This window comes from Ochlerotatus camptorhynchus, unplaced genomic scaffold (genome assembly GCF_037179485.1).
Source record: "Ochlerotatus camptorhynchus isolate MF236.1 unplaced genomic scaffold, CSIRO-AGI_Acam_v1.1 ptg000105l, whole genome shotgun sequence".
In the NCBI taxonomy this organism is placed as follows: Eukaryota; Metazoa; Arthropoda; class Insecta; order Diptera; family Culicidae; genus Ochlerotatus; species Ochlerotatus camptorhynchus.
Genome location: NW_027040595.1, coordinates 5,269,603 through 5,341,691, shown reverse-complemented (window position 1 = coordinate 5,341,691; position 72,089 = coordinate 5,269,603). Strand labels below are relative to the sequence as shown.

Genomic DNA, 72,089 nt, shown 5'->3' with positions numbered 1-72,089 from the left:
TTCCCATACTTCCTGTTATGTCCTCCCAGCTTGAAATTTAAGACCTAAAAAATAACCCTGGAGTGCTCGCAATAAAAACCGGAAAAGTTACATCAGAACAGGTTATGATTTACTGATACAAACATTTGAACTAAAAGTCATCGACGATGTTTTAGGTCGATATAATAATTTTTATTGTATCAAGGGTCTAGGGTCTAATAAAAGCTAAAAAGTAGAGTTTGAAATGCTGAAATTTAAATATGAGCAAACTTATGTTACATTAAAAAAGTTACTTCCTAAACAAAACAATAAACCAAAATAGAAAGGGCTATAAATGTTTAAGGCACTATCAGTGCTGACAAAAATCATTTCTTCTACACTCAACTTAGCAGAAAATGAAGACAACCTTAACAGATATCCCAAGTAACATTTTAAGTTTTATGAAATACTACAAATCAACTATAAAACAACATTCATAAAACTCTGGTCAAGGCTATTTTGTCATGAATGCATCCACCAAAACCTCATACAGACTAGAATAGTTGGCCCACCCTGGAGAAGGTTCTGAAGGGTGTATTCTCGAAACACTTCAAAATTGATTTTCTGCAAAAGGTTGTATGACAAACGCATTGATAACCATTTGAAAGCTACAACAAAAGCTATTTGGCAACAATAAAAACCCTTTCAAAGCCATTTCCCCTAGCTACTTGCTGAATCCACTAGGAAAACATCAATCAAGATAGAAAAGGATATATGAATCCGAGCTTATTAAAATAATTAAAATGGAAACTGATGGTATAAAAATCTTGTGGAATATCCAAATTAATTACAATAGTACTCCATAAGTGGCCCAGATTTAAGTGCCTTATTAAATGTTATGTACATAAAAAAATAAGTCCGCCCTCGTAAAACGAGTATTTGACTCATTATTTTACATTGAAAAAAAAAATATTATTCTTCAGATCGAGCTAGACCGAGATTTTTTTTATGGTTTTCGCATTTAAATGTTTGCTCATTGCTAAATTCACCAAAATATAGTTGTATCCAAGGAACTATAGATTGAAAATCGAAAATTGTAAAAAACAAGCAAACTAATTGTAACATGGCGGTGACATAAAAATTGATTTTCATGAGTCATTTGTGAAAAAGTTGTTTTGCTTTCAAAAAATCCTTAACAAATTCATAATGTTTTAAAATGGCTTTTATGAAGAAAGCTTGCTGACTGAATTGTATTTATCTAAAGCCATTTTGCTTGATCCTAACCCGTTCAGATTTATGGCAGCATTTATGGAGGCAAAGTTGCCTGCAAAATGTTAAACGTCAAAGTTTGTTTATCTTTCGATATTTAGTTGCGCTGTGTGATCCAGTGTTCTTCCAGGCGGTTTTCTGCCGATGGATTGGGAGCAGTTCCTCAGATAGTTTGTTTTGCAACATTTCGGATTTCGAACAGCTGGAAGCGCAATCGTTCCCGAAAAAGATCCCCTTCTTCCAAATGGTTACAGAAGTACACCATCCAACGATGCAGGGATGTACGCTTGAATGAAATTTGCGAAGAGTTGATTCTTTCGCCGAATGAAATCGCTGCTATGGATCGGAAACCAGCTATTCTCCGCTAACAGTTTCAGTGGTTTGCTCTTCTTCTTTCCTTTATTTAACGTCGGTCTCTGTTACACAATCTAGTGCCAATCACCGACGGACATCGATTGCCATCCATTGACGGCAAACGAATGTGCAGGAAGGCAGCTTCCACACCTGCGTAGGATATCGCACCTATTCAACACACATGGGCCGGGACCAACGGCTTTACTTCCCTTCCGAAGGAAGACGTGACCAGAGATTTTTATGCCTCAGAAAAATCCCACTGACCTCGGCTGGGATTGAACCCAGACCCATTGGGGTGTTAGAAAGCAGTCACGCTTACGACTACACCACCGGCGCCGGCTTCAGTGGTTTGCTGCCGCTTGTTATTTCGATTGTCATCTATTCGCAAGATCTGGAGAAGGCTGATATGTTTTTCAACTTTCGACAATGTTTTATGAATTCGAGAGCCCCGTTCACTTTACTATTCTCTATCCTCCGAGATTTCCTTGTCATAAATTTGGCTTTTATTAACTATGAGTCCAATTTGTAAACAAAGTAATTGGGAAGTTAATGATGCCCTTTTAAAAGCCCAAAAAGCAATAATTAATGCTTTTTGCCCTAAAGCAAAACCTAATAGTTTTATGATTGCTTTTATAATGATAGAACACGTTAATAAAGTATTTTATCAAGACACTAAAACACAATTGCTAATGACGTTTGTGCTTGAATTACAGAGCAGTTTTAAGGAGGGGTTGAGAACTGCTTTAAATTTATTTTTAAATCAAGACAGTTTTTGACTTTCTTGCCAGACTATAAGAGGTTTTTAAAACAGCAAAGAGCTGAATTACCAAGCCAGAATGTTTTACACTTTGAAATGCTGTATTTATCGAGGGGGGCGACACATCTAAATCTCAAGTTAAGATGCTCAACCAATCTCACACTAGCGAATCAATCTTCGAAAAATCTTCTTTCATTTGTCGCATCTACTTGCATCGAGCATCATCTTTTTGCAGGAAATCTTCAGAATCGTCATCAATCTTCTTTCTATCTACTCAGCGTGCGTGCAGCTAGCCATAACAAAACACAATCCTTTCTGCATCGTAGATAGAGTCGTCCCCCTCGGTATTTATACTAAATGGATTGTTCATTGCCGTTATAAAACCATCATAAATCAGAGTGGATTCCAAATGGTTACTGAATTGTTATTTACGAGACCAACTACCTGCATGAATTTGAATTTTGACATAACATAATTCTCTTGATCAAGGCAACATCTGAGTATCGAAGACAACTTTGCTTTTCTTCATTCGCGGCTGGATTTTCATTAAGCTGGGCTTAGACTAGGCAAGTCATTTGATTAACTTAGTTGAAATCAAATATTCAAGTCAGTTGAATAGCATGGTTTACACGTTTAATTCGCGATCAAGTCAGTTGAATTCAACTTACTTGATCAATTGACTTGCCCTGTCTAAACTCAGCTTTATCGCCTGCGTTGTTGTCAATCCCCCATATTCTGCGAGTCACGTGACTCTCTCTCACCGATGAGGTGACTCTCCATTTGATTTGCACGGAGAGTTACCTCACACGAGGTGACAATTGTCCCCTCACCGGTGACTGAGAGTCACGTAACTCGTAGAATAAGGGGGAATATTAATATTCGTCTTCATCTTGGTGGGGTTGATTTCGAGGATCAAATGCAAAATGATTATTTTCATTTTACTCAAATATAGCGGTGAAGAACGTATCTTGTTGGTTTTTACATACAGATCAATGGAAAATTATTGCCTCTTGCTGAATTGATGATAATATCGAGGTTTTAGGCCTTGGGCTCGACAATATTCAAAATAACCATTTTGCCCTGAACAAATTTGATTATTTTGCTTTTGAGGATCGCTTCTGACTTTGATAAATGTGGGTTGGATTATCAAGCACTGGTGAATATCGACAAACGCGCACTCGTTGATGTATAATTTCGCTCGTACGTGACAGCAAAGATTTTCAAAACAAGCGCAATTCATCTTCACTGGGTTGAATCGCTACTCCTTGCGTGTGATGATAGATGATAAAAACAACAGGCACTATCATTAAGGCGATTACTGGTAATCTTGATAATAGTGATTTGATGAATCTAAGCGAATATATAAGAAGACTAAAATCCTCAAATAAAGAAATTATTTCAGGAAATAATAAACAGGTTTAAATAAATGATCAAAATCAAGAATTTATAAAAAATTTAACAAAAATGGCAACAGAAATTGCCAGACTTACACATAGCTTTGGGACAAACTTTAACGCAAAAGTCACCTGGGAACAAATTCTTCATATTCAACGGATAATTTTCAACCTAGACATTATCCAGAAACAACTAGACACAATTTTCGAATCAATTCAGTTTGCAAAACTGGGTATTATTGCTGCAGATATCCGGAGGAATTCAACATTATCAAAAGAAAACTGGAGTTTCAAGGAATAGTTTTACTCAGCGAAGATCAAGCTTATGAGTACTTAGAGGTAGCAGTGTATTACAACGGTTCATCTATTGTATTCGCCATAAAAATCCCACGTTTTTGGATGGACGTTTTTAACAAGCAACTATTGCACGTCTCCCTGTAAATGGCGAGGTAATTCTTCTCAAAAAATCAACATTCGTTATGAACGAAACCTGTTACCAAGTAGAAGGTAACACAATTTGTGATTTACGTAAAATTTCAAATGTTGCTACAAATAAGTGCATTCACACATTACTGCGAGGAAATCCTAGTTATTGTCCTTTTCAAAAATACAACCTTGCTAACAATCAAACCAGTTATATTGGAAAATTACTGTGGCTACGCAGCTAAAACCCTTACTGGTACGTTCCTCGTCATTTACATATAAGAATTGCTCTGTTAAAGTTGATAATATTGCTTTCGAAAAATACCAGTTCAACATATAACATTCCAAGTAACATTTCAAGTTTTATCGAGGTTTTAAAGCGTTCTACAAGTCTAAATCATGGTCTACAGAACTCTCATAAAACCAAAATTGTTACTTGAGATGCAATCGAAATATTTATAACCCGTGCTACATATTGAAACTCGTAGAAAAATCTATATCAAACAGTAAAAAACCCAACTTTAAAACGTAACAAAGGACAAATCTAACATGGATTGTAACATTACTTATAATCTCTAGCTTTAGGCGCACAAATAAGGAAAATCTGTACAAAGATTGTTATCAAACCTTCTGATACTCACGCGATAACAGGTATCACTGCTGAACATTAAGGTGAACTGGGACGGCTTATTCTAAGACGAGTGAAGTTATGTACGGAATCTCATCTACAAATCAATAATCAGGAATATACATGGTTAGTTGACAACCTATATATGGTCCTCACAAGTTTCTACCTCACACCTCCCTGCGGTGTAGCATGAGCAATGTTGCCCTTCCGACAATAGCAAAGTGAGGGGGTGTGATGCGAACACTGGCGCGGTTACCATAGCACTAGAGGGAATACTTCGTCAATCTACAGGAGTGCCAACCGGCTCATTAAGATCGACACCAGTAAGATCCTAATTACGGCATACTGGATACGGCATGGGCTAATAGTGCAGCTGCCCCCGACCCGGTAAAACCTTGGCAGGTCTCTGGATACGTTCAAAACTCGCCACCAATTGGTGGTTGGTGATTAGTAAGCTCAGATGTAACATTCCTGACTTACGCCGATGTGGCTCTGAACACGGCCCCCATGAAGGACCGTGTCAACCCTAGCATGGCCTCCCTGCTTGCATAGATAACCATAGGATCACGATAGGTGACTATACAACGAGTGGAAAAATTGAGAAAAACGAAGAAAAAACAAAAATTAAGGACGACGGCAAGACGTCATACAGTGAAATCGGAGGAGCGAACGTGTTCTCAAGGGGTATAATAATATTGCATAGATCACCAGTTTTGAACCTCCCAAGTAACAATACAAGCTGAACATTAAGAACAGAAGCTGATTATTTGTTGATTTAAGGTGTTCAAAGCTGATTTACATAAGGCTGAATATATAGTTGATAAGTAGTGCATGAAGCGAATTTTATCCCCACAATCCAACCTCAATAGGTTAGCTGATCCAAAGATTGAACAAGCCTTATTTAAGCTTAACACAACTCCACAAATCAGCAATGCGTTACACATATTTTGATAGCTTGATTTGTTAAATGTCGTCAGTGTCTGTGTCACTCGTTGCATGTCCGGCATTTTAGTTCTACTAGATTCACTGCCTACCTCGCTAATTACAGGCAGTGGCAGCAGTAGAGTCAAGGAACAGGAGATTTTAATGAATAGCTCCAGGTAGAAGTGGTCTGCGAGGACGTCGAAAGTATTAACATTTGTACTTCTGTGTTTTGACTGTTCACCACTTTTTATTGTACGGAATTTTCAGACCGCATTCCAAAAATATTACTCAATTATGGCACTAAAATAGCATCCAAATGACCATCAAAATAAATCGCGTGCTTGTGTCCACATTGTGTTAAGTGCACTTGAAAATGTTATTGTGTCTAAGAAAATGGAGAGATCCTTCAAGTGCAGGGGCTTCAGTCACCAGGCGAGAAACTGCAAAGGCCCTCATTGCAAAAGACTGTACGAAGCCAGCGAGGTACATGCTCTGCCAAAAGTAGGATGGATAGAGCGGCGACGGTGGTGTAGTGGTAAGCGTGATTACCTTTCATCCCTGGGTTGGATTCAATCTCAGTCGGCGCCGCCGGGATGTTCTGAGGCATAAAATCTCTGATCACGCCTTCCTTCGGTTGGTCCCAGGTTCATGAGCTGATGGGTGGATAGGTAGGGGCCAGGTATGGGAGCTGCCTTCCTGGCGTTGGTAGTATTGGTGCTTAGCACGGAAAACAAAATCGACGGAAAACAATCCAAAGGAAAAAAGGATGGAAACGCCCATGTGACGTGCCCAGGTGCCCAGAATTCAAAACGGCTATAGTGGGCCAACAGTAATGGAGGTAACCCAAATAAATCTCAATCATTGCAACACCACCAGATGCTAGATGGACTCACCGGAGAGCTCATTGAACGAAGACCAGTCAACATCGCACGAGATTTAAACGTTTAGGCAGTGGATTGGTGGAACAGATGTAAGAGGGTATATCCTGCTGGAAGCTCTGGCAAAGTTAAACGTCAATCTGACCAACTTAGAAACCTTCAGCACCTTCCGCAAAGATGGTAGGGAATCCATTATCGACGTCACTTTCTACAGTCCGTCGCTAGATGCGAGTATAAACTGGAGAGTGCGTGAAGAGTACACCCAAAGTGACCATCAGGCGATCCAGTACATTATCAGCGAACGGACATGGAAATGCGGAAGACGAAAGTAAGCGCGCGGAGGTGGAAGACGAATCGATCGTTAGCAAGGGCATGTGACAAAACTATGCCGAGAAAACTAGAGCCAACGAACAGGCGGCGTCCGGCTTACTGGTGGAAAGAGGAAATTAGCACCCTCCGTGCTAGTTGTCTTCTAGCTAGAAAGCGCGTTCATAGAGCGAGAACTGAAGCAGACAGAGAGGAGCACAGGGTGGTGTTTCGAGCGGCCAGGGCTACACTAAAGCGAAAGGTAATTTTGAGCAAGCCAAATAGTTTCAAGGAGCTGTGCCGAGACGCCAATGTAAACCCCTGGGGCGATTGCGATTGATGTGAAGAATGCATTCAATAGCGCCAGCTAGGAGGTCATCGGTGAGGCGCTCCATAGAATGAGGATTCTAGACTACATCTGCAGGATTCTAAGTAGTTACTTCCAGAAGCGGGTCCTGGTCTACGAGACAGACACGGGGCAGAAATCGCTTAGGATCACGGCGGGAGTTACACAGCTCCAATCTAGGCTCCACGCTGTGGAACGGGATGTACAACGGCGTGTTTACGCTCTAGTTGCCAAAAGGAGTCAAGATCGTTGACTTTTCGGACGATGTCGTCTTGACGGGAACAGGTGAGACCAGGGTAGACACAATTATTAACTGGATGCAAGGAGCGAAGCTGCAGATAGCCCATCATAAAACAGAAGTGATGTTGATCAGTAACTGTAAACAAGTGGACCGGGCAGAAATCACCGTCGGAGAGCATGCCATTGTTACGAGGCGCGAGCTAAAGTATCTGGGAGTAATGATCGACGATCGGCTGAACTTCAACAACCACTTCCCGCTCAAGACCATGCGAGTCGTGAGTGCGTAAAGAATCATTTTGACGGAGGCAGTATACGATATGGCCGATATGATCCCAATCGGAGAGGAATCAGAGGAGTACGAAAAGTGGTGAAAATGGTATCTGAGTGGCAACAGAAGTGGGATGCAGCGGAGAACGGTAGATGGACACACAGGCTATTACCGATTCTTTCGACCTGGGTGAACAGGAAGCATGGAGAAGTCAACTTCCACTTGACGTAGTTCCTGTCTGGACTTTGCTGCTTCAGGAAGTATTTGCATCGGTTCGGACATACAACATCACCCTTCTGTCCTGCGTGTGGGAATGTGGAAGAATCATCAGAGCACGTGGTCTTCGAATGTCCTAGATTTATTATTGTGCTAGAAAGTATTAATGTGCTCACATAAGTGCGAAGTGCAAGCAGAAGCCGGGAGAACTCTCCGTCAGAGTAGGTTGAATCCACCGCCAGGGGTTAGCCGAGTAGAACGCGACGCTGGGAGCTAAATGGCTCACAAATTGGAAAGACGATCAGCGAAGTGGATGCCCCAGTTAGCTGAGGTAAAGTGAGGTGCGTAATGCACAGCACTCTCCGAAGTAAATAATACGACAAGTGGTCCCGGGGGATAGGGCAAGGTGTCCAATGAGATTTTAGTGCGGTAAGAATCCCACACACCATGTCACCGCAACCGTGCGCCGGGTCAGGCAACAAGCAAGCGGTGGCATGATGGCCTTTTTGAAGATGAAAAAACACCGGTGCCGCTGTAACGATTGTATTCTCTTCTCTTAGTCTATTGGTAGTATTGGTACTACTCCTAGACTGAGTAAAAGTTTCGTCAATTTTCCTCATTTTCCGGCAGATTTTTTAGGTTTTCCATAGCAAAACATGAGACAAATTTTCTCATCACTGAGTTCCAGCACTGTTTGCAATTATGAGTAAACTGAACTCAAATTTGGTTTGATATCATTATCCGTGCAAAGCCAATGAGATCAGGTATCAGTATGATAATTAAGAAAAAGCTTCAGGTGCAACAATACACGGCGAATGAGAACGACCCAAATTTGATTTCTGTTTACTCATAAATCACATAGAGTGTATGAACTCAGCGATGAGTAAATTTGCCTCATGTTTTCCTGTAGAAAACCTTATAAAATCTGTCGGAAAATGAAGAAAATTGACAAAAATTTACCTCAGTCTAGAAGTAGTACCAATAGACTGAGTGAATCAAATCTGTACTTTTCTGATCTTCAGGAATTTTTTTCGTGGACAAACCTGAAAAAACCTATAAAATCATAAGACAAATTTACTCATCGCTGAGTTCTTAAACTTTATGTGATTTATGAGTAAACTGATCTCAAATTTGGGTCGTTTTCATTCGCCGAGTGCAGTATGAATGTCACGCAACATCATTATGTCACACCGATGGTGATGCTTGTTTTATAAAAGCATCGTCTGGCTTTAGCAACAGTCAGCGTAAAGTTCGGATGCGCATTGCATGAAAGCACATCGATACGAAAGCTTTATGTCGAGTAAAATAGGATGGCGATAGGTTTGATCAATAATACTATTCACAGAAGAAAATTGCTTTATATTTCCGGGAATATTAACTTCAAATCGATAATGTTAAATATCACAATCCCTTGATATCACTTTTTCAATTGATAATTTTTCGAAGCATGTACGCTGCTGCAGTGGCCAATGCAATTGCTTCCCAATTTGTGCTTTTATTTCCGTCGTGCGAATTGAAGACCACATCCGGTTGAGGTCGGTAGCTTTCGTCGATCTTCCTAGTTTCAACGATGCGTTTGAACACCTTCGCTGACATTTTCGCATATCGGGTGCGGTTTTGACTTCCAAAGTCAACGTAGTACAGTCCAAATTTGTACCTAGATTAGTTAAAAGCAAAACAATTATGTCTCAAATAGTCGCGGATAGTATGCCGAAAAACTCACATGTAGCCTGCCCTCCATTCAAAGTTATCCATCAAACTCCAAGCGATGTACCCGCGAACGTCACAATCTTCTTCCAGAGCGTCCAGTACCGCATTTAGATAGCCATTGTAGTAGTCAACTCGTTGATGATCCACAGTTCCAGCAACTGTACCAACACCGTTTTCGGTTATCCAGACGGGTGGATTGTTGTACTGTTGCTTCACCCAGACTAACAAATTTCGAAGGCCGTAAGGGACAATCTGTAAATTGTCACGATAGGAATTAGCATTTAAACTAAGATAGCTATTTGGTAGAGCAATACACTTAGCCACGGCGCTTCAGCTGTCGGCCAGCTAGGGTCAACGGACAGAAACACTCCTGTATCATGTTCATTTGAGGGAATTCTATAATTAGCCGGGTTGTGGTCGCCATTCTTGGAAGCCAACCTGGTGGTGTACGTATTCAAACCAAAAAAGTCGGCTGTTCCCTTAATTCGTTCCACCTCTTGCTTGCTGAAAACTGGTAGCCTCGATTTCGCAAATCTTTGCGCTTGACTCAGATTGGCTACGCGATCCTTAACTATTTGCGGGTAATCGCCTTGTGGTGAATATATCGGATGAGCAAACCAGCCCAACTGGAAACAAAATCGCAATTACAAGCATCTTGAACCAAAATCTATCGAAAAAATACTAACATGAAACTGCAGAGCCCAATCGGATGCCTCCTGGTCATCAGCAGAATCCGTGGCAGGTTCATACCATCTTGCATCCAAAGAAATCCCAATCACTCCTCTTTGCTTCGTTTGAAACACATTTCGGTACAGATGAACTGCCTCGGCGTGTGCCTTCAGAACATTATGACCACAGATGTAGTTCGCTATCCCGGGAATATTCGTGGCCGGCGCAAGGCCATCCCTTCCGTACGAGTTTTCACAGATGTGCCATGGCTCGTTGAAAGTCGTCCACATTTTCACTTGATTACCGAAATTTTCAAACACCACTCTGGCATATTCTCTGAAATGATCCACAATATCACACGTCAACCAACCTCCCAGCTCATGCAGCCGTTGTGGCAAATCAAAGTGATACAATGTCACCATCGGCTGAATGCCATTGTCAAGCAGTGCATTGATAAGGTTGTTGTAGTACTCGATCCCCTTGGGATTTACGTTATTGCTGAACCCATCAGGCATAATCCGGCTCCACGCAATCGAGAATCGATACACATCCACTCCCAGTTCCTTCACCATTTCGACATCTTGACGCCACTGGTGATAGCTATCGCATGCAACATCGCCAGTATCGCGGTCTTCAATCATCTCCGGACGATGATGGGTGAAGTGATCCCAAATGGATTCACCTTTTCCATCCTCGTTCCAAGCACCTTCGATCTGGTAGGCAGATGTACCGACTCCAAACTCAAACTCCGCTGGGAATTCTCGATCACGTACCGCTGACGAACAATAAATCACACCTAGTAGAAAGCTTGTTGAAGAATAATTGTTAAAATTGATCTAAAATCACACAGTTTATCTGTTACCTTGTCAATAGAACGAGCATCATGGCGAGACGGCAGTGGAAAATGCACTGCTGTTGTCTAATCTACAAGTAGCATTGTGAAGTGTCTTCTTCACTCACCGGTTGTATAATACACGAGTGAAAATAAACAAATACAAAATACCTTATCAGTGAGCTTACCGTTTCCAACCGATTCAAAATAGTTTCTATTTCACTGTATCAGTACACGCAAACCAAAAATTAATTACACTAGAATGTTATTTCCTATCATCCTCTGCAGCGAATACCGCAGATAATGATAGAAGTTGGCCATGCAGCCGATGCAATAATTTTGTATCTTTTTTTATATCGTGTTCTGTCTACGCTTATGACTATCCCAGTAAGCTGTTTATATATAACATTGTAGAACGACGCACACGCACACTTGCCTCGATTCTCTCCAATTCCAGTTCAACAAAAAAAAGCATACCAACTCGAGTGTGAAGCGAACCTCACACGTATCAATATATTGACGCGAAGGGGAATTATTGACAATAATATTGATGATGTGAATACAGAATTATTGTCAATACCGATGTATTGACGTCAATATAGAATGTATTGACAAAACGATTAATGTCAATACGCCTTTTTAATGCACCAGTGCGCCACGCGAGGTCGAGAAGAAACATCAACCAAACCGTTTGTTTACATCAGAATAAGTATTTTCCCCAACGCAAATAACAGCATTTTTCATTCAAAATCTTGCCAATTTCCATAGGTAATTGTCTTATTGTACGATTTTCCACAAATCTGAACTGATTCTATTCACACACAAGAAATCCGGAAGATCATAACCACTAAGGCACTTTTCTAATTTTTCATTTTTCTCAACAAAAATATTCCTGAACACCAGCAGAATCTTTTCCAAAACGTTACAGAATTAAATTTTTCAACTGTAGATTAAGTTTTGCAGTATCTCAGATGAATCAATTTATCAGGAAAAGTAAAAAAGGGTTCCGCTTCCTACGTCTCAAGGCAAAAATTTCTGCTCACAACACTCTTTTTGACGGTCTCCTATTCACCTCCAGAGGTTGAATCGATCGTTTTGTTTCTATTAAAAACGCCTATAAAAACAAACGTGTAGGGTCCACTTGAGAGGAAATTAACACTTCTTATTCGCTTTTATGTCCCGAACAATGGAAATAGCAGTGGAGAAAGAACAGGTCTGATAATAATTATCAGACCTGTGCTTTCTCCACTTATTTTTATTTTATTTATTTATTTCGTCAACCAACGTAGACTAGTACATATTAGAATACAGTTTTGTTTTCTTAAATTTATTTATTTATTTCGTCAACTTTGGACAAAAGGTTAAAAGTATAATTTTTTCTTTAATAAAAATTAAGCAGTGTCAGCTTTCCTATTTTTTATGAGTTATAATGCCTTATGGAGTAAAAATATTGTTTTAGTTTTGGGGCGACCCCGGCGTAGTGGTTAACATCCATACCTCTCACGCCAAAGTCACGAGTTCAAATCTCACCCCCGGACAAGTCACGAATGACCCAAGAGCGTTAAAGTGACTATAATAATAATAAAAAAAAAAAAAAAAAAAAATTGTTTTAGTTTATGCCGAGACATTGTAAAGTCAATGGTTTCGCAGTATTGATTGTTAGAGGCCATCATGCAATTAAATGGCCCATATTTTGCATAATTTGTGCGATGATGTTTTATGGCAAATAAATTTCCATTTCGGAGTTGCCGAGTAGGTGCATGGAAATTTAATTTTGATAAAAGTTCTGTGGAGTCAATGCGTTGCGAAACAACGATATCGTTTACAAATGAAACCATTGCATATTCACGACGCTCTTTTAATGTTTGTATGTTTATAAGCAAGCAGCGTGCTTCATATGATGGAAGAGGAAATGATGTCCAACCTAATTTACGAAGAGCGTATAATAGAAATTGTTTTTGTACGGATTCTAATCTTTCTTCGTGCGTGATTGAAAAAGGAGACCATACAATGCTGCAATATTCCAGTATTGAACTCACATAGGCAATATATAGTGTTTTAATTGTGTATGGGTCCTGAAAGTTATAGCAAAAGCGCTTGATAAAGGCTAGCATGTTATTTGCCCTGTAAATAATTGTGTTGTAATGGTCTATGAAAGTTAGTTTAGAGTCTAAGATAATTCCTAAATCCCTAACTCTTTCACATATTTCTATATTTTGATTTCCTAGTGCAATTGAAATATTTGAAGTTGTTCTTTTCCTGCTTAATGATATTAAGTTACATTTTTTTACATTCAATTCTAGTAGACTTTTTTTGCACCATATGTAGAATATGTGTATTTCATTCCGGAATATATTGATGTCTTCTTCATTTCTTATTTCTAAAAAGAGCTTCATGTCGTCGGCATAAATAAGCAATTTAAGTTTTTTGAGAATGAAAGAAATGTCGTTTACGTATAGAATAAAAAGAAGAGGTCCCAAATGAGAGCCTTGGGGGACGCCTGAAGTGACTTGAATTGGACTCGATTTCTTTCCGTTGAATTTAATTATTTGTTGGTGGTTAGTTAAATATGATTCAAACCTTTTTAGGAGCCCTGACTCAATTCCAATTTTTTGTAATTTAAAAAGTATCATTGGTATGTCTATGCGGTCAAATGCCTTGGTAAAGTCTGTATAAAGAGCTTCTACGTGGTTTCCATTATCCATTGCATTCAATGAATAGTCTATAAATTCAAGTAAATTTGTCGAGGTCGAGCGACCCTTGAAAAAGCCGTGTTGCATGTCAGTAATTCTATTTTTGATTTGGAGAAATAATTTTTCGTTGACAATTGCCTCGAAAAGTTTAGGAATGCAAGAGATAATGGCTATACCACGATAATTACGTACGTCAGATTTTCGGCCAGATTTAAAGATAGGCACTAGGAATGAGCTTTTCCAAGTTTTTGGGAAGGTTCCAGATTCCAGGAACATATTAAAAATCCAGAACAATGGAGCAGTGAGTTCCATTGCTAGACATTTAATAAAAACTGGAGGAATTCCGTCAGGTCCAGGACCTTTTGAGGCGTCTAAATTTTTTAAAGCCTGCAAAATATCCTGCACTTGAAGTTGATTGAGGCCAATGTCCCTTAAAAATTCTGGAAAAAATGCAAAATAATCGCGGTCGCGATCTTCTTCAGAAAATGTCGTATAGATTTCTTGAAAAAATTTTGCAAATAGATTGCAGTTTTTTTCCGAGCTATCACCAACATTTTCGTCGAGTTGCATTATTGAAGGAAAATTGTCAGATTTTAATTTGGTTTTTACGTAATTAAAGAAGTTCTTTGGACAGGACTTTATTTCACGTTCAGTTTTTGCATTATATTCTTCAAATGCAGTACTGATAGCTAAATTCAGTTGATCGCATAGATCCAAATAAATTAATAAATTATTACTACTATTGTGTTTTTTTATAAATTTTATGTGCTTTTTGCTTCCGATTTTTCAAGTTTTTTATTTGTCTGTTATACCAGACTGGATTTTGTGTGTTTCTGTTGCGTCTTTTTTTCTTCAAAGGAATTTCTTCCGAAATTATTTCTGTTAAAATTTAGTAGAACACGTCTATACCAATTTCGACATTTTCTACATTCCTTAAAATTAATTGCCAATTGACACTGTTTAATTTAAATTTTATTTTTTCGTAGTCTGCTAATTTGTATTCAAAGACTTCTTCGTATTCGCAGTCGTTGGGTCTTTGGTTTTCATGCACAAATAAAGAATATTCAATTGCTGTGTGAAACGCTTCATTTTTCCACAGTGGATTTAGTGATTCGGTCACACAGAAATCTTCATAAATATTCGTTAGTAAAAAGTCCAAATAGCAATTTTGTTGGTTTTTGATGTGGTTAATTTGGTTCAGTCCTAAATTAGCAGTTTTGTCAAAAATGAACTGCAATGTTTCATTATCCCCAACGACTGGGAGTAAGATACATTCATTTTCAGAGTCCAGAATGAAGTCAGCATGGCGTTGATTAAAGTCTCCATAGATGTGAACTTTAACCTCAGGAGGAAGCTCAGATAGAATTTGTTCAGCACTTTGGAAGAAGGCTTCATAAGTGCTTTTATGTGCATGGTCTGGTGGAAAATACACTGAGGCGAACACGTGCGTTTCACCGGCTATGTGTGATTTCACCCAAATATGCTCAAATTCTGTAAATTTTGGTGTAATGATGAGTTCTGAGTTTAAATTGGTCGAAAGAGCTATAAGGACTCCACCGCCTGACTTCTTCTGAGTTGCATGAAAATTTCTGTCGTCTCTGAATACATTAAAGGCATTTCCAAAGATTTCTTCACTTTTCACGCTTTCGTCCCAGCTTGTTTCAGTTGCCAGAATGACCGAGAAGGATGAGCATAATAAATTTTGATAGATTTCCTTCATTTTAGCTGGGCTTTTCATGCGATTGAAATTTTGACAGTAAATCAAAATTTCAGTCGCATTATGTTTATGTGAAGAAATTGTTGGAAGTACGTTGGTTGATAAAATATTTTCATTATTATTATTATTTACACTTACATTTCCATTTTCTTCTGAAAGTGTCCGAAGAGTGTTGTCGTTTGATGAGGTTTCTTCCGAAGTGTGCGTCAATGTCGAGTAAAATTTTGAGTGCTGTAGAACTTATATGCGGCTTCCCGTGTGTGCTGCAGTCGTTGTGTGCGTTCACTAGATAAGAACGCACGGTGTGATTCCAGGTCTGCCAGGGCGTCAATGCGTGGGATTCCAAGTTCTTCGTGGACGTCCAGAAAAAATTCGCGCAAAAGTTGTGTGTCCGTTGGTAATCCTTCGGCTGCTAGCATTAAAGTTGAACTTGTTTTCGTTCTTCCGCGGACACATACTGAAGGCGGTTGGTTATGCAGGAAAGACAGATAGGTTCGCACAGTATCCATGATTTTAGGGTCCCGCAGGCGTGCCTTCAAAAAGCGTCTGTCGCCGGCTGCAGATTGTTCCGTAAGCCTTACGACAGGCGGGCGCATAGGGTCTAGGAGTGGTGGGTTAGGTTTTTCTATGCGGTAAGGGTTAATAGTTTCCCCTTTTTGACAATTTATAAATTTCTGTGTACTGTCTTTACTTGGTGGTCCAGAAAATTGTATGCGTGCTGCGGCTAATAATTCTTTGTCCAGGGGTAATGATGTCCATGTGATATTTCCATTTCCGTTGTTGCTGATGTTGTTGTTGTTGTTGTTGTTGTTGTTGTCGTTGTTGCTGTTGTTGTTGTTGTTATTGGCGTTGTTGTTATTGTTGATGGTGTTGTTGTTGGAGGTGGCGTTGTTATAGCGGCTGTATTCATTTAATTGGATGATGTTTTTGGTACTGCTGGTGTGAATTTGTTGTTGTTTTCGTCGTTTTCTGCAGCGTTTGGCTTTTTCTGCAGCTTTTTCCTGCAACCTGCGAGTCCGTTGTTTTGCGTCAAATTTAGACCAGTCTTGCTTCCAGTGCCATTTGTTGCCTAAAAACCGCCATCCAGGAGGTGAATGGTCAGTTTTTGGAGATATTGTATTTTTGTGTACTGGAGGACTTTCAGCTAATTCTTCCTCCAAGGTCTTCTGATGAGGTTCTGCAGCATTTATCTGAAGACTAGAAACAGCCCCAGATACAAATTTCACTTCCTCGAGAATTTCCAGAAGTTTTGGCTCTGGATGATGATGATGAGGTGAAGATTCGGCCCCTTTTATTGAAAGTGCCATGTCATTTGATAAGCTTGATAGCCGTTCGTCAAGTAATTTTGTAATTTTTTGTGACATCAACGAATTTGATTCGTTGATGCAGGTTATTGTCGCGTGCGCTTGTGAATCACACGTTTTCATATGCTGGCCGACCGCGCTGCACATGTTATTATTATTTTTATTTATTACTGCCAACGTTTCTTTTACGTCATTGAGCAGGTGCTCAATGCTGTCGAATAATTCTGATACTAAGCAGAATTTTTTTAGGTCAGCAGCAATGCGGTGATTCGCGTCCGTTTGAGAGTGGATTGCTTCCACAAGTTGCTCCTGTTGATGAAGCAGCTTCCTCACGTCGGCTTCCTTCCGTAAAATGTGCTGGCAGTCAGCACACATTGGCACCATGAATGCCGTGATGAAATGCTCCCGTTGTCGCTGTACTCCGACACAGGCAGCATGGTATTTTTTGTTGCAGAATTCGCACTTCCATAGAAAGCGGTCGTCGTTGATACTGCATGATATTACACCGCACGGCATAACTGCTTATGTTGTAAATATTCGACGAATACTATAAGGACAAATGGCCAGCGAGACCCACACGCGTCGTTGTCGAAGTGTAAAAAAAATATTTATATATATACAAATTACTTGCGGACCAAAATGCAAATGCGTCCGCGCCCGAAGACAGCTCGTGGCGAAAAAACTTATTATAGGCCTTTTTAATAGAAACTAAACGATCGATTCAACCTCTGGTGGTGAATAGGAGAACGTCAAAAAGAGTGTTGTGAGCATAAATTTTTGCCTTGAGACATAGGAAGCGGAACACTTTTTTACTTTTCCTGATAAATTGATGCATCTGAGATGCTGCAAAACTTAATCTACAGTTGAAAAATTTAATTCTGTAACGTTTTTGAAAATATCCTGGTGTTCAGGAATATTTTTGTTGAGAAAAATGGAAAATTAGAAAAGTGCCTTAGTGGTTATGATCTTCCGGATTTCTTGTGTGTAAATAGTTAAGGTGCAAATCAGTTCAGATCTGTGGAAAAACGCACAATAAGGCAATTACCGATAGAAATTGGTAAGATGTTGAATGAAAAATGCTTTAATTTGCGTTGTGAAAAATAGTTACTCTGATGTAAACAAAGGGTTTGGTTGACGTTTCTTCTCAAACTCGCGTGGTGCACTTTACGTTGGTGGTGCATTAATAAGGCGTATTGCAACATTTTTGTGGTTCGAGCCCAGTCGGCAACCTTTTTTCTATTTTTTTTTTCTACATAATTCATTTTACTCACTACTCATTACATATTTTCCGGTCTCCAATTTTATTGCACTGGACCGCAGCTCGGTATATATATCATCTCATATGACTGATGCAAAATTTGACTTTTTCGCTCCACAGTGCTTAAATGGTTTCAAATCGGATCCTGATTAGCCTCCCAAAGTTACAACTCATTTGGTTAGAAACAGACTTCGCACAAGCCATTTGAAGTTTACTTGTAAATTACTATGGGAAATCTCAACTTTTTGTTCATTGCCTTCTAGTCTTTTTCCATATTGAGCTGCGAAACAGTTCGACACCCATTCTTATACAAAATTTTCACATCTACAACTTTGCTGAAGACCGTTTCTATGTAAAACGAGACAGGAAAAATTTATTAATTATTTAAGAGATTGGTACACTTATGGCATGATCAAGCAGCTGCTCTGTAGGCAACACTGTATTTTGCAGTGTGACATAGTAGCCATGATTTTTGTGTCCTATTCAACGCCCCAGAAACACCAATGTTGCCTGCTGAGCCGTTGATTGAGCATGATCATAAGACATCAGCGCATTAAACCATTGATAACTTTCGATCCTTGCACTTAATCAAAAAGTGGTCTTGAGCAAAGTTGTAGCTGGGAAAATTTCCTACAAGTACAATTGAAAGTTTTTGAAGCAGACCGATATTGTGAATTATTAGATCGACATGAACAAAAATCTTAGTTTTACCATAGTAATTCCCATACAAACTTCAAATGGTTTGTGCCATCTCAGTTTCTCACCAAATGGGGTCAAATTTTGAGAGGTTAGTCAGGATCCGATTTGGAATCGTTTAAGTATTGTGGAGCGAAAATTTCAAATTTTGCATCACTCTAATATCTCATCCTGCGTTCATGCGGTCTCCACTAACATCCTGCGATGATGAATCTCCCATAATTGTAAGCAAATCTTGCATCCCTCGGTTGGGTGTAGGAGAGAGTGGACAGTATTTGAACACACTTGATTCCCTGTTTCAATTTCAGCTGTATCTCAGCGGAAAAATCAGAACTTAATGAATGTTTCTAAAAGATATACAAAAACGTATTTTCTTTAAATTAGTGGAGACTAACTAAGGGTTAATTTTTTAAATAGACTTATCTGATTTTGTAAATAATCAATGCAATCGACTATTCGTCTTAACTGCTTAATTGCATTTTTAACTTAAGACTACACTGAACGAAAACTGACTGATTATTGTATTGCTAGAGCCATTTAACAATATGCTGTCAAATTTCGGATGATTTTCTTATGGTTGAATTCGTCATCAACTGATGAGCATCCATATGACTGTCCTCCAAATAAAGGATGATATTTACATATTTGAAAATTTGCTGTAAAACATACATGGCTCAGATGACAACAATTTAAGGATAGGATGACGTGCAAATGCTTTAGATTGGTAGATTGGATTATTAATTCGATTGTTTACATTTCCATATTGGGTAGCCATGAACAGCCATTCATCATGGATACAAAAATTTCTTGTTGGTTGATTAAACTTCTTTTACCACGAAATAGACAATTTACGGTTTCCACGCTTTACCAATGCTCGTACCACCTCTGATAGCGATGGCTATGCTTTCACCACGTTTGTCTGTTAAGAGCAACAAATGACGTTCGATAGAATTATTTATATCATCGCACACTGGGGACAAAATCGAAACAATGTGTTAAAATTCAATAACTTCGGTGCACGCTGGAACAAGAGACTAAAAAATAGTCATTCTTATAGAACAAAGTATCAGGAATCGATTGGAGTGGGTTTCATCTTGGGCACGATAGGGTAGGTTGGGGTTTTTCACAGTTTTGCCCTAAAATCTCCTATTTTGCATGATTTGAATGCTGTATCTCAAGATACCGATGATATAGACGGATGATTTCTTCGGCAAAGTTGATCAGGAGGATGGACATAACAATTCGGAATTCTTCCACTAGGCAGCGCTAGTGAGCATTCGAAGTGTATATGTTTGTGCTGCTGTATCTCAAGATCCTGACTATTTAGACGGATGATTTCTTCGGTAATGTTGATCAGGTTAAGGACTGTTGGATGATGAACAGAACCATTCGGAATTCTTCCGCAAGGCGGCGCTAGTGAGCATTCGAAGTGTATATGTTTGTGCTGCTGTATCTCAAGATCATGAATATTTAGACGGATGATTTCTTGGGCAATGTTGATCAGGAGGTCAAGGACTGTTCGATGATGGACAGAACAATTCGGAATTCCTCCGCTAGGTGGCGCTAGCGATAATTGAAAGTGAATATATTTGTGCTGCTGTATATCAAGATCCTGACTATTTAGACGGATGATTTCTTGGCCATAGTTGATCAGGGGGTCAAGGACTGTTGGATGATGGACAGAACAATTCGGAATTCCTCCGCTAGTTAGTGCTATCTATGATCTTCTCTGGCTATTACTGTAACTTAACGCCTGCTCTCAACTTAGTGCTCTAGATGCACTTCCACAGTTGTTAATTGAAAACTTTCCAATCCGGTTCGATTTTTACATGTGTATATTGTGTGGCAGGTACAATAATATACTATGCCCTGGGAAGTCGAGTAATTTTCCAATCTGAAATCCTAGACCAACCGGGATTCGAACCCAGCCATCTCCAGCATGGTTTGCTTTATAGTCGCAGGCTCTACCAACCGAGGCCCCCTGATCTATGAATGTAATCAAACTAAAATGCGAGATGGTAGCCTAATTAACAAGTTTTGAGGAAAATTTGGTGATCCTGGAACGTCTTAAACATATCGAATTCAAACGTAAATAATGTGCATGATATGTTTAACCCTGTTTGGAGATGTTTTAATACAAAGGGCTTTGAATCAGTGAACCTGGATGAGAATTTGATCTGAACTCAAGGACAATTTGGAGAACCGTGAGTATCTTATACACCTCAAATTCAACTATAAACGAACAGCAGAAACTGTTTAAACGTGTTTCGGAAAGTTTTGTCGGTGAGATCATCGTGCAGATTTTAGTTGATCCAGTAGATCAAATAATCTGACCTCTAGAACAATTTGAAGAACCTAGAACTTCTAATACACCTTAAATTGATGTTGTTTGGAGATGTTTAGTTACTAAGGACCTTGTATCAGTTATGGTTGATCAGGTAAATCATTTGATCTGAGCTCAAGACAATTTGGAGAACCTTGATTATAAATCAAAATAAGTCAAAAACGATCCGCAGAAACCTTATGAACATGTATTTGTAGGTTTTGTCACTGAGGACATCGTGCAGTTCATGGTTGAGCCAGTAGATCAAATAATCTGAACTCCCAAGCAACTTGGAGAACCTAGAACATTTCATACACCATCAATTACAACGAAAATGATGTGTTTTATAGTCATGGACCTGGGTGCATAAACAAAATTAAGCGGAAAATATGAACCTCACTGTTTAAAACTTCTTTTGAATTTTCAACATTCTTATATGGTGGACGTCACTTATCCGTAGAAACAGTGAAAACATATTACTCTTTCTCCGAAAATGTATGGTTACGTCACTTTGTCTCCAGGCTTAAAAACACATTTTTATCACGAAGAGGGTGTTTTCTGGTGTATCTTAGGGTAAAGATTATGAATATGAAGAAAAGTGAAAATTGACCATGGTGGCGTTTACGTCACTTTGTCATCTCACGGCAGTAAGGGCCTTGTACCGGTTATGACTGACCTGGTACATTATTTGATCTGAGATCAAGGACAATTTAGTAACCTTGAGCAAGCTCCGTGAGAAAGTAGAGAACAGTGTGTAGAGTCGATGATTACCAGTATGATTCTTAAACTAAGTGTCGCACCCCTTGATGATGATAGAGAGAGAGAGAAAGAGGAAAACAGAGAGAGTGAGAAGGACACCGATAGAATAGGTGAGTGGTGAAAAGGGTAAGGAGAGTCAGTTGCATGTAAATAGCGATCGGGATCGAAATAATTAAAGGAAGGTTTGTTGCGTGAGATTAAGTTGTGGATATTATTGAGATTCTCAAGAAGTGTCACAGACTGGGAGTGGACTCTACACAGTGGTGAAGGTAGCTCGTGCGTACCTATCACAAATAGGTACGCTACTCTTCCCACGGATGTTGGGAATGCCCCACCAGCGGAAGTGAAGCGGACGAAGAAAAGGAAGAAGAATCAAAGCCATTCCGATGGTGCGAGTGGCCGTGACACCATGACGAACGTCAGCGATATCGTTGAATTCGGCGTTACCGTCGACCATGAAAATTCTGCCGTCCCGAGTGCGGCAAAAGTTAAGCTTCCTCCACTAGTGGTGATCAAAGTGCCACTCAGCACGCTCATTGGCGATTTCACATCGCTGGGCGTTGCAGCTGAATTCAAGCTGAGAAGGATCGGCACCAAGTGGATGCTGCGTACCAAAGCGGAGTATGAAGCAACCGTGCAGTACCTGAAGGATTCCAGGGCGGAATACTTCACACATGACTTCCCCCGTGAGAAGCCCTTCGAGTTAGTCATCAGGGGCTTAATGAACTTCGACCCCAAGTCGATCTAAGAAGAACTTAAGGACCGTTACAAGCTAGCCCCAATCGCAGTCTTCCGGATGACGAGGAGAGACGAAAACGTGAAAACGTACCCGGATTGCCTTTTTCTGGTACATTTCCAGAAGGGAACGGTGACGCTCAATGCATTGAAGGCCATCCGCTCCATCAACTTCATCATTGTTCAATGGGAGCCATACCGTGGCAGCCGTCACGACGTCACCCGGTGTGAGCGTTGCTTCAATTTCGGGCAGTGCACCCGAAACTGCTACATCAATCCACGCTGTGGCAAATGCGCCCAAAATTAGGTCTCCTCCGAGTGCTTCTCTGCGGATGAGCTCATGAAGATTTTCGTCGACATGACCAGCGTTCTTCGTGAGTGCCACAACAAACCCGAACAGATCCAAGTGCTCGGTAAGTTTATCATTCAGTATGGCGTCTAAACCGTTAACTATAGTCACTTGGAACGCTTGTTCTGTACGAGCCAAAAATTTCGAGCTTGCTGACTTCCTCCTCAAGCATAGTATCGACGTGGGCCTCCTATCAGAGACCCATCCCAAGTGCGGTGACAGCTTCTGGTTGTCTGACCACAACATTATTCGGCTTGATCGCACCAGCTCCAGGGGTGGTGGTGTTGCGGTCGTCGTCAAGAAAGGAATAAAATACCACACTCTGTCCCATATCCGCACCTCTATCATCGAGGCCCTTGGTGTGGAAGTGGAGTCGTCGACTGGATACGTCCAGTTCATCACCGTCTACTGCCCTGGACCGTGTGCCGCCAGCAGTCGGCTAGCGGTTAAATTGAAGAAGGACCTGTCCACCATCACCCGTACTGGTTCCCGCTTCGTAGTAGGAGGAGATCTAAACGCTCGCCATGAGGCCTGGCTGAACTATCAGCAGAACCAGAACGGTTGTCTACTGTTCAACCACTTACAGCATGGGTTGTACTCCGTTTGGTTTTCGAATGAACCAACATTTATCTAACCGGCGGGCAACCAATCGACGCTAGACCTGTTCCTGACAAATATCGGCTTGATCAAGCCGGTAGCCTTGAACAAACTCAGCTCCGACCACCAACCGGTGGTGGCTGAACTGGGCTGCAACGTGGCTCCCGCTTAAAGCCTGCGAAACCTGAGCAGGAGAAAATAACTAATGAATACCTAATTCTGATCTGGTACCAAAATTTGGTATATACCAGCATGACATAAGAGGTAAAATACCAAAGAATAATACCAAAAAAATATATGCAAAATACTTTGTGAATACCAAAAATTGATATTTGGATACCAAAAGAATACGTGGGTGGCATTATTTTGGTGTTGCATTATCATAATTTGGTATTGGAATGGTATTGTGGGAACATATTTTTGGTATTATTTTTTGGTATTTTACCTCTTATGTCAGGCTCTTCCATACCAATTTAAGGTATCGAGATATTCATTCCTGCTCGGGAAGGACTACCATTGCGTAAACTGGGCCCAGTTTGGACTCGTGGTGTAGACAGACACATCATAGACAACCCGCCGCTTGACATCGACCGAGCGTTGGAGGGACTCCACCAAGCCATAACCGTGGCTGATGAGGCGTGCGTCCGACGAGTTCCTGTGAGGGGTAAGTTTATTGCCATTGATTCGCACACCCAACTCTTCATTCGCCTGAGACATGTTCGTAGACGCCAGTTTCAGAGGACTGTAGATCTGGGCCAAAAACGTGAAATGGCCGATCTGAACAGGCAGATTGCTTCCAGAATGGACTCACTCCGAAATGAAAGTTTCGGGCGTATTGTCCAGAATCTGGACGACCGCTCCAGACCATTCTGGAAGGTAGCCAAGGTCCTGAAAACTCATCCCAAACCCGTTCCACCTCTCAGAGTCGAAAATGATGACGATCGGCTTTTAATCACCCTACAGGTGAAAGCAAACGCGGTCGGCGAGCATGTCGCTGCATCGCATTTGCTTGGCTCGAATATCCAAAGTCCGCTCGAAGATCAGGTTGCGCAATGCGTTCAAAACCTAGATGCCTCCCCTTGTGTCATGCCTCCGGCGGATATGATTACAGTACAACAGATTTGCTCAGCGCTGAAATGCACCAAAAACATGAAGGCTCCCGGGTTTGACGGTATGTATAAAGAAGTTGGGGGCACGTATGAAAGCGGAAGCTAAACTCAAGTCGCCTTCAAGGAAGAGTAAGAAGAACTCATAAACTATGTCCCTCTCAAAACTCTAATGTAATTATGGCCCATAAGCGCGATGGATAATTTCTCAAAAAGGGATTATACCATCTGTTTTCTGTTTATGGCCGTACGACTGCGCCCATTGATTTAACACACGGCGGCTCTTTATCCAGGATTCACTCCGGAAGCTGCTGCTATATAATACTTTCAAATTTACACACCTGTGTATAATCCTTATGGGCGAGGTTGCATCGCGCTTATGAGCGGCGCGCTTCGACCGTCACCAAATGAGAATTGAACATATTTTTCGAACATTGATTCAAAGTGTTTTGTTATTTCATACGTAAAGTTTAAGATTTTCATAGTTAAGAGGAAAAACTAATTTAATATCAAGATGATGAAGCTTTTGCGCGATAATTTATAAGCTAGAGAATGTTCCGAAGCGGATAGATTGATAGTTCCGCTTGAGTACGGCAGTGTGAGAATTGAACAGAAGTTGAAATAGAGCGAAGGGCCATTAATGTGACTTTACTACTCAACTGCGGACTCCTTTACCTAGCCTAGGGAGTTGAGGTATGTCCTCAAATCCACAGGCCACAATCTTATTTATGGCGAAAACGAGTTGAACGATTTGGCGCAGCCAAACAGGGAGATAAGTGCACTAGGGTGGACTGCTTCGGATCTCGGTACCTTTATCACACGCGACGTTTATAACACATAAATCTTTTTATTGCGGTCAAATGGTTCGAATACTGTTTATATTGTGAATTATTTTCCTTTCACAGACGGACGTACATTATTGCTAACTGCTGTTCGGTACTGGATCCAAGACGGAAAATCATAAGTGCCACTTCTTCTTCTTCTTCTTCTTCTTCTTCTTCTTCTTCTTCGTATTCTTCATTCCTTTATTTAAAGTCGGTCTCTGTTACGCCGCAATCTAGTGCCAATCACCGACGGACATCGATTGCCATCCATTGACGGCAATCGAATGTGCAGGAAGGCAGCTTCCACTCCTGCGTAGGATATCGCACCCATTCAACAAACATGGGCCGGGACCAGCGGCTTTACTTCCCTTCCTAAGGAAGACATGACCAGAGATTTTTATACCTCAGAAAAATCCCACCGACCTCGGCTGGGATTTTGAACCCAGACCCATTGGGGTGTTAGAAAGCAGTCACGCTTACCACTACACCATCGGCACCGGCTGATCATAAATGTCAAATAAGGAAGAAGTGTTAGTTTGTTTACTAAAATGAACTATGACGATCGTATATGGCAAGTTTTGCTTTAATTTTAATCAACCCTTTTCGTGTTTATTCGTGAAATTCACGTCAAAAATTGATCGCTTGCGTAGGAAATCAATTTGACATGGCATTAGTGACCAGCATACACCTTCCGGTAGTATGAAACAGGTCCAAATCAGTCCAAATCCGCCGTTTTTTTTGCGTCGTGTATGACAAAATAGTGAACTTTTCATGAACATTGACGGCAAACAACTCACCAACACTAGTGGACCGTGAGCTCCAATCTACCTGTGATTATCCGCTTTGGTACTGATCGAAGATTATCATATCTAGCTTTCAGAGTCGTAAGGGCCTAACTGCGATGATCAATTCTCTTCATAGATTTTCTATTTTTTTAATAACTCGTCTGGGTAATATTTCTCGGTGCATTTGATGTTGCATTTGTTAGCTAGTACAACCTTTCACTACATTGTATTGTAAGAATTTCGAAAAATTGGTTCATGAACTGTGGTAATGCGAAGAGAAAATCGACGAAGAGAATCGATCATCGCTTTTAGGCCCTTATGATTCTGAACGCAAGATACATCCTACCTACTTACGATCAAGTATTTACATGGGATGCTAGAATAGAGAATGAGCGCCTATTGCTGTGTGAGGTGTGTGATAAGACTGGTGATTACTGAGATAGTGTGCTTATGTGCTATAAAAAGTTGCTTTATTCTTTAAAAAATCCACATGACAAACAAATATCCACCGAATGCCAAAGCTAACAGGCAACGTGAAATATGACCAGTGATAGCAGAATTATTATCCGGAATGAATACCTCCGGCTCTGGCAAATACTCCAAGTCGATAACCCTTTTCTGGATAATATTAGCAAACACCTTCGCCGACGTCTTTGCAATCCGCTTCCTGCCCGGATCGCTATAATCAACGTAGTACATTCCGAAGCGTTCCGTCAATCCCGCCCGCCACTCAAAGTTGTCCATCAAACTCCAGGCAACGTATCCCTTAACATCGCTGCCTTCGGCCATAGCGTCCAACACAGCACTCAAATACTGATTGTAGTAATTGACACGTGCTACATCCTTGGTACCACCGCGGTCGCTGACTCCATTCTCCGTGACGTAAACGGGAGGATTGTCGTATTCGTTCCGAATCCAGGTCAGCAAGTGGTACATTCCTTTTGGATAGACTTTCAACCATCCCGATCCAGTTGATGGCCAGCTGGGATCCTGATAGCCAACCGTGTTTCGGTCGTGATCAAACGATGGTACTCTGTAGTTGACTGAATTGATTGCATCATTTTTGTACACGAGCGAGGTCGTGTAGGTGTTAATTCCGAAGAAGTCCGACGAACCCTTGAGTTTAGCGATCTCCTGAGCGGTGAATTCGGGCAGACGTGACCTGTTAAATCCTTGCTGTAGACTCAGGGCTGCAATACGATCGATCATCACCTGTGGGTAATTTCCCGTCTTGCCGAAGATTGGGTGCATATACCATCCGATCTGGAAGGAATAAATTCATTATATGGGTTCGTTGAATCAAAGAAAGCGTTACATACATGGAACTGCATCGACCATTCTGAAGCTTCACGGTCATCAGCTGAATCACTTCTCGGTTCAGCCCATGAGGAATCCACCGTAATTCCGATGATTCCTGAAACAATTAACACTAAGTGCATGGATACTTTGAAATGCATTCAATTAAATACCATTTTGGGTTGGCTTGAACTGAGTCTTATAAAGCTCAACAGCTTCCGCATGTGACAGCAAGAGATTGTGAGTGCACAGATAGCATGGAATTCCAGGGAAATTGTACCCCGGAGCCATCGAATCGTGTTCGTATGAATACAAACACGTTTGCAACGGTTCATTGAACGTGGTCCACCATTTGACACGATCTCCGAATTTCTCGAAAGCAACCCGGGCGTATTCCCTGAAGTGATCTACAATATCTCTATTGGTCCAGCCTCCGATTTCCTGCAGCCGTTGCGGAAGATCCCAATGGTACAGGGTGACCATCGGTTCGATACCATTTTTGATCAACTCGTCGATCAAGTTATTGTAGTAGTCAATTCCGGCTTGGTTGATGTGATTGCTGATTCCCGTTGGCATGATCCGACTCCAAGCAATCGAAAATCGATACATGTTGACTCCAAGTTCCTTAAGCATTTGCACGTCACGTTTGTACTATAAAAACAAAATCTTTAACTCCTGACGCCAATATATTTTTTTTTTTTTTGAAAACTCACATTCCGGTAACTATCACAAGCGATGTCTCCATTCGTACGATCAGCGATCTTCTCCGGGTGGTTATGAGTCAGGTAGTCCCAGATGGACTCACCCTTGCCGTCTTCATTCCATGCTCCCTCAATTTGATAAGCAGATGTTCCTACGCCAAATTTGAACTCCTCCGGAAATCGTTTCTGCCCGTTTACCACCACGGTTACTCTGGAAATGAACGCAACGATAAAATATTTTAAAACACATTCAAATCTGATTATAGACTTACATGCCATGGCAGAGTAGAAAAACCACCCAAAACTTCATATTCAGCCAACTGTTCAAGGCCATTGTCCGCAGGAGACTGGAATCTATCAAATTTCTACTTGAGTACTTCATATCTTAAGGGTAACAAGAGGGAATATCATGTAATCTTTAACTTATCACCTCGTAAAATGATTTTTAAACGTCCAAAGTGACAGTAAAATCGATTGGAAAATAACTGAGATAAGTTGGAGTAATCTTATCAATTCAATGAATTCAGTCATCTGGGAACGATCGCAAGTTGGTGAGGAAAAATCCTAGAAGGTAGCCCACAAACAGATAATCCATGGACAGTAGCTAGAAAGACAAGGTCTAATAAATTTGCTACCAATAGAAACCTTCGAACACTGCAACAGCTATACAAGCCAGGACATACAGTGTATCTCAAAATGTATCGTACACACTAGAAGATTTTTTATAAACATGATGAAGAGACTTATTTTTTTAAATCGTGGGTGGTGATTGAAAAGATGTTTAATGATTTATTGCTATAATTTGGGTTTGGAGGAGCCTGTATGAAGTTAGATTTATTTTAGTAAAACGCTCAATTTTCAAATGTTTACCTAGTGGACGAATTTAAGTAAAATTAGTGGCAGATGACCGATCTTTGTTACGACTAAAAATGAGCAAAATTTCCAGAAGTTATGTTCATTTTATTTCAAGAGAATAAGCTTTTTCAAGAAAAAGGCGTTTTCCTTAAATGGCTCTAAGTTTTTGTAAACTCAACCAAATATGCCCAATACTGAGCCAATAATTGATAAATGTATGCTGAGTCAGCTGCCAAAAATGCAGAGACGTATTCGTATTGATGTGAAGCATCATTCTATTTTCAAAAAGTTTACTTATTGAAGAAAGCAAACTTATTGGACGGTAGCTAGAAGCTTCAGCTGGATTTTTATCCGGCTTCAAAATTGGAACAACTTGTGCATTTTTCCATTTATCAGGAAAGTATGCCAAATGGAAACATCTGTTAAATAATTTTACCAAGAAAGACAAGGTACTCTCTGGGAGTTTTTTTAAGAGGATATAGAAAATTCCATCATCACCTGGAGCTTTCATATTTTGAAACTTTTTAGTTATAGACCTTACTTCGTCCAAATCAGTCCCCAGAAATCATTAAAAATATTTTCCCGAGAGAAAATATTCAGATAATCCCGAGCAACCTGATTCTCAATAGGACTAGTAAGACCCAAACTGAAATTATGGGAACTCTCGAATTGCTTAGAAAGTTTCTGAGCTTTTTCCAAATTTGTGATCAAAATTTTACCACCTTCTTTAAGCGCTGGAATAGGCTTTTGAGGTTTTTTCAAAAATTTTGTTAGTTTCCAAAAGGGTTTGTTCCTCAGGGCAGATAATCGCTTTTTAATTTGTTTTTGCAAATCCCGCCAGATAACTTTCAGGGCAGGATCGCGTGTTCTTTGATATTGTCTCCTACGGACATTTTTAAGACGGATCAAGAGCTGAAGATCGTCGTCTATTATAATTGAATCGAATTTAACCTCGCATTTTGGTACTGATGCAGCTCTTGCTTCAACTATAGAAGTAGTCAGAGATTCAAGACCATAATTTATTTCATCTTTGGTTTGCAAAGGAATGTTTGGATCGGAGTTATATTCCATAAATGTTCGATATTGCTCCCAATCAGCTCTATGGTAATTGAAAATAGAGCTGTTGGGATTACAAATTATTTCTTGGGATATTTCAAAAGTTACTGGAAGGTGATCAGAACCGAAGTCAGCATGGGTAACCAATTGGCTACAAAGTTGACATGAATCAGTTAAGACCAAATCAATAGTTGAGAGATTTCTTGCAGAAGTAAAGCATGTTGGACTGTTAGTGCAATAACTTGCAGAACAATCATCAAACAGAATATTACCAACAATCAATACGAAACTAACGATTTTAAATTGGCTCACCACTTTAGTAGCCTATTGGTCCCAAGCAAACGATTTACGTACCCTATTCTAGTTGAAATTCTATTACTACACTATGTTTGTTTTGATTCTCTATGAAAGTTTGACAGATAACATCAGGGGTGTGTGGATTCATGCAGAACATGCAGGGGTGAGTGAAATAGCTTGGGACTGCTTGGGACCGTTGTTCTGGTACTGAGTGAGCCAAAAATAATAATGATTTTCTTCGGGACCCACTGGTCTTAGAGTTACCTCTATGATATTACCATTGGAATTGCTTTGAGCATTATTCCATGAGCGGTGTTTTGCATTAAAATCACCAATAATAAGAATTTAGACCTATGCCGGATAAGTTTCTGGAGGTCACCCTTGAGAAAATTCTTTTGCTGGCCTACGCATTGGAATGGCAAATAGGCAGCTATAAACGTAAGTTGTCCAAATTTTGTTTCAACAGAAACTCCCAAAGTTTCAAAAACTTTGGTTTCAAATGAAGAAAGAATTTTATGCTTGATTCATCTATGAACAATGATGGCAACGCCACCACAGGGTCCATCAAGACGATCATTTCTATAAATTAAATAATTTGAGTCCTTCTTAACCTTATGGCCAGGTTTAAGGAACGTTTCAGTTATAACCCCAGACAACCAGAATGCACGTATATTCAAAGTTGTTTCTGAGATATACAAACATATATCCAAACAATCAAATCGTATAGAATGCAAAAAAAGGGCTTATACCTACAAAAGTGGAGGCCATATACGTACAAATTTTAATTTCTTATTAAACGAGTTGATTTGGCATCATATACGATTTAATCTGTCATAACCAATTCAATTTTAAAAGCCTTAAGATGTAATCCGATTTAATTTGTGGTACAGTACGATGGAAAAATGATTCATCGCATATAAGTCGCAAATTTGCATTCTATACGATTTAACTTAAACACAATGCGATGTATGTCATACTTATATGCGATGTTGACTTAAACTGTAGTTATTTACGATACTCTCTATACATTGTTATGCGACTTCTGGTTGTCTGGGACGGCAATATGCACGTTATGAACTCTCAAAAAGTTAAATAGCTCGGCTTCATTATCTTTAAGAGATCGAGCATTCCTATTTAAAATATTTAATGCTTTAAAATCCATTACTGAATTTTAAAGTCATGACAATATTATTTGCAAATTTTACTCCAGTTTGAATAGCATCAAACATGGAGTTAGATTTAAGCATATCAGAAATCATGTCAATTAATGAATTCTGTAAAAATTCCATTTTAGGGGCGGTAATGCTTCCTAAGTCAAAATTGTCAAAATTTCCGTTAGAACGTTGGTTAGTATTTTGATTTCTAACCGCTGCAATAGAAGCATAGGTAGCTCCATTAACTCGCTGAACATTGTTAGAAGCGAGGGGAGTAGGTACAGATGAAACATTTGAAGCAGGGGTGGTATTTGTACCTACGGGTACGAATGTAGAATTTGTTCCTCGCTGACCGTTGTTAACAGAATTTGTACCTGTCGGAAACGTGGAGCGTTTCCTACCTGACGGTTAGAACGAGTTTGTAGGATCGCTTTCTGCCTGAAGTGTTCCCACTTTTCTCGGACATGGAGCATAAGTCAAGCTTTTTCTAAGGCCTTAAGGTTGTTTAGTTCACTAGACTTGAAGTGAACTAAATAAAAATCATTAGAAATCCCGTTGCGTGAATCGCCAGGACGGGATTTCATTTTCATTTTGATTACTTGGAGTGGCACAACTCCAAGTAATTTTGCCAGTTCATCTTTTATCTGATCCAGGGATTCACCATTGGGCAGTCCTTTCATGAAAACCTTGAACACACGTTCAGTTTTGGTGTCGTAAGTAAAAAATTGTGCTTCTGTGGTTATCACAATAGCGGGAATCTTTTCCTTCTTGGCATTAAGCCGGGAAAGTTTACTAGAATTTTTCTTGGATGATGGATCATTCTCATCATCCGTGAGCAGATCAAATTGATTACTCAAATTAATTTCATCAGAAGGGGGGTCAAGAGTTTGCCCCTTTCTTTTGCGTTTAGGCGTCATGGCGGCAGTAAATTTTTATCCAAATCGACTTCCAAGCAGATTACTATAAGAATCTGAAGGATCGAAGAGGAATTTTCCAAATCGATATCCAAGAAGGATTACCTCGGGTAGGGTCCAAACATGGATCGAAGAGGAATAAGAGTTGAACCAGGTAGACATTTTTTACAGGTTGAGCATTGAAAAGTGCTGTTTAAATTTGTTGTAGCTTTAGGTAGTAGTAACACTTCCTTCAGCAAAAAGCAAATAGATTCGCACGGCAAAGAGCACGATGTGGACTGATCCCATCCTTTGTAATTGTTATTCATCCCTATTATGCATTCCGTTCGAATCGGATTTCCCATAAAAAAAATGGAATCAATTCATGAAGTTGATTAACAACAATACAAATTACAGTCATATTACAACACTCATTTTCCTTCATTTAAAAAAAAAAAACAGTCACCTCAAACTCGGCTAATTCACGAATTAATCATTCAACGAGAATGTCCCATTCCAAATCACACATAATTCTTGACAAGTAGCTTCGAAAGTATCCTTTCGTTCAATGCAGTTAAGAGCACATACCGTAATGCACTGAATTCTGGACAGAAAACGATTTGAAAGAACAAATATTCAAGTTGTATAGATCAGTCCACGAAGTGTAAAGTTTGTTTGAATAGGTCCTTTGTCTATATGTCGATTCGCAATAAAGATATGCACAATCTTTAACCGATTCCCACGAGGTCATATCGAAAATTATCTGTCAAAAATCACTGTTTATCTTCAAAGTGTTTTTATGTTACTTTATACTCAAAGTTAGCGATTTTCAGAGTTGATTCGAAATGCTATCTAACATGAAGCTTTAGTGTGATAATTTATTAGCTAGAGAATGGTCTTAGAAGAGGGTAGGTAGATAGATCTGGCAGTGCGGCAGTATGAAAATTGAATAGAAGTTGAAAATGAGCGAAAGGCCATTAATGCGACAGTACAAAGTCAAACGCACACTTCTTTGCCTAAAGCCAATGACATAGTAACGCGTTTAGCAAAGCGTGCACATGTGCGTGTGCGTCTGAGCTGGTTTGATGAGCGTTCATGCAAAATGCTTGGTGAAACTCTTACACCTGTCATACACTGAGGCATATAGACCAAAGAATTTCATAAGGCTCGACTTATGAACAACATATATGAATTTTATAAGCGTGACTTATGAATAATTTTCGGGTAACATGAGGTAGCTCTTATATGCCTTTAATCATTGCATCTTCCCAAGTGTTGAAAAACTAGTGGTCAACCCACGGGCCCCCTTACCTCAACGTCCATTTTCCGGTTCCAGTCTGCTCCGATTTATTATTTTTTGTCACCATTATTTTTCATAAGGTAAATCAACTAAATTCACACTCACTAGAGCTAAAATTCATAAGTGTTTCTTATGGGAAAAAATCAATGCCTTTGTCGGTCCAACCTGCTTCTGCCCATAGCCCGTCCACCTTCTTAACTTTCTGCGGAATACTTTTCACGGATGGTTCGGAATGTTTGGATGGTACTTTCGAATCCTCCGACAGTGTATCTCTTTGCTATTGTCTTTATCATCGTCCGCATCTTCGTCGTCTTCGGTATCCTCGATGCCTCCGGCGAGCTTCTTTAGATTTTCTTTGGTTAGTTTCAGCGGTTTCTTGCTCTCTAGGTCCGCCATCTGCTGTTCGAATGACTACTGATTCGCTTTCATTCGTGCAATCTGTGCCTTCTTCTTCTGCAGAATCTCTTCTTGCAGAGCTCTTTGCTCATCTTCTTCTTCAGCACGCATCTCTCTCTCTCCATCTCCATCCTTTTTTCTTTCAAATGCACGCTGCATCACTTTTTCCTTCTTCCTCAGCTGCATCTCCGACTCCAGCTCTTCACACTTCCTCCAATGCTTTAACTTTTTGCTCCACGATGGAAGATCCTTTGCGAGAGTTTACGGTAGACTTGTCATACTCGTCGGTAGGCTTCCGAAGACGAGCCTGCTTCTTGGCTTCTTTGAGCTGCCTTTGGTACTCCTGAGCCTGGAGCTGACAAGCTTCATTTTGGCACTACCATTTTTTCGGCATCAGTCCCTCCGTCAGATCTACGTAGCGAGAGTGAAACCAGCTTGCGCAACCGTCGCAACCCACCATTTCTTCATCGTGTGTTGACGGCCCGCAGATTCCACACGGAGTCGCAGTCAGGTCAATGACTGTTTTGTCCGCCATTTCGGAACCGGAAGCCATTTCGTGGGGAAGTTCCGATCTTCTTACACACGCTTGTGTCACTTTATTTTCGAGAATTGTTCCCTTAGGGAAATCAAAATTTTTACCAGCAGCTGATTTGTTTTCACCAACTTTTTTTGCTCCTACACTCTCTACACTCTCTCACTTAATCCTTTTAAATTAATTAATTTAAATTAATCATTGCATTAAGGTCACTAAACGAAGGTGCATGAAAGAGCTAGACACGGTCGGTTTTGATGTTGGTTTGCTCGCAACTATTTTTTGCAAAAAAATAAGTGTTTTCGACCGAAATTGATACCGAAAGTGTATCAAAAGTGCTTCTGAACGTGCTTCGCAGTTGGGTGTGGTGAAATTCGTGCATTCCCGGTTGATTTTCAGTGGAAATTCCGTATCACAAAATTGCTCACCGAGCTACTTTTTTTTTATTGGATTCGTTTCTTTGCACGGGTGTGTTTTTTGTAACCAGTGTGTAAGTGAGCTTGAGATTTTCATTTCCTACCGGGAGGCTGGTTCACCGGATGTAACGCTTTCGGCGTGTCGAGAGTCGCGTCACCGTGTGCGAGTTTGAATACGGTCCGGTTGGTAAATTAGCTGGGAGAAGTGCTGATAATGTGTCCGCCGCGAGTTTTGGTGGTGATTTGGTGGCCGACGTGAATCAGCGAATTTACGGCTTGCAAAAGTGCTCGTCTGAATTTGAACAAGCAATGATCCTTTGTTCATGCTTTTTGTAATTTATTTAATTAATTAAATCTTCAACATAATGTTGTACAGATATTTTCTAGGCTAGGTGTCGAATTCTATGTCTGTAAGTAGACTTACTAATGTTAAAATCATATACATCAAACGTTTCACTAAACACACGACATCACAAAGTCCACGGTTCGTTGAATCCATAGTTGGTCCGATGGGTAGGTTGCCACAGAAGCGTGTAACTACGTAGAACTCTTTGAGGAGCATTTCCCAACTAACAAATTTAGCTGCAGATTAGCTTATACAGCCAAAAATTGGCTTATACAGCTAATATTTGCCTGTATAAGCTAGTCTGCAGCTAAAATTGTTTGTTGGGTTATGTAGATTTGGCTCACAAGAGAGTTGCAATCCACGTCACCGTTAAGCAATCCAAACACGAAGAGTCGCTGAAGTAGTTTCCTCCTTGCTGCCAACGTGTAAAGGTCAATCAGCCTGCACCGTTCTTCGTAAGGCGGCAAATTTACCGAATCGTTCCAGGACAGAACACGTAAAGCGTATCTTACGAAGTTTCGCTGAATGGCTTCGATTCTGTTAGCTTGAATAGCGTGAAAGGGTGCCCACACATACTCTGTGCATACTCTAAAAGACTGCGGACCAGAGCACAGTATAGTGATTTCAGCGCGTAGATGTCCTGGAATGCGTTTGTGTTTCGTTTCAAGAAACCTAATGTGACGAATGCTTTAGCAGTTATCATGGAGATGTGCTCATTGAATCTGACTTTAGAGTCGATGATAACACCCAAATCCTTAACTGAAGAAACGAAGAGCAAACTACTGAGTCCTATACTATAGTCATGTCGTAAGGGCTCGCGTGAACGGCTAAAAGATATTGCTCAGCATTTTGTGACATTAACCTGCATACCGTTCAATGTACACCAGCGCAAAAGGGAATCAATATCGTTCTGGACTGCGCAACAGTCAAGTCTTGACTTAATTGTACGAAAGATCTTTAAGTCATCGGCGAACATAAGTTTCGAAAAGCACAGTCGACTACACCGATCGTTCACGAACAGGATGAAAAGTAAAGGCCCCAAATGGCTACCTTGGGGAACACCAGAGGGTATCTCAAAACTAGGCGAATTAACACCGTTAATGCTCACATAGGCTGAGCGGTCAGTTAAGTAAGACTGTAGCCACTTCGTGGCCCAATTAGGTAATCCCATACACCTCATTTTGTCCACTGCAAGCACATGTGGAACCCTATCGAACGCCTTACTGAAGTCCACGTAGATCGCATCAACTTGTCGTCGTTTTTCAATGGAGTTGATCAGTGAGTTGACAAACACCATTAAGTTGGTTGTTGTAGAGCGTTTCCTCACGAAGCCGTGCTGATGTTCGGTAATTATTGGCCTAACCGCTTGATATACAATCTTCTCCAGAGCTTTTGGGAGGCAGCTTAGAATCGAAATTCCGCGATAATTTTCAGCGTTGTGGATGTTTCCAGCTTTGTGAATAGGAGCGTTCGGATGTCATAAATTTAAGCATATCGAAATAAGAAAATGCTCAGAGTTAGGTATTTCCATGAATTTTGTTACTATCTTTTTTTTTTAGATTCTGTATAATTCATCATCAGCCAAATTTCAGACATAGAAACCAAAATTGAATTCTAGGAGTTTGAATTTTAAACATAGTAAAGTGCACACGGAATAAATTTCTTGCATTTAGGACATCTGGCAACAGTTATGAAAAGTCAGGTTATAATTTGTCATGATTATGATCAGTGTTGGCAAAATCAGAAATCAATTGATATTTTTCCGCGCTTATGCGCTCGCAATATCACGCGTGATATTGGAACAAAATATCATACTTGATATTGATTTTACAAGCTCCTTTGATATTGCGAGACTATTCAAAACGTTTAAAAATCAAGCTGAGAGTTGACTCGACACAAAAATTATTCCGTTCCACATCGTTTTCTTAGAAAGAGAAACTATAGTTTGCTATCTCTTTTTTCTCTTCACCGATGGCAGACACAAAGGGACTGCTGCCAGCCGTTATGGAAGTTTCGGTTGCATTCGGGTGTAAAGCAAAAATCATTAAATTCAATTTCACCACAGTTTGTTGAGATTTGCAGCTGGTGAGTTTTGTTAGCTTGATATTCTGAGCTGCAATATCACAGCTTGCAAAATCAACCGCAGATGTTTGCTTGTTGATTGTTATCTACGAAAATCAAGCGTGGTGTTGGGCATTGGTGAGATTTGATTTTTTGATATTTTTCCAACACTGTTCCTGTTTGTAACTATTTTGAATTTATTTTCACAAAAGCATTGGGATTTTTTATATTTTTAATAAAGCTAGTTTTGGTTAAACCCATTCGTAACCAATTAATTATTTTGACTAGCTTTTTCAGTGATCTTGATTTATTTAATAAAAAAAAATACACATAAAAAGCATGGATTTTTCTATGCGCTAAGGCATTCAAACTATCATGTAGCTAAATTCCGGGCATACATTTCATCGAAAAGAAAGAAATGTATGTATATAGTCGTATTAGATACATGTAGAAATTTCCATCTCTTCGATGAAATTTATGCACGGAATTCAGCTGCTGGAGTGCTAATTTCTGACAATATAGCTAAATCACCAAGGCACGGGTCTTTCCTATAGATAATAAACAAACATGGCCATAAAATCAATATTCATCATTCCATCAGATTCAATTAGCTGGAAAACATTTGAATACGGGGATAAATTGATCAATATTTAACGTAAAAAAAAATTCTACAATAAACTACGTTGAAAAAAATAATGATATTTATATCAGTGGCTATGAGACCTCCATCGTCCAGCATGATTTTTGAAATCTTATTTTTTATTTTTTATCTAGTTCGTTTATTTGGAAGGCTCAATCGCGTTAGCTTTACGGAGCCGATAATTCATTGTTCACTGTGTGTAACAAAATTCACTTAATTCTATGTCTAGTAGGAGTTGGGCCGATTACTCGCGGCTTACTCGAGGTTAGAAGGGTACATTTTCGAAGGATAGGATCAGGGGAGGAGCTTGGGGTAGGGTTTCGTTGTCTCATCAGAGCGTTGTCGCCAGTATGAACGGTAGTGCTGTTCTAGCTTCGTCCGGAGTTCGACCGGCTATGGTGGGTGACCAGTGGGCGACGATGAGACTCATCGAGACGGGGGGACAAGACAAACAAAAACTAATAAAGAGAGACAAAAGACAAAAGGAATTAAATTCTTATACTAGACATTTGAAGAAAAACATAAACGGACTGCATATAGCAGAGATCACGGGTTGCCAACACGTCTCTGATAGGAACATAGGGTTGTCTTCCTTGGGCCTCGAGGGTATTCAAAAGTCGCTCTCTGGCGGCGTCATTATCCGTACATTGCCAAACTGCGTGTTCGATGTCATCGTAACCGTTTCCACACCGACAGATGTTGCTGTCCACGAGGTTTATTCTATTGAGATGAGCATCTAGCGAGTAGTGGTTGGACATAAGTCTACTCATCACGCGAATGAAGTCACGACTTAAGCCCAAGCCTTTAAACCACGCTCTCGAAGAAACATTAGGAATAATTGAATGTAACCACCGTCCAAGATTTCCAGTGTTCCAATCGGTTTGCCAACTCGAAAAGGTACTCTGACGCACTAAATGGTAAAATTCATCGTGTGAAATTTGCCTGTCATACAATTCGCCTTCCTGCGCGCCCACCTTTGCGAGAGAGTCCGCCTTCTCATTGCCTGGGATTGAGCAATGTGAGGGGACCCATACAAAGGGGATAGGGGGATATGATCTTTCGACCAGTATACTCATCTGCTCCCTTACCTTTGAAAGGAAATAAGATGAGTGCCTACCTTGTTTCATCGACCGAATAGTCTCAATCGAGCTGAGACTATCCGTGAAGATGAAGTAATGGTCTGCGGGCATGTTGTAAATCATCCCCAATGCGAAGTTGATTGCTGCCAGCTCAGCAACAAAAACGGAACAAGGTTCCTGAAGTTTGCGGAAGGCTCTAGAGTTTTCATTGAAGACACCGAAGCCAGTGGATCCATTGAGACGGAACCCGTCTGTAAAATATCTTTTCATGCAATTGACTTGTTGGTACTTTTCAGTAAAAATACGCGGAATAATAATAGGTCGAAGTTGATCGGGAATCCCATGAGTTGCTTGTTTCATGGTCAGATCATATTCAATTGAGGAACTGCGATTGGTGAAGTGAACACGGTCTGGAGTATAACAAGGAAGACACATATCTGATGATATGTAGTGGTGGTAGATTCTCATAAATCGAGATTGTGTGTTCAGCCCAAGAATTTCTTCAAAATTAGCAATTATAAGTGTGTTCGTCACTCGGCATTTGATTAGTATTCTGAGAGAGAGCTCCCAGAAACGGTTCTGGAGGGGTGTTACTCCTGCCAGAACCTCGAGACTCATGTTATGCGTTGAGTGCATACAGCCTAGAGCAATACGCAGACAACGATATTGAATTCGTTCCAATTTTATTAGGTGACTTTTTCTTGCCGAGAGAACAGAGAGAATTGTTGTTTTATAAAGCGTTATGAGGTCTCCCGGATGAGCACCCCACCATGTGCCGCAAATTGAACGGAGAAAGTTGATCCTCTACTGACATTTTTGCTTCAAATATGTAATGTGGGTATTCCAAGTGCACTTTGAATCAAACCAGACCCCAAGGTACTTGAAAGACAATGATTGGGTAATGTTTCTGCCCAAAAGATTAAGCTGCATTTGGGCTGGGTACCGCTTTCGAGTAAACACTACCAGTTCAATTTTCTGCGGCGAGAATTCGATCCCTAGATTCCTAGCCCAAGAAGACATGTTATCTAAGGAACTTTGCAATGGTCCTTGCAAGTCCACGGCATGTGGACCTCTTACGGAAACCACACCGTCATCTGCAAGTTGTCTTAGCGTGCATTGTTCTGCCAAACAGTTGTCGATACCTTTGACATAAAAGTTATAAAGAAGAGGGCTTAGACATGAGCCTTGGGGCAGGCCCATGTAACTAATTCTGGAAGTTGTCAGTTTTCCAAGAGAAAAGTTTATTTGCTTTTCTGACAACAAATTGTACAAAAAATTATTTAAAATTCCAGAAAGTCTACATCTGTGCAGATTGTCTGACAGAATTTCAATGGAAACTGAATCAAAAACACCCTTAATTTCCAAGAATACTGAAGCCAATTGCTCCTTGTGCGCAAAGGCCAGTTGAATATCTGTGGAAAGCAGCGCTAGACAATCGTTTGTTCCTTTGCTTTTGCGGAACCCAAACTGTGTATTTGATAGCAAGTTATTTGTTTCGACCCACTGATCGAGTCTCCGAAGGATCATTTTCTCCAACAATTTCCTAATGCACGAAAGCATGGCAATCGGACGGTATGAGTTATGGTCAGACGCTGATTTGCCAGGTTTTTTAATGGCTATTACTTTGACCTATCTCCATTCAGGCGGTACAATGTTGTTTTCTAGCAAGGAATTGAATAAATCTAGCAAGCGTCTTTTAGCGATATCTGGGAGATTGTTCAGAAGATTGAATTTAATCATATCGCTTCCCGGTGAGGAGTTGTTCGATGAAAGAAGAGTCATAGAGAAATCCAGCATTGTGAATGGTCTATCCAGAGAGCAGCCGCTAGGAGACGCTTCTCGAAGAATATTTTGTGCTGGAACTGAGTCCGGACAGACCTTTTTAGCGAAATCGAATATCCATCGGTTGGAGTATTCTTCACTCTCATTAGAAGATGAGCGGTTACGCATGTTGCGAGCCACCCTCCACAAGGTGTTCATTGAGGTTTCTCGTGAGAGTCCCTCGACGAAATTGCGCCAATAACCGCGTTTTTTTGCTTTGATTAATTGTTTCAGCTTTGTCTCAAGCTTTGAATATTCCTCGAAGTAAGTGGAGGTTTTGTGTTTACGAAAAGCTTTGAAAGCATCAGATTTTTCTACATACAATTTTGTGCATTCTTCGTCCCAACCAGGTGTGGCTGGTCTCCTTTTAAAGGGTGCACTTGGAACTTTTCTTTTTTGTACTTCCAGTGAGCTTTTGCAAAATCAAATCGGCTAGGAATCGATATTCTTCCAATGGTGGAAGCGCATCTATTGATTCGACACCGATTGTCACCGCCGTTGCATATTTCTGCCAGTCGATGTTCCTTGTAAGATCAAATGGAACCCGAGATGGTTCTGCAGAGTGAGGGCCACACTTTATTGAAATGATGATTGGCAAATGATCGCTACCAAGGGGATCATTGATAACCTTCCACAGACAATCCAATGATAGCGATCTTGACACAAAGATAAGTCGAGTCGGCTTTCTCGAGCCGGAGGTTTTGCTATACGTGTCGCTTCACCAGCGTTCAAAATAGTCAAGTTGAAATCGTCGCATAAATCGTAAAAAATAGCCGCTCTATTGTCATCATATAGATCGCCCCACCCAGTACCATGGGAGGTCATATCACCCAGAATTAATACTGGGGATGGAAGAATTGAAACTAGATTCCAGAGTTGACTACGGCTAATGGAGGTTCTTGGTGGAACGTATACTGAAGCTATGCAAAGATCTTTGTTCTTCACATTTATTTGGCAAGCAACGATTTCGACGCCGGATAGAGCAGGAAGGGAAATTTTGTAGAAAGGGTAGCACTTTTTGATCCCTAAAAGTACTCCTCCATAAGAATCGTCTCTATCCAGGCGCATAATGTTAAAATCGTGGAAGTTGAGTTCTTTATCGGAAGAAAGCCATGTTTCACAGATAGCAAATATTTCACAATCAGAATTGTGGGGTACAAATTTGAATGAGTCTAGTTTAAGCACTAGACTACGGCAGTTCCACTGAAGTACAGTCGAAGACATGGACCTTGACCGATGAATTATCCATCGAAAGATATGATTGATGCAAGGAGGGGCCATGAAACAGTCAATTGCTTAAGATATGATTCTAATGTTGGAAGCAAGGCAGAAACTAAGCTTCTTAGAGGGTCTTGTATGTTGAACATGTTTAATATGAATTCCACAATGTCCGAAAAAGCTAGCAAACCTCGTTCGGACTTGGATTTCTTTTGAGAAGTTTGAGGAGCAGCTTTTTTATTTTTTTTTATCTTTGTTGGGCAATGGCGGAAAATTCTTGCTGCATCCAGGGATTGGATCAACAGGAGCCTTCGGTTTCGTTTTTTCATCCCCATTACCCTGGGAATTTGGCAATCGTCTGGAGGTGACTTTAGTTTTCTTACGGCGCACTTTCGGGGAGGGGCATTTTCTTTTTGAGGAACCGTCCATTTTTGAAGGTGCGTGTACCACCGTAGAATCACCTTCATCGGATGAGTCAGAGTCCGATTTTTCAACTGACAAAACCGAAAATTAGTTTGCATCTTGGACGGCTGATGCAGCCTTCAACATTTGAGCATATGTCTGCTTGGAGCGTCCAGAGATTGAACGCTGCACTTTATCGGAGTGCTGTTTGTACATCGGGCACTCCTACAAGGGGTGAGGATTCTCGCCACAGTAAGCGCATTTTACTGATTCTTTGTGGCAAGAATCCTCTTTGTGGTTTTCACCACATTTGCCACAACGAGTTTTGTTGCCGCAATGGCTGGCCGAGTGTCCCAGCCTTTTGCAGTTGGTACAATTATATACCCTCTGTACAAACAGTCACACCGGAAAAAAGCACTATCAATTTTAACAAAGTTTGGGAGAACTGAACCTGCGAAAGTCACCCGGAACGAGTCTGAATGTTTATAAACTTTTTTACCGTCTAGCAAAGATGCTGAATGCAGTTGCCTTACATCCAGTATCTTCACTAGCGCGGTAGCGAATGTCGAGTTTTTAAAAGTTCCCGAGGCATGTTTCAAGTCCTCGACAGTCAGACTCGCGTCGGAGACCACGCCTTCTATCTCCACATTTCGAGAAGGGATGTAGATGTTATACTCAACACTCAAAAGCTCGTGTTCAGCAATTTTATTTGCCACATCATAAGTCGGTGCTTCTACACGCAGTTTGTTGAATCTTTCTTTGTGTACCAAGATTCCCGGATACTTACGCAGCAAATCTCTCGTTATGTCGAGAGTTTTCAAAGGTTTATTTTTGGGCCGAAAAAAGACAACCCATGGTCCTTTCGAAGACGATTCATAGTATCTGGTTCGCGTAACGTAGGCATCGGAAGATGCCATAAGTGTTGCGCAAAAGCGGTGCGCAACCACTTAAGAAGGAAAAAAAATTAAAACCTTCACTAATTAATTAATTTTAATTACTAGTAATTAAATTTTTGCCCGCCGTACGAACAAATCAAAAAGAAAAAAAAATCGAAAAAAAAAAAACTTAAATCTACTTGCAAAAAATTGTCTAACTATGACCCATACTCCCCTACCAGGGGTGAGAGACAGAGTCACGCGCCACGAGGCAAAATTAAACTACAATAGGGAGGCAATGGACTTGCAAAATGTATTGCCTAATACTTATGCCGGTTGTAAACAACCTATCAGCCGTTGCAGCTAGATGGTCCGTTTGCTGCTGCTGGTGGTGATGGTTGGTGTTGGTGGGTCGGCACGATGATGAAAAAATGGCTTGACGACCGGATGGATTACCGGGGTGAATTAAAGCTGGATGGCAACTCCAAGGGGCTCGGCCCATGGAATTCCACTTCCTCTGTTGCACACTGGTCACTTGGGGCACCCAATGGGGGGGGGGGGGTGTGAAAAAACCGCTCGGGCGAAAAAAAAACACCGAAAAAAACTAGATGCCGCGCGACTGAGACCGGGACGTTGTTAACCGACTGAGTGTTCAACTAGGAATGAAACCTTAAATTTGAAAATATCGATTTGGAATAAAATTGATCAACCCCTCAAATGGCTTCCCATTGCATTTCTAGTAATTATTCTTATTAAATGTGGGCTCCCTGAATCCGATTCAAGTGCTAAAACCCTTGTGTGAAAAGTATTTTCACCAGAAATGCCAAAAAAGATGTCTTAAATGCTCAGTTGCGCCTTAATGTAGGCAATTTCAAATAAATTCAATTATATATCGATATAATATGATTTCTCAAAATTTCTTCTTCTAGTCCTGGTCTAGAAGAAGAAATTTTGAGAAATAATACTATAACGATATTTAATCGATGGCATAATAAGACGTCTTCAGGTTCTACAAATTGGCCATGAGTCCAGGGAACAGCAGTTAACATAAAGGCCAATGTCTCTCGCCAGTGTCGGAGATTGTGAGCAAACTGAAGGATGCCTCGCTGGATACGCCCAAGACTGGACGGGCGGTAGCTGGTGGCCGTGAACGGTTCCTGGGGAAAGCACTAGACGCGAACCTCTTCCCAGATGACCATGGGGATGTATTACAACAAAGGTAATTGCTATTAGATATTTTTGAAAATAGTGACAGATAGCAGACATGAAGCTCAAGTGGAGGTGCCGGGCAAAGGTGTTATATCCTAGACGAATGGTAAATTAAAAATTCGCTATAGTCGTTGTCGTAGGCGCCGTCATAATCGCCGTCGTAGTCGCCGTAGGCAGTACCGTTAGTACATTTAGAATTAACCATCAACCGCTGAAACTATATGAATTATCGCCTATTTCTGTTGTTCATTACATACCAAGTGAAAACGAGAACGTAGTTTCATTTCAATTGCTTGTTTAACCATGGCTTAAACAATTGTCACGTCGGTCTTCTTCTTCTTCTTCTTCTTCTTCTTCTTCGCATTTCAAGCTTATTGCATATCGCATATTAGCTTATTGCGTGCTCTCAACTTAGTGTTCTAGATGCACTTCCACAGTTGCCTGTACCATTTTTGCATTGATATGATTGTGTGGCAAGTCCAATCATACTGCTATGCCCAGGGAAGTCGAGAAATTTTCTAACCCGAAAAATTCCTAGACCGAACCGGTAATCGAACCCAGCCACCTCCAGCATGGTCTTGCTTTGTAGCTGCGCCTTTACCGACTGAGCTAAGGGAGGCCCCGTCGGTCATAGCTTGTTATGATTGCCTGAACCATGCGTGAAGAGCAAATCGAAACATTGAAAGTCGCGTGAAAGTGGAACTTAATGAAGGTCTAAGTAGGGGAAACAGCCCTATTGTGGCGGTACGTTAGCAGCGTTAGAAGCCTATTGTTGTGTATGGGGGTTTTCATACACAACAATAGGCTTCTAACGCACCGCAACAATAGGGCTGTTTCCCCTACTCTTTCGTAGCTTTTAGTTTTAGGATTTGAAAGATCGTCGGTTGCAGTGGCTTGCTTACTGAGCAGAAAACCGCAGCCCCAGGTCCTTTCATATTAAAAATGTATGGTAAGATCGCTTGTTTATCGTGTATTTTGTAAAACTTTTCGTTTTCGTCGGTGCCAGTGTCGGTGGAATAGTTATAATAACTTGAGTAACGGTATAATGTGATATTAGGGGCTCAGTGGCCTTAGAGCAACCGTTTTTGCTTACTGAGCAGAACATCATGAGTCTAATCTCAAGCCCATCCACATTCAAGATTCGTCAATCGTTTTATTTGTTAACATGACTACATGGTAATAACAGCAACTCGATGATTAAAAAGGAGCTCGTCTGCCTAGAGGCAAATGTTTTGCTTACTGAGCAGAAGACCGTGGTTTCAATCCCAAGCTCATTTGCGTTATATGATCGTTAGGATATCAATTCAGCTTATCGTTTACCAAACCGAACCCTGCTGTGATTCCTTGTGGAAGTGCAGAGGTGTTCTCGGCTTCCTTTCTTGACCTGCGTTCGGGCGCGGCCGGCGCTGGTATTGCCTAGTTTGAGATCACCAGTTTTTACACATTGAGGATGATTGCTAGTCCCAAGCATCGTCTATTGGTTCTCTGTGTAATTACAGCTGGTCTGGCAATAACAGAGTAGCAACCGTGGGTGGTCAATAATGCTCATGCTCATGATTGTCATTAAGGCCTCTGAACTTATGATTTGCTGTATAATTTTTCGCCCGACCCGAACTTCGGTCCAACTATCCTAATGTCGTTGGCCTATATGCTCGACCTATGTGCTATCGAGAAAGTTCACTAAGGATATTTGTATCAAGTCTTATTTTACTAACAATCTAAATCCAACGAGAATGGTAGGTGTGGTAGATAGAGTTGGTACTGAATAATAATCATAGTGAGTAACGATAGCTATACCTTGAGTAAACTTGATTCAGCGTGTAGTCTTATAATACAAACGAATTGAGTATACTGAAGTCAGCGTGTAGCAAAAGAATATAGTGAATAGTGTTTTTGGAGTTAAATGTTAAGCTCCTATGGGTAGAGGTCATAGCAAAAAAAAAAAGGGTTCAGATTCTCCCGATGGCAGATTGGTGAAGATAGTCTTCGGTAGGCTCCCTGATGGAAAGGCAGAGGAGTAGGCCGGTAGCCAAAAAGACTAAAAACAAATATGAAAATATTCTTCCGATGAGAGATCGGCGAAGATAGTCTCCGGTAGGCTCCCTGGCGGAAGGGCAGTAGAGTAGGTCGGTAGAAAAAAAAGAAGAAAGAAGCAATGACAGGATTGGCTGGTAAATAAAACCGAATGTTGATGACAGTATAAGATGATTGTAATGTTGATTTGGTTGTCATTATTAAAGAGGTTTTCAGCCGTAGGCCGGTTCATATCTTCAACGCAATATTGATCATAGTAATATTGAACATGCAATGTGGGGATGGCAAAATTTACGAAGGCAAAATCGATATAGTGATTTTGAAATTGATGGAACTGCTGGATTTGATGGTGGTATTGAAGTGTGGATTATTTTGTAAAAGGAAGATTTTTATGCAACTACAATTGGTGTACAAAGTGGTATAGGTTGTAAGTATAGTAAAACAAAAAAAATCTATGACGAATGAAGGAGTAACTTACGTGCCCGGAGGTGATGAAGTTGACGGTAATGACAAAATGTATGGCTAAATTGAAGTTGATACGGTTGTGAAGCTGATGGTAATGATAGAGTTTATGGCAGTATTTAAGATGTTGAATGTTGATGTTGATAAAATTATTGAAATTTATGGCATTGTTGAAGATGATGGTGATGCCAAAGTTTATGGAAAAGTGAAGTTGATGATTGGATTGCAGTTGAATTTTGAAGGAAATATTGAAGTTGTTGGTAATAGTGCTATAAAGTTGAAGTGAAGAACTTTTTAGCAATATTCGAAACATGTGCTTAAAAACTATTAAGCTAATGAATGTTCGTTGATGTATTTTGTTGATAATTGCGGTAATGTGTATGTGTTGTTGAATTGTATCTGTACTCGTAAGAGTAGAGAAGGGAAAGAATGTGGTAGATAGAGTTGGTACTGAATAATAATCATAGTGAATAACTATAGCTATACCTTGAGTAAACTTGATTCAGCGTGTAGTCTTATAATACAAACGAATTGAGTATACTGAAGTCAGCGTGTAGCGATTATTTGATGATCAAAGAAACGCACACAAACATATATATATGCGATGAGGAAACTACCCGAAGCATGAGCTTCGCCTTTGTGCATGACTGCATGGTGAAACCAGTCATTTAACTAATTTTGTAGCGCACGGTTGTGCATTGTGCTAGTCTTTGTTGAGACAAATGGCCGAGGCTTGAAACCTCGGTCAAGTCACGACAGTAGGTACTTTTTTAGTGAATGTATCCTTTCCAGGTATCGACCACGATCGACCTTCGCTACAGGTAAGTATACGAGGATAAATATTCACATTCAATTGCATCATAAGCTTTACTAATTTAATTATTTTTCGTTTACTTACAGGAATTAGCGATAAACTAGAATCGTTTTTTTTTGTTCTTCCTTCGACCAATAGTACTATTTGTATACTAATTTCGATTTATTAACTTGAACCGCAAAACTGAACATTGTTTATATTCCAATAATTGATCGAGATAATTTGCGATGGCGAATTATGTTTAACATACTTCCAAAGGCGAGGCTCGAATGGAGCAACGCTGACAAAACTGGGCCAGAATTATTTTTTGGTGAAAACTGGGTTATCCAGGATTATTGAAGGATACAACGGTCAAAGGACGTCCCCGCATCATCACTATATGGGTGAGGAGCTCGCGGGGCTTTTAAACATGGCTGGATCATGAATTTGACACAGTAGAACACCTATATGTACTCACCTTGAGTAATACCATAGAGGTAACTCTAATAGCGAATTCGTTTATTATTCAGTTCCAACCTGGATCGGGTATCAGGATTGGGTCTACTTGTTTTCTGACAAACGTCAGTTTGCTCGTTTGTTTTTAAAACCTAGCTCAGGTTGAGGTTCGCACTGACAAAAAGTTCAGTTTCGCACTGGGTTGGAACTGGTTCCAACCCCGATAATAAACGAATACGCTATAAGACCAGAAGGTACCGAAGAAACGGGTTCAACTTTTTGGGACAGCTCTGGTACTCTCTTCGGTCTCGAAACATAGGTAAATCCACGAACCCCTCAATTTATCTGTCAAACTTTCATAGCGAATTAAAACAAACATAGTGTAGTACTAGAATTTTGACTAGAATGGGGTACGTTGATCGATTTGCTTGGGACCATAGGCTAGTCAAGTAGTGAGCCAATTTAAATTCGTTAGTTTCCACCCGTTGGTGATACTGCGCCCTTAAAGTTTTTCCACGATTGGTTCCAGTTGTCGCTACACATATGCCATCATTTCCACCGACAGGGATGGATTGCTCTTTGGAGCATCGTTCATCATTTTTCAATACAGAAAGCTAACCCTAAATAACAATTTTGGTTTTAGCAGGGTTCTGTAGACGATGATTTAGACTTGTAGAATGCTTTAAAACCTCGATAATATTTGCAGGGCTACTTGGGAACGTTAAATCTAATTGAATTTTTAGTTAATCCATCCTAAAGAGGTAGATTAATGCTATTATTCATCCGATCAAACTACAAAAAATTTGCACAGTAGAGCCACACTCTGTGTTTTCATCATGTATTTTGATCGGGATAATAATAGCTTTAATCGGTCTATTTTAAGATGGATTAACTGAAAATTTAATTGTTCTTAACCTATATATTACCTATAGCTTTCTATCCCAAAAATTAATGAACAATGCTCCAAAGAGCGATCCATCTCCATAAAAAAATCGTCCAGATGAAATAATCAGAATAAGAACATGACTCTGCGATTCAATCAAACTTCATTGTCAAGAGCTGCTGTGTTGTTTTGTGAGTTAATTAAATAATTTTGATTACAAACATAGGCCACATTTTATCATCTACCCCCAACGTTGGAATAGATAAGATACAAATGAAATCAATTCCAATGTTTTCCATTTCTCCATCTGTTTATTTAAATGTTTGACGGTGTCATCTGTTTGACACAGCTGATAAGCTATTCTATTCAATCACGGCTATATATAAGTAACCATAGTCCTCAAATTGTAAGTCACTTGACCAAACTGCACCAGCTGTTCGGTAGTTATTAAGACGGTTTGACGAAAGCCAGTCATCATGATGAACATAAGGTTCATCTCGCTTTGCTGCTGTTTGATGTAAAAACCGTTCAAACTTTACTCTTACTTAATAACCATTAACAATTTCCGACTTCCAGAGCATCAACAGTAGTGAACGGAGAAAGAGAATTTCCAGCGGATTTCAGGTTCGGTGTGGGAACTTCATCCTATCAAATCGAAGGAGGATGGAATGCAGATGGTAAGGGTGAGTCTATTTGGGATCACCTGACTCACAACTATCCGGAAAAGATTGCCGATAGGACTAATGGAGATATCGCCTGTGACAGTTACAATAATGTAAGTATAGTGAAGATTTCCAAACGAAACGATCAACTCAACAGTTCCAATCCAAAAGTGGCGCAGGGATGTCGAGATGAACCACGAACTCGGTGTCAGCATGTATCGATTCTCGATCGCATGGAGTCGTATCATGCCAACTGGGATAAGCAACGAAATCAACCAAGCCGGTATCGATTACTACAATAACCTCATCGATGAACTACTCAAGTACAACATCGAACCGATGGTTACCTTATACCATTGGGATCTACCACAGCGTTTGCAGGAGATTGGAGGCTGGACGAATGCTGCTATAGTGAACCACTTTAAGGAGTACGCCAGAGTTGCATTCGAAAGCTTTGGAGATCGCGTCACATGGTGGACCACATTCAACGAACCCATTCAGACATGCTTGCTTTCCTACGAGTATGATGCTATGGCTCCAGGATACGATTTCCCAGGTGTTCCAAGCTACATGTGCGCTCACAACGTACTACTGTCACACTCGGAGGCCGTAGAACTGTACCGTAATCGATTTCAACACAAGCAAAAAGGTACAAAGCTTGATTTCAATAACCATAATTCTGAATAACTAATACCTTATTTAAAGGAATCATCGGCATCACAATCGACACCGCATGGGGTCAACCTAAAACCGACACCCCCGATGACCTCGAAGCATCCGACCTCCTGTTGCAGTTCAATGTATGTTACATAACATCTAACCGACAATCATCAAACCTAACCTTTTTCCTTCCACAGCTCGGATGGTATGCACATCCAATCTTCTCCAAGACGGGCAACTACCCACAGGTGATGATTGATCGAATTGACGCTCTCAGCAAACAGCAAGGGTTTTCCACTTCTCGGCTACCGAAATTCACCCGAGAGCAAATTAGGAAACTGAGGGGATCATCCGATTTCTTCGGTATCAATGCCTACACTACGCTGATTGTTCACAAAAATGACGAACAGAACTCGGCCAACTACCGCGTTCCATCATTCGACCATGACCGCAATACTGTCGCATACCAGGATCCATCCTGGCCGTCTTCCGGATCAAGCTGGTTGAAGGTTTATCCCAAGGGGTTGTATCATCTGCTTCGCTGGATCAGCGAACAGTACGATAATCCACCAACCTATGTGACGGAGAACGGAGTTAGTGATCTCGGTGGTACCAAAGACGTGGCTCGAGTTCAGTTTTACAATGACTATCTGAACGCTGTGCTGGACGCCATGGAAGATGGCTCGGATGTGAAGGGTTACGTGGCATGGAGCTTGATGGATAACTTTGAGTGGCGAGCTGGACTGACGGAGCGATTCGGTTTGTACTACGTGGACTATGAAGACCCGGCGAGAACCAGAACCGCCAAGAGCTCGGCACTGGCTTATGCGAATATCATCAAAACGAGAAAAATCGATCCCGATTTCATTCCGGAACCGGAGGTTTACATCCCTGGCCCAGATGATGACGGTCTGAAACTGGTCAGAAGATGCAAAACCACCGGCGTGGCTCCATACATTAAGTTGTTGTGTAATTGAAGACACTCAGTATGGTAATAACATGGAGAACACGCGTTTGGAAAAAAATCAATCATGGACGTTGTCTTTGACTTTTTTCCTGGAAATTATTGTTAAGCAAGCGACTATTAAATAAAAATGATTTTTCCCTATACCGTTTTACCCGCTTTACAACCATTTCCCAGAGAGCCAAATAATTCAAATTTGTGTAGCGTTGCCAGCGGTCATCAAAAACACTCCCCGGCACTGATCTTTGATACCAAGCCTGCTTGCTTTAGTTAATTATTTTTATTTATTTAGACCCTAGCATGCTTCTCCTGTACTAAAAAAAGGTTCATTCTACGCTCTATTCTCTCAGAGCCACATGCTGCTGAGAGAAACCAACAAAACAACCTGCTGCGCCGCATTGCGTTGTTGTGTGAACTTGAAAAAACTGCTACCAGTGGCAGAAACAAAATTTAAAAGGCCCACGCTCGGGGTGCCATCGGTATGCCCTAGCTTCCTTATTAATTGCATAACTGTAGGTCTCTGTCTGTGACATAATGTGACGGCCCCATTATAAATGCAAACACGGAACGGGGGCCGTATCATTCCCTACTCGATTAGTTTGAACGGGATTTAGAAAGGATCGCGTTCAAAAAAAATGGGTTCAATAGGAACGATTGCATAAAAAACAAACCAACTTAGCTTAATATTTGCTCCCCAGAGGTATCCATCCTTACGTTTCTCGTGTCGTCCGTCTGCTGCTGATCTCCACTCGTCTATGTGATTCTAAGCTAGTCGTTGGATTGATTATCAGACCGCTAGCGCCGTAGTATCGTCGTTCTCCATTCAGTTTTTGTTCATCACCCCTCACTTCCTCCAAGTTCCCATAAACTGCTTGACCATTGACGAATGTTTGCCAAGTAATCGCTCATCTTCACCGCTTTTACATCTATTCGGTTTTATTAAAATTGATAGCATCTGTTCCACAGATCTAGCTTCTTCTTACTGCGGGATTCCTTCTGATTAACTTTGAATTGCCAATATCGTTCGGTTTTCTCATTGAATATTTCCAATGTTTTAATACCCATTGTTCACGCGATATTTTTTCTTCGCTTAAAAAATCAAGCTCAACTTGCCATCAGAGTTGATAATTATTGTATTCACATTATTATTGCTTATTCACTACTGGTTGATATCCCAAATTCAGGATACGTTTATTCGTCCAAACCGAAAAGGAATGTAGATGCCACTATCAGCCGCATTTTTCCCCTTCAGTCCACCTTCTGTCGACATATTGGGGAATTTACGCATTCTCGGCAATCTAAGCAGCGCCCTTCTTTCTATAGCCTTTTTCTCTAAGGAACGCACACATATGCAGTATTGGTTTGTTTACAATCTATTGCTGCCAGCTGCTCTAACAATTTCAGTCGAAAGAATTGTCAAAAACTGTTTTGAAACGCTTTTACAAAGCTCCAATCTTCTCTAGTGAGAGCGAGTATTGTCGGCAACCAGTTTTTCTTTGGCAACCGTTCCATTTGAACTGCATGTAAATCTGCTGTTCTATTATCGGCAACTCGAAATCAGCTACAATTTATAGTGCGTGTGTTTTATTTCAAGAAAACCTTGCTAGATTTCTTTTTCTCAGTGGTAAAAATATAGTCAAATGGAAGCTGAAAGCATAAAGAATCGTTTGCATGCATTCAGCGAAGTGTTTTCGTAAGAAAATACAGTGAAAATAGTGTTTCAATTTGGGTTGCCGAAAATAGTCTGTCATGCCGAAGTCGTCATTTCCCCTATTTGATTATTCTTCATATAGTCGTCCGGATACCTCATCGTTACTACCAACCAGTGTTGGTAAAATCAGAAATCAATTGATATTTTTCCGCTATCATGCGCTCGCAATATCACGCGTGATATTGGAACAAAATATCATGCTTGATATTGATTTTACAAGCTCCTTTGATATTGCGAGACTATTCACAACGTGCAAATATCAAGCTGATAGATGACTCGACACAAAAATGATTCCATTGCACATCATTTTCTTAGAAAGAGAAAGCATAGTTTGCTATCTCTTTTTAATCTTCACCGATGGCATACGCGAAGAGCCGTTATGGAAGTTTCGGCTGCACAAAAATCATTAAACTCAATCTCACCACAGTTTGGTGAGATTTGCAGTTGGTGAGTTTTGTAAGCTTTATATTCCGAGCTGCGATATCACTGCTTGCAAAATCAACTGTAATTGTTTGCTTGTTGATTTTTGTCTAAGAAAATCAAGCGTGATCTTGGGCGTTGGTGAGATTTGATTTTTTGATATTTTCCCAACACTGCTACCAACACTATTGGTCATCAATCACTCCTCTGACTTGTCTTTACACCATCTTTTCGCCCTTCCTGTCATGCCTGCCTGCTCTGAGAAGTGATTTTCCTTGTTTTATATATTAATTTTAATATTTACTTCTCTTTTTGTTCAAGCACTATTATTGTTCCTTTAATTACTTTTTGTGTTATTTATGTAGTTTATAATCTAATATTTATTTATTTTTCTGTATACATATAATTACGGGATCAGGGCCGCGTTCGGGATTTTAAAAAACACTTAGCACTGCATTAACTACTTAATTATAATTATAATTATATTCAGGAAAAAGATACACTTCTTACTTCACTAACGTCCGAAAGGTAAAAGAGAGCGTAAACCGCTTCGATACTTCCTTTTGTAGACTATAGTTGCTGACTCGGATGATCGGCAACTGCGCTGGACTCTCCGGGTCGATGGCTGGAACTATTGCTGACTCCTACAGATTCCTATGGTTGGTGGATGGCTATGTTGAACTCGATGTTGCTAAGGGTCGGTGATTGCGGTTGTATTAGTGGTCGGCGTCGATGTAACTCCTCGGGGGGGTGAAAAAGTGTCGTCCTCGGCACTTGGCGTCTTCAGGGTTTTATCCTCAACTCTTTGAACTTCCTCAGGCTCCTCTTTTCTTGATTTCTGTTTTCGTCTCCTTAATTTAGATATTCTCCTGGCTACTCTGTCGATTGACCGTCTAAGATAGATAAGGATGAGCATTATCAGTATGATTGTCGTTACTGACAATCCTCCAAAAAGACTCCAAATTCGCGTCTCGTTGTTGAACTGCTTTAGAGACACATGATGAAGTAGTTCCCTGTTGATCAGTGTACGGTTGTCTATCAGGGTAATATTTAAATCGTTCTGTAACCAGCTGTTAATTGGAATGTTGTGTAGTGCTGCTTGAAAGAACTGATATTTTGATGTTACTTCCTTTGAATTATATGTTGTGTTCCCAAATTTAACCGTGCAATTTGAAAATGTGACTATAAAATTTCCGGTCAGGTTTCTATTGTCTGCTCCACAAGTTGATGAGATTGTGCTGTTTCCTGCGTTTGTTATTAAAATGGTGTTGTCGGCTATTAGTTTTCCTTCTAAACGATGATCTGTTTTGGTGATGCATTGAGCAACTCTACCCAGTATGAGTGGTTGAATGCAGTTGTCTGAGAATTCTTGAATGAATGAATGTCGTTGCACGTATTCGGTTGGTTTGCTTGTTGTGAGAAGCGATTTCTTGTGCTTGATTAAGAACTTCGGGTGCTCCTTGATGATATTGTTGTTGATATTTAACGGGAAAATTTGGATGATATCGGCTTCTTCCGGTTCCAGTTGTGGTACGTGTAATATGTAGAGAAGCGAGTTTTTACTGACTGCTATCTTCGGCGTTACGAAATAAAATGCCTCGTCGGGTAGGTCCACTTTTATTCCCTGTTCCTCTAGTAGCGTCCTTATTGTGTTGATTTCCTTCATAGACAATATTCTCGTGTTGACGGTAAACGTTTTTGATAAGATTATAGTGTCCTGAACGTCCAGTAAAATTTTGTTAATTGTGTCGATATTTAGAATTGTAATAAGTGTCTCAATTTCGTTCAGAACTATTTTGTTAGTGTATGAGTTTTCTACTATCTTATTAACGGTATTTGTTAGACTTTGTAGCCTTGAGTTCATTTGTGAATTGATTTGGTATTGTTTGTTGTTTTCAGTAATGAGGTCGTTCATAGAGCTGTTTATGATGCGTAGATCCTGTGCGTCGGGGTTTCCTGCAATCCACTTCCAGGCCGTACCGAGTGTGTCCCACCGTTTACTTCTAGTAGTTGATGTGGGTTTTATTTTATGGAAATTACTGTACAATTCGTTTAGTTTTTGTCTCACTATTTGGGTAAGTGGGTTAGTAATCTTCTCGTAAACTAGTGTGGTAACTAATTGCATGGTTACTTCTATATCCGTTAGGTTTATAGGATGTATTATTCTTATTGTTCCTGTTTGTATCTTGCATTTTCCAGTTTTCATTATAAGGATGGGATCGTTGCTCAAATGTTTGATTCCGAGATCTTGACTGTATATTCCTAATATGGATATTAGTGCTCCTATGAGTGATATTTTCATCTGTTAATGACAAAGATAATTATAGAATGTATTAGATTGTTAGTAGAAATCTTATTTTTAAATTTTTAAATTGTATTCATTTTTTCAATCGTTTGATTTTTTTCTTATGACGTTTAACATTGTTCGAGTTTATAAATGTTTTGTCTTGTATATTTCTAGCGGTAGTAGAGACTGCCCTTGGTTCAGTTTTCGTTCGTATGTTTGGTATAACAAAAACTTCTTCATTTTCTTGAATTGTTGGTGCATCTTCCCTTAAATCATTTCTTCTAATCTGTCTCTCTTGAGCTTTTAACATATTTGTTTTTGCTTCTAAAAATAGTTTTTGTGCATTACCTATTAATTCTTCTGGGTTATTGATATTATTTAAATTGAACATGATTTCATTAGGTTTCAACTTGGTACTTGAGTGTACACTTTCGTTATATAAAGCGACGGATAATTTAACTATTGACTTCGTTCCCAAATTTTGAAATTTATATTTATTTGAATTAAAGATTTCTATAATGGTTGAGTGGGTTCTCTCAATTTGCCCGTTTGATTCAGATGATGCTGCGTATTCTATACAGCAACCTAATTGACTTAAAAAGTTTCGTAACTGAATTGACCGGAAAGTGGTTTCGTGATCCGTTACTATTTTCTTTGGAACTCCAAACGAACTAAAGTATTTGCTAAGGGCTTTTTGTACATGAGATAGGTTTTTCGTTTTAATGTAATTCATTTGCAAATGTTTTGAGAATGAATCTATTAGAGAAAGAAAACTATGATTTGCTATTATAAATATGTCCATATGGACTCTTTCAAGGGGTTTATCTGTTATAGGCCGTGGGGAAAGTTTTATATTGTAAGGCCTTCTCTCGTACTTGTGACTATTGCATCGTGGGCATGCGTTTATGTAAATCTTTATCAATTTTGCCATATTTGGAAAAAAATATGACCTTCTTATTTGTGCCTCGACTTCAGCTGTACCTCTGTGTGCTCTGTCATGTTCAGTAGAAATTAATGAATTTTGCCTATCTTCGGTGGTAACATCCTCAACTATTTTGGATGTTAACACAAAGTGATCTTTATTCCCAAAGTGTTCTTTAAAACTTTCTTGAATTAGTTGAATTAAATTTTCAGGGGCGAGGATGGCAGATTGTCTACCGTTGTGTAAAGTTTTCAAAAAGTTCGTTACGTCAGATTTCTCATATTTAGGTTGGACTATTATCGTTCTGTGAAAATGTGGAAAAATAGTTTCGTTAATGATTGTAGTAATATTTGCAATTTTGAAGATTATCTGGTTTCGATAATAGTTAATTGGTCTATCTACGAAATGTATATAGAAATCAGACGAATCGTCTGCGGAGTGGACTGTTTCTAAATCTGAGTTTTGATCAGATGAAGGGGGGTTATTTACTTGTGATATTCTATCTCTGTCATCATCCATACCTGAAAAGGAAGAAGATGCGTCATTATTGGATTCACTGGACTCGTTAACATTTATTTCATCAGGCCGCCTGCTCAACGCATCCGCTACTACATTTGTTTTGCCTTCTTTGTATATTATATCAAATGAATAATTTTTCAGATCGAGTGCCCATCGTAAAATTCTGTCGTTTTTGGACGAATTTTTTAAGAAAGTTAAAGGTTTGTGATCTGTTAGTAGTGTGAATTTTGACCCGTAAAGATACGGTTTGAATTTGTTGATGGCCCAAACTATTGCGAGAGCTTCTTTTTCGATGGTGGCGTATCTTGTTTCCGCATCATTTAAAGTTCTTGATGCGAACGCTATTGGTTTTTCTACTTTATCTTGAATTTGAGATAGTACGGCGCCGACGGCATAATCGGATGCATCGGTCGTTAATATAAATGGTTTGTCGAACTGTGGGTATGCAAGTACTTGGTCTGTGGAAATAATTTGTTTCAATGTTGTAAACGATTGAATATACGACGGGTCATTGGGGTTTATGATTACGTCCTTTTTAAGGTATTTAGTCATTGGGCGAGTAATTTTAGAAAAATCTTGTATGAACCGACGATAATAGCCTGCCAGGCCCAGAAACTGTTTAATTTCCTTTTGAGTCTTTGGTGTAGGCCAGCTAATGATCTTGTCGATTTTTTCGGGGTTTGGTTTTACCCCTTCACTTGAAATAATGTGTCCCAGGAATTCAGTTTGCCTTTTAAGGAATTCACATTTATCCAATTGTATTTTTAAATTGAATTGAGAAAGTCTTTCCAATACACAATTTAGATTTTCAAGATGGTTCTTGAGGTTATACCCGACAATTACAATGTCGTCCAGGTAAACGTAACAAATTGTGCCTATATACTCTCCCAATATATTGTTCATCGCTCGTTGAAATGTTGCTGGAGCGTTTTTTAGGCCAAAGGGCATTCTATTAAATTCAAAATGTCCTTTGTCCGTGGAAAAAGCAGTTTTTTCTTTGTGACCTGGGTCCATGGGGATTTGGTGGAACCCGGACTTTAAATCTAGTGTTGTAAAGTAAACAGATTTACCGAGATTGTCAAGAATCTCCTCAATCTGTGGCATGGGAAACCTATCATCGACAGTTTTCTCGTTAAGCTTTCTATAGTCTATAACGTCTCTAACTTTTTTTCTGCCTGAAGCGTCTTGCTTCTTTGGGACAACCCATATTGGTGCAGAATATGGGCTAACTGATGGCTGAATGATGCCATTATCCAGCATTTCTTGAATCTGTTCATGAACATCCTTCTTAAAATGGTGTGGATAACGGTAACTCTTTGTGTAGATAGGACTATCATCTGAAGTTATTATTTTGTGGTTTGCAGCAGTTGTTGCTGAGAGTTTTTCACCCTCTTTCAGCAAAACTAATTGATTATTATGTAAAACTTTTAATAAGTCTGTAGTTTCGCACGACGATAAATGGTCTGTTCTGATTATTCTTTTTATATCTTCTGTTGATATTGGCTTTTTATTTTGGATCGGTATGGGGGTGAGTGTTTCGAAATTGTTTACCGTGAGTGAAATTGTAGGGAGTGACTCAATTTTACGTTTGTCCGACAAAATTTTAACTGTGGATTTATGGTTTTCCGACCTATACAGGCCTGGTTGTATGAAGGTTCCTTTGCATAGTTTCTGAAATTTTGGAACGAACCAGTCTCCATCGTTACATGTATCCATAGTGACAATGTGATGGAACTGTGTTTTCGCAGGGTAGTATTTAAAGAATTTGAATGAATTGCCTTGTAAAGATATGATCTCGGTTTCGTAATTTATTTTAGCTTTCAGTTTTGCCATAGTTTCGGATCCGAGAATTCCGTCAAAAAACGTATGAAAATTTAATTCGTAAAATGTTAAAGGTTTGAATCTTCCATTGAAGAAGTCTATTTTCCCTTTCTTCTGTGTGTTATTTGATCCAAATATGTTTTTAATAGAAATGTTGTTTACTGGCTCTGGGTTTTTAATGAACCCGTGTTTGATAATATTTTTGTTAGCTCCCGTATCTATGAGCAGTTTAACTTTCTCTTTCGTTACCGGGAGTGTAAGTTTTAGGAATGGTAGATAGTTCATACTGGCATTACTTCTGAACTTGCAATCTGAAAATTTAGATCGAGTTCTTCATCTTCATTTTCATCGTCGTCATTTTCTTCTTCTTGTTCTGTTTGGGTATGACCAGTTTCATGATTATGTATTTGTCTTCTATTGAGTGTTAGTTTACTTCTTATGGAACCATCGACCTCCATTGGTTCCAATTCTTGTTTCTCGGTTTTAATAGGAATAGAATTGTATTTAGGATTTTTATTGCTGTCATATTTGTTAGGTCGAGAGATGTTGCTCTCAACTTTTCTTTCTCCTCGAGCAATTCTCTCGCTAGAGGTGTATTCGCATAAGAATGCATATGCGTCCTCTAGACTTTTAGGTCTCGCTGCCAGTGCGTGACCAAAGTAAAACTCGTTTAGCCCTGATACAAATGCGGCTAAAGCGTCTTGATCGATAAATTTAGAAATCGCTGGCCAGGATTTTGCAAAGTCTTTATCTTGTTTTGCTAGTATTTTAATATTCTCCACCAAATATTGGGTCTTTTGATAATATTTGTGGACGGACATTGAATCGCCCTGTTTGTTTTTCCAAAGTTTGGATTTGTAGGATGATAATTCTTGCCTATCTCCTAAAGACGTAACTAAAATTTTTTTCGCCTCCGCAAATGTAGGCGGATATTGAGCCATACAAATGGCGTCTTTGGCTTTTCCTTGCAGTTTATGAATAACTGCTTGTTCGTAAATTGAAAACACATTGCTAGGGACTAACGGTTTGAAAATTTGAAGAGTGTTTTCTGCCGAGGTAATCCAAGCATTTAATTGTTTTGAATTACCGTCAAAAGTTGGAATACTTTTTATCGGGTCTGGGATCCTAGATAAAGATTCCATCACATTTTGGGCGTTGGCTGGTCCTAAATTTACAATTCCTTCTTCTTCGTCATGTTCATTGAAAGGTGGAACTTCACATTGAATTGCGTTTAATTGTTGCTCGTATTGAGCTTGTTTGGTTGTTAGGTTTTGTAGTTGCTGGGAAATTTGTTGAAGTTGGGCTGTAATTTGCTCCATATTTTCGTCCTTCTCTATAAAAAGGCTAGCTATTGATGGAATGTCTTCACGTAAAGGAATGTGACTATTTTCTTGGGACTCTACAGAATAATCACTCGATTCTGTATCGCTAATGTCGTTGCGCTGAAAAAGTTTTCTCGCTTTTTTCAGGGCAGAAGTTTTACGCGCGTTATGTTTCGTCATTCAATTTCGTAGCTACAATATTGCGACAGTTATGGTGTACCATGCACTGAGGCTTTTGGTGACACACGGATGTAATATGATATATGTGGGTACTTGATAGTTCGGAGCGACGTGGCGTCTTTGCTCGTCCACCTTTTCCACCACGAGATATTTTAAACGTTAAAATTTGCGTTGTATTGGAAAGCACAAATCTCGATGAAACTGTGGTCTCTCTTGGATCGTCACAAGTTTCGGTGGGGGATAAAAGGGGTAGGGGCCACAATTTACGTTCTCTTAGAACTCGTAAATTCTGGTGAAACTGTGGTCTCTCTTGGATCGTCACAAGTTTCGGTGAGAAAAGAAACTTCTCTTGGAACGGTTTCTGTTTCTCCAGCAAATGCAATTAGAACCGAGTATCGTTCGCGTTTCACTTGGATCGCGTCGATACAGGTCGTTCAATTGTAGTTGCTGTAGGTCAGTGGAATTAATTTCTACACTTCGCACTATACAGAGTAAGAAACATAAAATTCACTCACCTTTGTTGCTGTCGTGGCGTGGTCCTCAGATGTACAGCTGTGCGCGGCGTAACCTCAACTTTGGTGCACTTCTTTAAGTGCCCCCAAATGCTTCGACAATTCCTTAGATCTGTTTCCACGGATTAACTTCACTTTCGGTTTACGAACCGATAGTTTTGCACTGTTCTTCGCACTACTGGTTTTAACTGAGGCCTACCTAGGCTGCGCCAATTACGGGATCAGGGCCGCGTTCGGGATTTTAAAAAACACTTAGCACTGCATTAACTACTTAATTATAATTATAATTATATTCAGGAAAAAGATACACTTCTTACTTCACTAACGTCCGAAAGGTAAAAGAGAGCGTAAACCGCTTCGATACTTCCTTTTGTAGACTATAGTTGCTGACTCGGATGATCGGCAACTGCGCTGGACTCTCCGGGTCGATGGCTGGAACTATTGCTGACTCCTACAGATTCCTATGGTTGGTGGATGGCTATGTTGAACTCGATGTTGCTAAGGGTCGGTGATTGCGGTTGTATTAGTGGTCGGCGTCGATGTAACTATATATATATATATATATTTAAACTTTGTTTATTGTAACAATCTTATTTTTCATATCTGTTATTGACTTTTCATTTACCTACTAAAGGATCGGTGCCTAGGGGCACGAACGAAAGCTTGACGTAGGACGGCTAGTGGACGGAACAAATATGTTGATCATTTAGTTCTTAACTCTTTCCGTTTTTGAATTTGTGTTCCTAAAAAGGGCCGGTTGTTTTTCAAATGGTGGCCACAACAGTGCAAGTCGATGCCGACCGGATGACGGCGGCCTAATCATGTTGCCTATTGCGGGAAGCCTTTTCTTCGGTCGATGTGGGTGCTTTCATCTTCGTCTTCGTATTGGTGCGATGCGTGCTGTTCCACTCATATTATCGCTGCTTTTGTCCTCCCTTCCTTTCATTGGTGAAATGGTGAGCGGTCAACCGAGAATTGAGCTCGCTCATGTAGGCATGTGCAATGTGTCGTGTGTTCGGTTTGCGCTCTATCGTTGCGACCGTGTTTGGGATTTTTCGTTACATGTCTGAATTTTGATTTTTTAATGTGACCCTCAGTATAGAAATTAAAGACGTAGTCCTACGTCAAAAAAAAAAAGTAGGGAGGTAGTTCTGAAGAGGGTAGGTATATAGTTTCAAAAAAGTACAGCCGTGTAAAAATTGAAGCGAAGGGCCATTAAAGCGACATTGCTAAGTTAATTTTGTGATGTAGGTACCTGTAGGAGAGCATGAGCTTTCATGAGGCGACTCAAATAAAATGAAAATGTTTTAGTGGCGCTGTCAGGATTCCTGCTTCTTCTTCTTCTTCGCATTTCAAGCTTATTGCTTATCGCATATTAGCTTATTGGGTGCTCTCAACTCAGTGTTCTATAGACGCACTTCCACAGTTATTCATTGAAAGCTTACGATGTCTGTACCATTTTTGCATCAGCATCATTGTGTGGCAAGTACAATCATACTCTATGCCCAGGGAAGCCGAGACATTTTCCAACCCGAAAAATTCCTACACTGGCCCGGGAATCGAACCCAGCCACCTCCAGCATGGTCTTGGTGTGTAGTTGTGCCTTTACCGACTGAGCTAAAAGAGGCCTGCTTAGGTTGGCTTTTATAAAAAAAAAATCTCGATTAAAATAAGCAATTTGAAGTACCACTGACATCTTGGGAATTGATTTCCGATAATTTCACCAAAAATCACGTTTCCAAATTTTAGGCAAGCTAGTTCGATTTCTCGGAAAGCAGCTAACAAAAAGGAATACTATAAATAGATTTTCCCGGAGAATCCCCAATATGATCAATATCAATTAATTAAAATAAATTTCCAATGGAAGATGATTAATTTTTTTTTTGTTTTTCGAGAGGTCGGAAAAAACATCTAGAGAAAGTTGGAAAGAACTTTCAGCGAAAGTTTAGATGAACTTCTAGAGGAAGTCGGAAAAACTTCCGCAGCAAGTCCGCAAGACTTGTGGGGGAGCTCGGAAGAAGATTCCAGGGGAAATCGTAAGAACTTCGAGGAGAAGTTGCAGAAATCTTCCGATAAAAGACAGAAGAATCTTCAAGAGGATGTCGTGAAAAACATCAGTGAAACTGAAACAACCTTCCGTAGAAGGATGGAAGAAACTTGCCGAGGAATTTCCAAGAAAAGTTAGAATAAAATTCCGGGATTGGTCCGGGACACTTTCAGAGGATAACAGAAAAATTTCAGGGTAACTTGGAAGAATCTTCTGGAGGAAGTTCAAAGAGCTTTCAGGAGATGCAGAATCTTTCAACGGATTCCAGAAACTCTTGAAGGAATGCAGAGTAAATCGGGAAAAATTCTGGAGAAGTCGCATGACACTTCCTGGAAGAGTTGAACAAACTTATGGGGGAATTCAAAAGAATCTTTCGGGGTACATCAAAATTATGAAATATAAATTGCTAAATTTATTAAACACTTAATGACTATTTAGTTACACAAAAGTTCATCATTTTACATTTATTGGAAGCCCCCAAGCAATGGCGTCAAAATTATCAACTAAATTCTATTAAAGCTCTTATATGCTTTGTAGACATATATTTCTGCATTCCTTCAAAGTACTGCTTACACTCTTAGTTTTTTTCTACCGAGCTCGGTTGTGCAAATCTCGGCAAAAAACAGTTTTACTGAGATCATTTGTTTGCTGAGATTCAGCTAAGCATTATCCGAGACTCAGCAATCAAATGTCACTTTTGCTGAGATCTCAGTGAAGCTTATTTTTGCCGAGATTTCCACAGCCGAGCTCGGTAGAAAAAACTATGTGTGTAGAATTAGCCCCAAAAAAAAGTCCGATTTTCCTGGGTTTCCTCTAGTTGCTCACAATTCTAGTAAAATTTCCCGGCTTAATGACAAGAAGGAAAAGATTCCCCCTATTGTGATAACCACTTCCGATTTCCATGCTCTTCGCACGGAACTTTTGAACTTCGTGAAATTTAAGTTGTGCCACTCCAAGTAATCAAAATGAAAACCCGTCCTGGAGAATCGCGCAACTGGATTTCTATTGAGTTTTATTTAGTTCACTTCAAGTCTAGTAAACTAAACAACCTTAAAGCCTTAGAAAAAGCTACCCTTATGCTCCATGTCCAAGTGAAGTGGGAACACTTCAGGAGGACTGGAGGAAATTTCCAAATTCTTACCCAGTGCCGTAGGTGCCAGGGATGGGATCACGGAGAAAAAATTGCTCATGCCAGCCAAATGCATGAATTGTGGTGATTCCTCTCACGCAAAGGACGACTGTCCTGTGAAGGAAGATCCTAAGAAATTTAAATGTTCAAATTGTGGTGAAAACCACAAATCCAATTTTTGGTAATGTAAGACTCGCAAAGCGATCCTAAAATCTTATTCTAAGTGACAGGTAGGAAACGCTCCACGTTTCCGACCATGTACAAATTCCTCTGCTGTTAACACCAATCAGCGAGGAACAATTTCTACATTCGTACCCGGACGTACAAATATCACCCCTGCTTCAAATTTTTCATCTATATCTACTCCCCTCGCTGCTAACAATGTACAGCTGGTAAATGGAGCTACCTAAGCTGCTATTGCAACAGGTAGAAGTCAAAATACTAGCCAACGTAATTCTAACGAAAATTTACTGCTTACTGCTCCTAAAATGGAATTTTTACGGAAATCATTAATTGACATGATTACTGATATGCTTAAATCTAACTCCATGTTTGATGCTATTCAAACTGGAGTAAAATTTGCGAACAATATTGTCATGACTTTGAAATACATTAATGGATTTAAATCATTAAATATTTTAAATTTGAATGCTCGGTCTCTTAAAAATAATAAGGACGTGCTATTTAACTTTTTGAGGGTTCATAAAGTGCATATTGCCGTTATAGCTGAAACGTTCTTTAAACAATTTCTAATCCCAACAGCTCTACTTTCAATTACTATAGAGCTGATTGGGAGCAATATCAAACATTTATGGAATTAAGCTTCGATCCATACATTCATTAGAAAACCAATGATGAAATTGATTATGCTCTTGAATCTCTGATTATTTCTATAGTTGAAGCAAGAGCTGAGCTGCCTTAGTACCCAAATGCGAGGTTAAATTCGATTCAATTATAAAAGACGATGATCTTCAGCTCTTGATCCGCCTGAAAAATGTCCGTAGGAGACAATATCAAAGAACACGCGATCCTGCCATCTGGCGGGATTTGCAAAAACAAATTAAAAAGCGATTTTCTGCCCTGAGGAACAAAACTTTTGAAAATAATGTTTCTAAATTAGACCCGAGTTCCAACTTTTGCTAAGCAAGTCGAGAGATCCCATCATTTCAGTTTGGGTCTTAGTAGTCCTATTGAGAATCAGGTGACTCGGGATTAACTGAATATTTTCTCTCGGGAAAATATTTTTGATGGTTCCTGGGGGACCGATTTGGATGAAGTAAGATCTATTACTAAAAAGTTTCATAAATTGAAAGCTCCAGGTGATGATGGAATTTTCTATTTCCTCATATAAGTACATTGTCTTTCTTGGTAAAATTATTAAACAGATGTTTCCATTTGGCATACTTTCCTGATAAATGGAAAAATGTAAAAGTTGTTCCAATTTTGAAGCAAGCTGAAGCTTCTAGTTACCGTCCAATCAGTTTGCTTTCTTTAAAAAGTAAACTTTTTGAAAAAAAATTGAATAGAATGATCCTTCACATCGATACGGACTCGATTTTTGCCGATGAGGAGTTTGGATTTCGCCATGGACATTCAACAACTCATCACCTCTTAAGAGTTACGAATTTAATTCGTTCAATTTAATCTGAAGGCTGCTCAACTGGAGCTGCTCTTCTAGACATAGAAGAAGCATTCGACAGTGTTTGGCATGAAGGTTTGATTGCTAAATTGAAAAAGTTTAATTTTCCACTTTACATTATGAAATTAGTTCAAAATTATTCAACTGACAGAACTCTGCAGGTATATTATCAATGGGGTCTCTGAAATCAGTTTATAGTATATCCGATGACATTTGGCCACATTGACATCGGTTCTGTGGGTCCAGGAGTCCGGTTTTACAGGCCATCGTTATATTCGAGCAAATTAATCATGCTGCATATTAAATCATATCAGTATAATAAGTGAGGTCAATGAAGGCTATTTGTGATGATTCCTTTGTCATTAGTCCACATTGGCATCGGTTTCGGGGCCCCAGAATCTGATTTCGTGAATCCCGGAATACGGTACGGTAGTCTATATTGGAGAACACCATATCATGCGGCACTTCAAATCACAAAAAATGTGAATGAAAACTGAAATGTACCCGATGACATGTGACCACATTGGCATCGGTTTCAGGGGTCCCAGAATCTGGTTCTATAGACCATCGTGATATTCGAGGCACATGTATAATTCATGTTGCTTGTCAAACGGACAAGGTAAGATCATTGAAATCAGTTTATGGTGTATCTGATGACATATGGTCAAATTGGCATCGGTTCCTGGGGTCCCGAAATCTGTTCCGTTAGGCCATAGTAAAATTTGAAGTAAAATATTAATGCAGCAAGTCAAATCATTCACGCACGAATGCGATATGGAAAATGCAGACATCTGGTCACATTGGCACCGCTTTTGGGAAGAAGATTTCGTAAATTTCGGAACACGGTACGTGAGATGGTATAAGTACATTTGTAAAAAAAAACATAAAATTGCAAAAAAAAATTATCAGATGAGGTCAATGAAGATACATAATTTTAAATGTATCCATTGTAATATGCATATATTGACATCGGTCCCGGGAGTTCCGATGGGTTCTAGGTACTCAATATGACACCAAGTTATCATATTTCCAAACTTCTTTTGATGTCAACATCATAATAGGGTAGAGCGCTACTTCGTCGTTACGCCCATTTTCGTTCTATCGATCAGATATCAATTTTTTTTTTTTTTTTTTTTTTTTATTTTTTTTTTTTTTTTTTAACTCTTTATTTGTTCCAAATTCAAAATAAATTACATTTCATTTTTAACCTAGGTGCTCCAGTTACTACAGTAACTTACCAGCCTTAATTGTTATGATATATATCTAAGTGTTTTTACATTGTTCCTGTCTTGGCAATTCAGTATTTTAAACAGGTTTTTTAAACCTGCATGTCAGTATAACAATTGATAGCTTAAAACTAAATAACTAAAACTAAATCTTATCTAAGTATAAAGGGAATTAATCGTTGCAATTGAGGATTGTAACGATTTTTGCCGGAAATTATTAATTATTTTGTTGGACATTTGTGCTAAAGTCTCAACATTCAAAATTCTATGTACTTCGGTAGTACTGTACCAGGGAGGCAACTTCAAAATCATCTTCAGAATTTTGTTCTGAATCCTTTGAAGTGCTTTTTTCCTGGTAGTGCAACAACTAGACCATATTGGCACAGCGTAAAGCATGGCCGGTCTAAAAACTTGTTTAAATATTAGAAGTTTATTCGTCAGGCAAAGTTTGGATTTCCTGTTTATAAGAGGATACAAACATTTTATATATTTGTTACATTTGGCTTGAATGCCCTCAATGTGATCTTTAAAAGTTAATTTTTGGTCAAGTATTAATCCAAGATATTTCACTTGGTTTGACCAGGAAATTGGAACTCCGTTCATAGTGACTATGTGACTACTACTAGGTTTCAAAAACGAAGCTCTAGGCTTATGTGGAAATATTATAAGTTGAGTTTTGGAAGCGTTGGGAGAAATCTTCCATTTTTGTAAATAAGAAGAGAAAATATCTAAACTTTTCTGCAGTCTGCTGCAAATAACACGAAGACTTCTTCCTTTAGCGGAAATGCCTGTGTCATCAGCGAACAAAGATTTGTGGCAACCCTGAGGCAAATCAGGGAGGTCCGAAGTGAAAATGTTATACAATATAGGCCCAAGAATGCTACCCTGAGGAACTCCTGCCCTAATAGGTAGCCGATTAGATTTGGAATTTTGATAATTTACTTGAAGAGTTCTGTCAGTTAAATAATTTTGAACTAATTTCATAATATAAAGTGGAAAATTAAACTTTTTCAATTTAGCAATCAAACCTTCATGCCAAACACTGTCGAATGCTTTTTCTATGTCTAGAAGAGCAACTCCAGTTGAGTGGCCTTCCGATTTGTTTGAACGAATTAAATTGGTAACTCTTAAGAGTTGATGAGTAGTTGAATGCCCATGGCGAAATCCAAACTGCTCATCTGCAAAAATTGAGTTCGTGTTGATGTGAAGCATCATTCTATTCAAAATTATTTTTTCAAAAAGTTTACTTATTGAAGAAAGCAAACTTATTGGACGGTAGCTAGAAGCTTCAGCTGGATTTTTATCCGGCTTCAAAATTGGAACAACTTTTGCATTTTTCCATTTATCAGGAAAGTATGCCAAATGGAAACATCTGTTAAATAATTTTACCAGGAAAGACAAGGTACTCTCTGGGAGTTTTTTGATGAGGATATAGAAAATACCATCATCACCTGGAGCTTTCATATTTTGAAATTTTTTGGTTATAGACCTTACTTCGTCCAAATCAGTCCCCCAGGAATCATCAAAAATATTTTCCCGAGAGAAAATATTCAGAAAATCCCGAGCAACCTGATTCTCAATAGGACTAGTAAGACCCAAACTAAAATTATGGGAACTCTCGAATTGCTTAGCAAGTTTCTGAGCTTTTTCCAAATTTGTGATCAAAATTTTACCACCTTCTTTAAGCGCTGGAATAGGCTTTTGAGGTTTTTTCAAAATTTTTGTGAGTTTCCAAAAGGGTTTGGAACTCGGGTCTAATTTAGAAACATTATTTTCAAAAGTTTTGTTCCTCAGGGCAGAGAATCGCTTTTTAATTTGTTTTTGCAAATCCCGCCAGATAACTTTCATGGCAGGATCGCGTGTTCTTTGAAATTGTCTCCTACGGACATTTTTAAGACGGATCAAGAGCTGAAGATCATCGTCTATTATAATTGAATCGAATTTAACCTCGCATTTTGGTACTGAGGCAGCTCTTGCTTCAACTATAGAAGTAGTCAGAGATTCAAGAGCATAATTAATTTCATCTTTGGTTTGCAAAGGAATGTTTGGATCGAAGTTATATTCCATAAATGTTCGATATTGCTCCCAATCACCCCTATGGTAATTGAAAGTAAAGCTGTTGGGATTAGAAATTATTTCTTGGGATATTTCAAAAGTTACTGGAAGGTGATCAGAACCGAAGTCAGCATGGGTAACCAATTGGCTACAAAGATGACATGAATCAGTTAAGACCAAATCAATAGTTGAGGGATTTCTTGCAGAAGAAAAGCATGTTGGGCTGTTTGGATATTGAATAGTGTAATAACCTGCAGAACAATCATCAAACAGAATATTACCATTGGAATTGCTTTGAGCATTATTCCATGAGCGGTGTTTTGCATTAAAATCACCAATAATGAAGAATTTAGACCTATGACGGGTAAGTTTTTGGAGGTCACCCTTGAGAAAATTCTTTTGCTGGCCTACGCATTGGAATGACAAATAGGCAGCTATAAACGTAAGTTGTCCAAATTTTGTTTCAACAGAAACTCCCAAAGTTTCAAAAACTTTGGTTTCAAATGAAGAAAGAATTTTATGCTTGATTCGTCTATGAATAATGATGGCAACGCCACCACAGGGTCCATCAAGACGATCATTTCTATAAATCAAGTAATTTGCGTCCTTCTTAACCTTATGGTCAGGTTTAAGGAACGTTTCAGTTATAACGGCAATATGCACGTTATGAACTCTCAAAAAATTAAATAGCTCGTCTTCATTATCTTTAAGAGATCGAGCGTTCCAATTTAAAATGTTTAAAGCTTTAAAATCCATTGCTGAATTTTAAAGTCATGACAATATTATTAGCAAATTTTACTCCAGTTTGAATAGCATCAAACATGGAGTTAGATTTAAGCATATCAGAAATCATGTCAATTAATGAATTCTGTAAAAATTCCATTTTAGGGGCAGTAATGCTTCCTAAGTCAAAATTGTCAAAATTTCCGTTAGAACGTTGGTTAGTATTTTGATTTCTACCCGCTGCAATAGCAGCATAGGTAGCTCCATTAACTCGCTGAACATTGTTAGCAGCGAGGGGAGTAGGTACAGATGAAACATTTGAAGCAGGGGAGATATTTGTACCTACGGGTACGAATGTAGAATTTGTTCCTCGCTGACCGTTGTTAACAGCAGAGGAATTTGTACCTGGTCGGAAACGTGGAGCGTTTCCTACCTGACGGTTAGAACGAGATTGTAGGATCGCTTTGCGAGTCTTACATTCCCAAAAATTGGATTTGTGGTTTTCACCACAATTTGAACATTTAAATTTCTTAGGATCTTCCTTCACAGGACAGTCGTCCTTTGCGTGAGAGGAATCACCACAATTCATGCATTTAGCTGGCATGTAGCAATTTTTAGTTCCGTGACCCCATCCCTGGCACTTACGGCACTGGGTGAGGTGTTGGAAATTTCCTCCAGTCTTCCTGAAGTGTTCCCACTTCACTCGGACATGGAGCATAAGGCTAGCTTTTTCTAAGGCCTTAAGGTTGTTTAGTTCACTAGACTTGAAGTGAACTAAATAAAAATCATTAGAAATCCCGTTGCGCGAATCGCCAGGACGGGATTTCATTTTCATTTTGATTACTTGGAGTGGCACAACTCCAAGTAATTTTGCCAGTTCATCTTTGATCTGATCCAGGGATTCACCACTGGGCAGTCCTTTCATGACAACCTTGAACACACGTTCAGTTTTGGTGTCGTAAGTAAAAAATTTGTGCTTCTTCTCAGTAAGATACTTGAGAAGACATTTAAATCCGTCCAAGGTTTCAGCCAATACACGGCATTCACCCCGACGTCCAATTTGTAGAGAAAACTTAACTTTCACGAAGTTCAAAAGTTCCATGCGAAGAGCATGGAAATCGGTAGTGGTTATCACAATAGGGGGAATCTTTTCTTTCTTGGCATTAAGCCGGGAAAGTTTACTAGAATTTTTCTTGGATGATGGATCATTCTCATCATCCGTGAGCAAATCAAATTGATTACTCAAATTGATTTCTTCAGAAGGGGGGTCAAGAGTTTGCCCCTTTCTTTTGCGTTTAGGCGCCATGGCGGCAGTAAATTTTTATCCAAATCGACTTCCAAGCAGATTACTATAAGAATCTGAAGGATCGAAGAGGAATTTTCCAAATCGATATCCAAGAAGGATTACCTCGGGTAGGGTCCAAACAAGGATCGAAGAGAAATAAGAGGAGTTGAACAAGGTAGAAAATTTTTTACAGGTTGAGCACTGAAAAGTGCGATTATGCGATTATCCAAATCGACTTCCAAGCAGATTACTATAAGAATCTGAAGGATCGAAGAGGAATTTTCCAAATCGATATCCAAGAAGGATTACCACGGGTAGGGTCCAAACAAGGATCGAAGAGGAATAAGAGGAGTTGAACAAGGTAGAAAATTTTTACAGGTTGAGCACTGAAAAGTGCTGTTTAAATTTGTTGTAGCTTTAGGTAGTAGTAACACTTCCTTAAGCAAAAAGCAAATAGATCCGCACGGCAAGAGAGCACGATGCGGACTGATCAGATATCAATGATTTCACCG

General features: G+C 39.7%; 3 protein-coding genes across 3 annotated transcripts; 1 reads left to right on the top strand and 2 right to left on the bottom strand.

The window, feature by feature from the left end:
• Positions 1 to 9,328: 9,328 nt before the first annotated feature.
• On the bottom strand, positions 9,329 to 11,287 carry LOC135699272 (myrosinase 1-like). The gene is made up of 5 exons (XM_065219472.1): positions 11,203 to 11,287; positions 10,358 to 11,147; positions 9,986 to 10,297; positions 9,685 to 9,923; positions 9,329 to 9,618 (listed from the first exon to the last, which is right to left on the bottom strand). The coding sequence occupies exons 1-5, from the start codon at positions 11,223 to 11,225 to the stop codon at positions 9,387 to 9,389; spliced, it is 1,596 nt and encodes a 531-aa protein (XP_065075544.1). The 5' UTR covers positions 11,226 to 11,287; the 3' UTR covers positions 9,329 to 9,386.
• Positions 11,288 to 26,785: 15,498 nt separating this feature from the next.
• Positions 26,786 to 28,526, bottom strand: LOC135699319 (lactase/phlorizin hydrolase-like). Its single transcript, XM_065219566.1, has 4 exons — positions 28,328 to 28,526; positions 27,788 to 28,265; positions 27,638 to 27,732; positions 26,786 to 27,581 (listed from the first exon to the last, which is right to left on the bottom strand). Exons 2-4 carry the CDS (start codon positions 28,245 to 28,247, stop codon positions 26,796 to 26,798), a joined length of 1,341 nt encoding a protein of 446 aa, XP_065075638.1. The 5' UTR covers positions 28,248 to 28,265; positions 28,328 to 28,526; the 3' UTR covers positions 26,786 to 26,795.
• Positions 28,527 to 49,958: 21,432 nt separating this feature from the next.
• LOC135699311 (myrosinase 1-like) lies at positions 49,959 to 51,803 on the top strand. The gene is made up of 5 exons (XM_065219558.1): positions 49,959 to 50,010; positions 50,070 to 50,268; positions 50,327 to 50,804; positions 50,861 to 50,955; positions 51,013 to 51,803. Exons 1-5 carry the CDS (start codon positions 49,970 to 49,972, stop codon positions 51,790 to 51,792), a joined length of 1,593 nt encoding a protein of 530 aa, XP_065075630.1. The 5' UTR covers positions 49,959 to 49,969; the 3' UTR covers positions 51,793 to 51,803.
• Positions 51,804 to 72,089: the final 20,286 nt, after the last annotated feature.

What these genes read in the sequence shown, in the direction of transcription:
- LOC135699319 (XM_065219566.1), bottom strand. Translation starts at nt 28,247, where the DNA reads ATGCTTAAGGAACTTGGAGTCAACATGTATCGATTTTCGATTGCTTGG. An exon ending in GTTCAAGCCAACCCAAAATG is followed by an intron (nt 27,733 to 27,787) that starts GTATTTAATTGA and finishes TAATTGTTTCAG; the next exon opens with GAATCATCGGAATTACGGTG. An exon ending in AATGGTCGATGCAGTTCCAT is followed by an intron (nt 27,582 to 27,637) that starts GTATGTAACGCT and finishes TATTCCTTCCAG; the next exon opens with ATCGGATGGTATATGCACCC.
- LOC135699311 (XM_065219558.1), top strand. Translation starts at nt 49,970, where the DNA reads ATGATGAACATAAGGTTCATCTCGCTTTGCTGCTGTTTGAT. An exon ending in TCGCTTTGCTGCTGTTTGAT is followed by an intron (nt 50,011 to 50,069) that starts GTAAAAACCGTT and finishes TCCGACTTCCAG; the next exon opens with AGCATCAACAGTAGTGAACG. An exon ending in ATTTCAACACAAGCAAAAAG is followed by an intron (nt 50,805 to 50,860) that starts GTACAAAGCTTG and finishes CCTTATTTAAAG; the next exon opens with GAATCATCGGCATCACAATC.
- LOC135699272 (XM_065219472.1), bottom strand. Translation starts at nt 11,225, where the DNA reads ATGATGCTCGTTCTATTGACAAG. An exon ending in ATGCTCGTTCTATTGACAAG is followed by an intron (nt 11,148 to 11,202) that starts GTAACAGATAAA and finishes TTCTTCAACAAG; the next exon opens with CTTTCTACTAGGTGTGATTT. An exon ending in GAATGGAGGGCAGGCTACAT is followed by an intron (nt 9,619 to 9,684) that starts GTGAGTTTTTCG and finishes TAACTAATCTAG; the next exon opens with GTACAAATTTGGACTGTACT.